The sequence below is a fragment of the Aptenodytes patagonicus genome, chromosome 3 (genome assembly GCF_965638725.1).
Source record: "Aptenodytes patagonicus chromosome 3, bAptPat1.pri.cur, whole genome shotgun sequence".
Lineage (NCBI taxonomy): Eukaryota > Metazoa > Chordata > Aves > Sphenisciformes > Spheniscidae > Aptenodytes > Aptenodytes patagonicus.
In genome coordinates, this window is record NC_134951.1 from 100350578 (window position 1) to 100422666 (window position 72089).

General features: G+C 41.6%; 1 protein-coding gene across 2 annotated transcripts; it reads right to left on the reverse strand.

The window, feature by feature from the left end:
* Positions 1-16844: 16844 nt before the first annotated feature.
* Positions 16845-54454, reverse strand: SOCS5 (suppressor of cytokine signaling 5). 2 transcript variants are annotated; one of them, XM_076334404.1, is made up of 3 exons: positions 54388-54454; positions 27475-27563; positions 16845-25019 (listed from the first exon to the last, which is right to left on the reverse strand). In XM_076334404.1, exon 3 carries the CDS (start codon positions 25005-25007, stop codon positions 23397-23399), a length of 1611 nt encoding a protein of 536 aa, XP_076190519.1. In that variant the 5' UTR covers positions 25008-25019; positions 27475-27563; positions 54388-54454; the 3' UTR covers positions 16845-23396. The 2 variants fall into 2 exon arrangements, with proteins under 2 accessions (XP_076190519.1, XP_076190520.1); XM_076334405.1 differs by lacking the exon at positions 54388-54454 and adding an exon at positions 53691-53709.
* Between the last annotated feature and the right edge of the window lie 17635 nt (positions 54455-72089).

The following is a 72089-nucleotide window of genomic DNA, read 5'->3' on the forward strand; positions in this document are numbered from 1 at the left end:
GTGCAGAAAATTTATTTTGCATTGACAAGCTATTTCACTGGCCAGGGTTTTGCATAAAAGGAATAATTCACATTGTTGCGGTGCTGCTATTTACAGAGCCCGGAGGACAGTGGCATCACTACAATATAAATATTAATATCCAAATTTATTTTGAAATACATGATTCTGTATGCAACATATACTACGTGCACATCTTGATAGAGGGAAAGAAGCATTGTTCTGCAGAGAGAAGGGGGGCTGGAGCTGCTGGGGATTGTTGTTCATTCACTGATTCATTACGCGGCCTTTGAAAAGGCACTTAGTCATTCTGCAGTTTAATGTTTCTCTCTGTAGAGTGGAGAACAAAGCCCCAACACAAACTGAACTCACTGTTATCAGTCAGAGTGGCAGAGGTCGCAGAGACGGCGCAGGGTCAAGGGGCTCCTCTGAGCAGTCCTTGTGTGCACGAAACCCAGAGGCAGGCTCAGGACGGCTGTGCTCTTCTGAAACAGCTTCTTTCCCCTACCAAAGCAGTGGCAGGGTCAGTTTGGGCTACCTAGCACAGCAGCTACCTTACTTCGGTTATGAGCAATAACTTGCCACGAGTAGACAGACTATTACACTGAAATCACGAGCCTTGGAGAAAACAGGCAGAAAACGACCCAGCAGGCAAAGCATAAGGTAAAGGAGGAAAAAAGGAGTATAGGCAAGGATGACTCTCGCACTGCGTTCGCTATGCAGTCAAGCCCACAAGCAGGTTGTGCACCTAAAGGTAGGAAATCACAAAGACCTGTTCCCTGGGGAAAGGTAAGCAACTTCTGAAATCGTCTTTAGAGGCTATTATTAGCCCCGCACTAACACTGAAGTACCCTGTGCCCAAAGCCACAGTGCACGAACACTGTATACATAAAAAGAGATATTCCAAGCTCTGCAGCCAGTAGAAGTGCTGGGCCCATGCTATGGTACCAGTACCCTTTGAGAAGACTGCTGAGTAGCGAGAGAAGTTATGGAAAGGACTTGCACAGCACAAGCTTGGAAAGGGCACGATAATCCAGCTTGGGGTGCTTGAGGTCAAGTAGGCACACCATTTTTTTAGGAGTGTAACAGGTTTTGTTTGTTCAGTCATTTATTTATTTTAAAATGAAATACCAAGAAATTTTAGAATTTAATATGAAATATCAAGAAATCTCTACTTTCTGTGACAAAGCCAATTTGGTAAAGGGTGCCAGAGCATTTCACAATCCATTTATGTACCAAAGCATTATATACACCCAGGAAGAAGAACAGGAGCTGTATGTCACTGTGCCTCGGGTCCTAAAAACAGAGGAAGGAGCCAGGGCAGAGAGGAGAGAAGAGGGAAGGAGCCTTGTCCTCATTCACATCACAGCCCTGTAAAGGCTTTAACCTGAAAGATACAACTACATGGTAAAACATCCATGAGGGACATTCTTGTTTGGCACAGAGGGGTTCTGCAGATGTACTTCCTGGGTGGGAAATGAGCACCAAGGTGGCAATACAGATGGCTTCGGGCCAAAGTCCAATACACACCTATAGATTCCACATATAGTTCCAGCCTTAAGCCCAGGAGTGATAAAGGTGGAGAGGAGGAGCCAGGATGGTTTAAAGGGCAGATTTGAGCAGTTCAAGGTAGCTGGAAGCAGCACTGACACTTGTGGGTTGCCATGTTCACTATTTAAGAAGACGGTAACAACTGCATGGCGCATTGGGTGCACAGGCACAGGGACGTTCCTCACTGGCTTCAAAGCTGACAGTTTCTTAAAAGGAACACTTGTTGGTTGGAGTTGGTTTTCCGACTGGCAGTGCCACCTCTTCTTCCTCCTTCCCCAGTGTCAACAACAGAAAATGGCACATTACTCAACTTTGCCAAATTTTAGCCCTGAAAATTTGATTCCAAGCAGTTCAGCATCTGCTTCAGCCAAAACAGTTTAGCCATTTCCAGGAATATTATTAAGGAAAAAATACATTGCTTGGCACGCGTTAAATAAATCCAGACAGCCTTTTATATGAGGATCTCTAGCTTCAGAAGAGGAATTTTGAAATTTGGCAGAGAGGCAGCCGTTGTGGTAGAAATGTGTCTATCCCTATTAAAATCTACCCAAGTTTGGCCAGATTACAGAACAAGGAAAAAAACTGCAGTTAAGGGCTCAGCAAAGGCTTTTGAGACTAGCAGTTACCTGCTATTTCTGCTGTGGGCAAGAAATCCCTTATCTCCTGCAGAGCTGCAGGAACACGGCTTGCTTTGAGCTGTAGAGGAGGAGGTCAGACACAGACCTATCGCAGCGAGAGGTGCAACTGAAAACCAAGGAGCTCAGGAGCAAAGAAGAGACAGGGCCTAGAGCCCTGGCAAGGGGAAGGACTGGCAGAGACCCAAAGAGAGAGAGAGTTGTTTCAAAATGGGCCTGCCTTTGGGAGCTAGCAGACAAAAGGGGAGGGAAGACGGAAAGGGATGGGGAATAGGACTGGTGAGGGATGGAGACCTGGACTTGCAGAGGTGGAAGAGGAGGTGAGGCAAGCGAGAAAGGGGTTTGCTTTCTGCCAGCCAGCGGCAGCTTGCGCTCACCCATAACCTCAGCCGGTTATGCCTGCACAGCCCCTCCATGGCTGGATGACGAAGGTATGGAGCCAAGGGTGGGCTGGAGAGACCAGCATTTCCATCTGACACCTCCGTATTTTTCCAAATTTGATTGAATTTCAGTGTGAAACAAGCCAAAACTTCTGTGACAATTTTTTAGCTGATAAGAGTTGAGGAAACACTGACTCTTGCTCCTCATGAAAAGATTGTGTTCGCCCACGCTCAGCCAACAAGAACAGCAGTTTCCACTGGTGACTGGAGGACACCCAGCGCCTCTGCCCCACCGGCCAGGCACTACCGCTCCTTGGCCGGCTGGTCCCTGTGACTGCCCGAGCGTGGGTCTGATACACCACAGCCCCGTCTGCCACATAGCCCAGGTTCAACCTCAGCGCCACGTGCGCTGAGGAGGCAAGGGGACGCTGCAGAAAACAAACTGTGACCAAATAAATCAGGGCAATTATAACAGATAGAGGCACAGCTGGAAGAATTAGTGTCGAACAGACAATCTCATTGCTGACATCTCCTAATAATGAAGGCTTGAGTGTGCCATCTCAGCAAAACTCTCTAAACAGGGTTTATGTGCAGTACAGTGAGACTTTCTAGAAAAAATACAAATATAGGCCCTCATTCTGCAAACAGTTTCATGCGCCCAAACCCGTGCATTCAGATGGCATCTCACTGACTTTGCTGCAAAATCAAGGCCATTTGCTTTAAGCGCACAGACAAGAACAACTGTCCAAACTGATGCAGTGGTAACTGTATTAGTTAATTACCCGGACAACTCTTCCTATATCATGGAAATACAGTTCGAGGACTGGCAGATAAATGCTTTTGCATTTAAAAGGGAGAAATTAGTATTTGCATTGTATCTGTGGCATGAATAGGACTGATGGTCTATGAGAAGGTGGGCTCCTAGTCATCTCTTACAAATAGGGGTTAAGAGGATTTACAGATTTACAATGAAAGCACTTACCTGCCTGATAAAGTTGCAGCATTTCAGTAATTCTTCAGTCTTGGCTCATGGAGAAAGAATAAAGCCAATCAACCTCCATCTGAATAAGTGTGTTAAGTAGAGTTTATCTAGACCATGCTGTTCCTTTATCTCTGCCCCCAGGGGTTTACAGCCCAGCACACCAAGGCAGTAGTTTCAAGGCAAGCAGAAAGATCTGCGGAGGAAACACACATGTGAAGCAGCCATCGGACAAAACCCCCCCACCTTTCACAGAAGGATATCTTGTCCGTGATCTTCAGCAGCCTATGCAGTCCTTTCCTGTGGGACCTCAGAAGTCATTTTCCATGTACAGAGAGCTGGCATGTCAACATCACCCTAGAGAACAGTTTCAGTTCATTAACTGCTGCTTCTAGGAAAAGGGTTATTATTCCTTTTACGAAAAAACTAATGAGTAGGCTATGAAGGACAAATCGAAGGAAAAGTTAACGTACCTCTTAACTCCTTTCCACAGGACACGTCCACTGTTCCCTTTCCTCACCCCCAAAGCAGGAGCAACACCAGAACTTCAATATATATATACACTTCAGTATATAAACGTACTGGAAGTGCAAGGTCTGGTTAAAGCATGGTGGCGAGCAGAGGGACTCGGCGGTGCTTTTGTTCCTGTGGGCAAGGGGAGCCATTCCTCCTGCAGAAGGCCAAGGCTCCATGCAAGTCTGCAAAAGGCATTTTTGCTTTGCCAGACTCAAGTGCTTGGTTAATGATTCACCCTAAACAACCAGGCAGGGAATTAAGGCAAGGAATAAGAGAGCTTGTTCTCCCTTCCACGTATTGGCTGCATTAAGGAGAAAGAGCTTGATGTGGAGCAAGTGCAAGAAAGAAACTTCACACCCTAAAGCGCTGCAGTGAACTCTTCCCAGGAGCATGAACCAGGTTTATGTATCACAACAGTAGGTATAGTCAGACCTAAGGAGTCAACCCAGCAACACGTGGACCTTACGTTATATTTTTCATTAGCAGAACCCAGATGCTTTACACAGTCATTGCCTCCTAAATGGTGAAACTGAGGCATAGAAAGCACATTTGGGTGACTTACTGATGGGCAACTGAAGAGCCGCAGGCACAGCTTGGGTCTCCCCCAGCCCCAGGCTTGGAGCATCTGCAAAATCCTCCTTTCCTCTTATGCCTCTGAAAACTGTCTGCATGGTTACGGCAACATGGCTAGCCATTTTACAGGGGGTTTCAAGAAAATGGCATGCTGCTTGTTTACATGTTTTTGCCCATGAGACTACTTCGATATGCCTTGTGAAACACATGCTTTCATAGAAATATGAGGAAGAAAACCACATAACCAAGAATTCAGTAAAACATCTTTCTGGTTGGAGCAGACAACTTTAGCAAACCTGTTTTAATGGGGAGAGGATTTGGTAGGTATTTTAAAATGTTGGCAGCAGTTTTTGCTAGACAGAATTTTACTATATCATTCATCGTATAGATTGCTAATCTGGAAAAAAAAAATCATTTGAGACCCAGTGAAGACCGCACTAACAGTACAGAAGTCCTATGATTTCCATGTGCAGTTTGGGAGACAGTGACATGAGGTCAGGCCAGTTCCAAGTGTAAGGTCTACTTAATTCTTCCAGGTCTCACACACCACGCCACTTGGCTGTTTGAGGACAACTTGAGGTATTATAATGCTTCCACAAAGGACTGCACAGAATGACCATGCTCTCCTTTCTTTTAAAAGCTGCATAAGCAGATAAGTGATTCCATGTTCAATAACTGAAATTAAAATTCCCTCAGCCCGTAGCCTCCTGCAAGAATGTGGCTATTCTGCTTGAGAAACCACATCCTGCTCTGCATCGTAGTCGGATGGCTCTCTGTCAAAAGACAGAGCCCAAGTTCAGCAACTTTCCAGGACTGCTGCTGATCTCTTGGAGTCCACAGCAAACACTTCTTTGGAGTCCCAACAACTGAGTCAGATCTGATGAGCTATAAAATTTCACATCACCCAGGGAAATGTATGGGACTGACTTTTTAACCAAAGCAGATGCAGGGGTGTACTTATGGGCCAAATATACTCAGTATCCCCTAGGAAAGAAAAAATAAGTATCTCCTTCCCACTCAGAGCTTCTGTCCAGATGGACAATGATTGTCCATGTTTTCCCAGGACTTCTGTATCCATGGTTGGAACCACCATGCAGTAAATCCACTCAGGCTTACCAGAAAACTGGGAATCCAAGGCACACGTGCACTATAGTGTATATACTCTGCCTCCACTAAGGATACTATAACACTTTTGGAAAGTCTTACCCCACATACTGTTCAGGACTGCATGGTGGATTCACATAAGTCTGATCCTGGGGGAAAATGGGTCCTACTAAGTAGGTACATTTCACACACTTACAGTCAAGGACCTCCCAAAGCATCAGATAACCCACATAGCACCTGGGCCACATTCCCAGCTCGGGCAAGGGAGATTTGACATTTCATGGATGAAGTCCTGTATTTGCAAATTCAGATAGATATTAGTACAGATAGTAGCACTACAGAGTCCATTTTCAGACCCAACTGCTTGAGATACCTTCAAACAGCTCTTTCCCCACCTCCTACATAGCTCAGCACATAAGAAAACTCAGACTGAAGTGCCTAACTTTTGCCTTCAGCCAGCTGGTTTGCACAGACCTAGTGCTTCGCGATCTCCCAAGGCACTAGCAGTCGGCCTCCAGCATTGCTGACACGGACAGGCAGGCAGGGTGGACAGTCATGTTGGCACTGCGGTGACTGATCCCCTGGGTCCCACCACACTTTGCTCAGAGGATATCTCATGGGTATTTTGACTTGAAGGTGACCTTCATCCCTCCTGATGAGGCCAGACACAGACTGGAGGGTCAGGCTCAGATCCTGAGCCTTTGAAACATCTGCCAGCCGTCAGGCAAATGGGATTTTGCTGTAGAAAAGAAGTCTGATTTTGAGGTCTGCCCTAGCTACCAGTAGGAGGCAGACCCTTCGATGCACAGGCTGGGGCATCACATCACAAGCAGTCTCAGCCAAACGTGCCTATTTATGGTGGCAAGTTAAAGGTGCTATGACTCAGGTGCCTGAACAGGGATCTCTAATAATACCTTCCAACATACATGTAATATGTAAATACACCGCGTGGGCAGGAAGTGTATGAAATAAGGCAGCATTTATTATAATTATTTTAAAGGAACTTAAAAAATATTTAAGTATTTAAACTTTATTTACAGCATGGCAACAGCTGCTGGGAAGAGAGCGGGAAGTGGATAACCTCCTTTTCCCCAGCTTTTTTACTGGCCGCTTGGCAACGTGAGGTGAACTCCACTTTTCTGCCTCAGTTTCTTTACTTTTACAGCCACACCAGGCAATACTTAGCTGTTTAACAAACTGACTTTTGAGTTCTGCTGATGGAAAGGAATTTATAAAGCCTGGTGAGATTTATAACAGTATAATACAAGGGTATTTAAACCATGGCTGCTTCTGACAAAGTGGACAAATTCCTGGATTTCTCGGTTGGTGTTTATAGCAAATTAGCCTTCTAGGAAAAATGCTGGAGCGACAGCAGCGAGGAGCAGAGCAAAGAGGCAGAAGCAGCTCGCAGCTCTGCACGAAGGGGGTGAGCAGCAGAGGTGGGAAGGCTCCCCAGGCCTCTGCCTGCCCTCAGGAGAGGGTCCAGGGTGACTCATATAATGGCCTCGCGTGTGACGTGCGTATTTGTCAGCTGTGCTGTGGGGCGAGATCACCACATGTGCCCATTGCTGGCCGAGACGCAGCTCCTCAGGGACAGCCCGCTCCTCTGACCCCGGCTCGGCAGCATGCAATATAGGATATGCCTATGCAAACTCCAGGAGATCCATCTGAAGTGGCCACAACATAGCTGCCTGACCAGAAGGGGACTTCCTGATAACAGAGCAGAGGATATTCAGGAGAATTTTCGAACTGTCTCTTTTAAGAGGGGTTTGAACCTAAGGGATGTTATTGGACAGTGACTCATGGTGCCCAGTACACAGCTGGAGCAGAACTGCACATACAATTACAGTTAAAGTCAGTCAGCTATAAACAACCACTGCTTCAAAGTGGGACCTGAGAAACCACAATTATTTCCCGTTCAAACTGTAGAAGAAAAATATGGTATTTTTTGGTACCAGCATGCAACAGTGTTTGCAACAGCTGTACATGTTCAACTGAAAGAGAAATTATGTTTTCTGACAAATTTAGTTTCTGATATTAAAAGTCTGGTTAGTACAAGAAGATCCATCAGCCATGAAACACATGCATTACAGATGCAATTTTCAGTCCCTCGCTGTCAGGGCAGGCTTTGGACCAGGGATGTAGTCATACCTATGGTAAAGTACCATTTAGCAAATCCCGGCATCATCTGTCCCCTCCTTTCTAATGTACAGAGAGAACAAAACTCACTGATAGAATTACAACTTTCTAAAGAACAAAATAAATCCATAAAGTTAGGGAGAGCAAAGTATTCGAGGAAAATAACTGTTGAAGAAAATTCTCAAATGAAGCAAAGAACCTTTGACAGCAACTGTGGCTTCAGACTCCCAAGACAGAGAGAAGCAAAGTGAAGCAAACAGTCTTGTACCCGACGTGTTTCCAGACGTGCATCTGGGGAACTCCTTGCATGGGGCTGGCATGAAATCTTCATGGCAGAATGACCACTCAGAGGCTTTCCAGCAAGCACACCGCAGAGAAGAAAGCTGTCCTGTACCTACCCCAGGGATTCGATGGAACCGTCAAGTCCAGAGGAGATGTCAAGGGAGAGGATTAAGAGCGAGGAGCAACCGCATCCAACGCCCTTGGGCCAGCTAAGCTGCAGTGCTCCTTGTGCAGTTGGTAACTGCCCCGACACTTTGGGTTTTAGCAGTTTTAAACAGTCAAACTGAGGTGGGGCAGGGAGGAGTAGGCTGAAATCACAGTTGCATGTGTACTATGCTCTCCAGCTTCTTCTGATAACAAAATGATCTCTTTTGGAGGGCTTACTAACTAGCTTAAAAACCTGGCTAGGTACAACAGCTACTGACCTGGGCCTTTTTCCTCCCATCAAATTTGTCCAGAATGTGATTTTGCCGTGCTGGAATCACACACCTGACAGGCAAAGAAAACTTGAAGCTCTGAGGCAGGCTGTTCCAAGGTGCCCACAGGGGGGTTTCCTCAGAGTTCCTAACGAACATCGTGGTAACAGACTGACTTTGCTGGAGCAATACGCTGTGAATTGCAATACTGCAATTCGGCAGTCCCCTGCTTCTGTTAAGGTTTCTTAAAGAAGCTGAGGCACGTGGGGATTTGAATTATCTCTGAATTTAGAAAAAAAGCTGTTGTCAGCATTCAGCTACCATAACAAGGACAACAGCATTCCATCTCCACATTATCGCCATCCATTATCTCCACACTTATACTTAGCAGAGTATTTTCTCCGTTATGTCAAATCATTCAGCACATCTCTAAGAATATCTTCTAGTTTAACCAGCCAGATTCTGCTCTTTAAGGTATCAAGCCTGGAGATGAATATAATTTTTATGTGATGAATTCAGTATTTTCAGGCCTCCCTGGCTTCAGGAGAGACTTAAAAAATCCACAAATAATGCAGACTGCTTTAATTTTTTTTTTTTAAACCCTCAAACCTGAAACACACACTATTGGGGCTTTGTGTACTTAGAAGTAATCAAGGTTATATCAGTCTGACTTCCTTCATGATCACAAACAAAATTCAGTGTAAAGATGACCCATATTGAGACTATTATCTCTAGCTCTGATAACAGAAAGATTGCTTGGTTAATTGATTTTTTCTTTACCTTTTACAATACAAGACACTACAGTACTCTCACTAGTTTTAATGTGTCTCTTTACAGATTAAATGTTTCAGGTGTTGCCATTAAGGGCCATTACTGTTTCACGTGATAAATAGGATTTACAAATAGGAGATTCCATCTGAAAATGAGTAGTCCCATTATGAATGGAAATGTGGGTTTGTCGCAGTTTGCAGTGCAAAGCTCTAATATCACAGCTACTAATCTATAATTTAAAAAAACCCACAATTTCTGAAGGTCTTCTATATACCCATTTGACATTTTTAGGTAAGTAAATTTTTCATAAATATTAACAAGATAGATGTTAAAAAAAAATCCCAGCAAGCATCATCACCAGAACAGCAGGTCTAGTCTGTTCAAATTTCAACAATCACTATATGAAAGAAAAGGCAGTGAATTACTTACACTGTCTCCATGCCAGCTTCAAAAAAAAAAAAAAACCAACCAAAACAAAACACAACAATCTGAGTTTATTTTTAAGTATGTCCACATTTTTAGTCATAATTATACACTCAAAGCACAGAGACACATAGGACCTCATTCAAGTGATAACACGTGTGGGTGAGTTACCATGCTTCATGTTTCCACGACCTGTTTTAATCATCTTCGGGAGGTTGAAGACCCTTTCTGTTGCATGAGTGATTGCTGGGATTGTGATCAAAACTCTTTGGGGTGTGTCCTGAGGGAGAAATTTATACAACTAACGATTACCTACCAATGTCTCCCAAAGCCCGTTTCATTTGTTGGAAGACAGCAGGCTGAACCTTCGGCCATCTCAACTCTGTAACAGTATGAGTTGAGTGAGAGACCTTTGCTGCGGCCACGTATGACTGCTTTTGACAAGCATGTTCCAGGATGAGCATGTGTGTCATCCCCAAAAAGTTTGACTGTAAATACCCACAGAAGACCTGGGGGCAACAGGGAACACTGGCGCGCAATCCTAGCTGATTTGCTGAGGACAAAGAGCGAGCTGAGTCAGCCCATAACGTGATAATATGACAGAGGATGAGTACGCAGGGAGTGTAACAGGCCACCAAATAGCACTGGGTCCCAAGCCACATGTGGTAAGCAAGGAATAATGGAGGCTCAGGCTTTCCTCCAGCAAACGCACAACAAGAAATCTCTTATTTGGACGAGTGACCTAATGCTAACAGGGAACAAAGCACAACTGTGTTCCTGAAGGACTGTGGCCTCACAGAGAGGGTCTGGGAGGGCACGTCCGCGCTGTGAGACATTTTGAGGAAAGAGGTGAGCATGCACCTTCCCCACATCACTGCTTCCGTGCAAACAACATACAAACATGCAGCTCAAAAGCTGCAGTAATTCAACAGGCCGGCTGACTGGGGAGCTAGGGTTGTGGGGTGCACCCCAGAAGGTAACCCATGAACACTTCACAGCCCCACACAGAGAGGCAGTGCTGCGTAACCCAGTCCACTGTTTCTGAGTCTAGTTACTCAAGTTCCCAAAATAAAACACCCCCTCAAATCTTTCCCTTAAGTCCCCATTGTAAACACATAGTAATTTCTCAACTCAAACAACAGCATTTAATCACTGTAGAATAAACCAATTAAGTGAAGACAATACACAGAAATAATTAAAACCTGCAGCTACAAATTCCATATTTCTAGATCTAAAAGCTACCCTACAGAAAATTGCAGGCAACATGCCGATCCAGGTCTGGTTGGCACTTCCAGAATCTCATACAACTCAGAAGGAATCCCAGTCCTGTCATTTTTCCCCCGAGTTCCAATACTTGTTGACCCATCACGCACACGCCGAGCACATCGTCTGACTCTCACCTAACGTGTACGCTGACCAACACAACTGCACTGTAAGTTGTGGGAGGGAGGAAGCTGGAGAGATATATATATGCACACGTACATTAGATTAAGTAAGCTGTAGAATGAAGATGCAGCTTTGGAAGGTCATTCTCTACAGGAAAACATTGTAAGAAAGTTTTAAACTCCTTTTGCACGTTTACTGATTAGTTCAAAAAGCTTTAAGCGAAGGCATTCGCTTAAAGTTTTCTAGCCTTTTCCTCATCCATGCAAAGAGATTGGTTTGGCACAGAAAAGCACCCTCTCAAGTATGACTTCAGTAAGCTTGTAATTTTTCAGAAAATTAATTAATAAGAAAGTATAAATCTATCTGTTAAGGCACATATTCGCTAGATCCCAGTTGAAAGGTATCGGAGTACTGCGACCATTTACACAACGCCCAGCGGCATGTGCTTTGCTTACCTTGTGCCTGGAGCAGCTGTAGTGTGTATATTTCCCCCCTCATTAAAGTCACTCTGATTAAATGTATTTTCAGAACAGGTCACAGAAGTGTCATTTTTCCACGAGCAACGTCCATTTCCACAGATTATTCACTTGGTAGACAACCCTGCTACCCCCTGAACCTGAGCAAACGACATGGTGAAGTATTTTGCAGTCCTTAGGAGAGCTGTGAGCAGGGTACTGTTCTGCTGAAATGACACCGTACCTGGAAACCCCCACATCAGCACGCTCCTCGGTAAAGATGCAACCACAGTTCCAGGTAGCTGCTTTCTTCACCCAGTCCATCCAGGTTGTCCAAGCTTTGGTGGGTGGTATTTTAACCACATTTAATATCTCCATCCTCTCACTTTCGTTATAGGTGGTGTCGCAACCAGCTCTCTGGTATCACAACCTTTAGATAAAATAGCTGAGCCCTGGACTTCTGTTGTGGAAGGTCCTCCCAACATGGTGTTTCATGGTGTTCAAATAGAAAACCAAAAGGTTCCTCAATATCCAAGATAAAATGGGACTGTTCAGATAGAAGTATCTGCAGTTTTGGAAAAAACAGGGTAATTAGCACAAATGAAACTCACCTCAGATAGAAAAGTAAAGCAAGTGCAAAAGGTAATTTTGTCAAGACAGAGACAGTACAGGGAGGGACAGCTGTAAGGGCATGTATTGCTCACCCTTTTCATTGATTTGACAGCCATCAGAATGGTTGCCATGGGCTCAGCGATCTGATCTTCGTAGATGTCTAAACCAGTTTAAATATCGCCTAAGGAAAGAGATTTTAAAATAACCTAGGGAGAGGAAAATTACAAGAGAATGAAAGGAAGTGTTTCTAAATCCTTAAGATTTCTAACAGTTGCAGGATGAAGGAGAAAAATAGTGTCTGAGCAGCAAAGATGGCTGTAGACAAACTTTTAACTAAGAAGCTCAGACACCAAACAGCATGCCAGAACGAAAAGGGAGGAGCACATCCCTGGGGAAAAGAGATGACTAAACTTCAAGCAGAGAATCTAATTACTTGGCTTTGGCATTCATTCTACTGTTAATTAGGGTATCTCCCAACAGAAAAGCAAAGCCATGATTTAACACCGAGGACCATATGACTCATGGACTGAGGGCAATGAATGGAGCTCTGAATGGGGATGGTGATTTAAAAATCTGTGAGCAGGTCTGAAACATAATGTTGATCAGTGCCTACTTGATCAACATTACTGATAACTAAATTGCTTAGCTATTTTTGACAAAACTTGCTGTAGCAAAACAAAGAAATTATAAGCTATTACTGACTCGAGTTACAATGGACATGACGAGACTAGGCATTGTCTTGAGAAAACTAAGAGGAGCCCTTTGAAATGACCTGAAGGGGACAATAACACTGCAGAAATTCTCCTTACACAAAACTGAAGGCAGCTCGCAGCTCAGAGTGCAAATTGCTCATGATATGGGTGCAGAGACATTATCTCTGTGCTCTAGAAGAGGCAGCCTGAGCAGAAAGAACCCTGTTCAATTACCCTTAATCAAGGCAGCTGGGCAGAATCTCTTACCTTGCACATGACAAGGGGGATGCCAGAACTGGCCCTGTCAGGACAGAGGGATTTGGTCCGCAGGCTCGCTCGGGCAGGAGCCAAGCCAGATTTTCTCCTGTGAACCTGAGACTTCTGGCTACAGGAGGGTAGTAAAAGCTCTCTAGCTACAGGAGATGGAAAGCAGGGTTGGCCACTAGAGCCATTCTCCAGTCTGAGATGGGGATCAACTCTTGTGCCTGGCCTTCTCTTTCCACCTACAATAGGTCTCCCCAAGAAGCAAAGGAAGGTTGAGCCACATTCAGAGCCTCAGACCATCTTAGGCTGTTTCATTAGGTGGCATTGGTCCCGAGAGGAGCACAAGGATTAGAAATGGCACCTTTGTTAAAAGGTCTGAACTGCCAGAAACCAGGACCTAGGGCAAGCTCTAGAGGGCACCAATGTCTATGAAGTACGTAGTGCAGTGAGCGATGACCTGCTGGAAAGTGACTTCCAAGGCATCTACCAAGAGCCACAGCCAAGTGGTGTTTCAGGGCACTACTCAACATTTCTGGGCAACTGTATCGCTGGAGCTGGTGCCAGTCTTGAATTCCTGTGAGAGATACCAGACACCTGAGAAATTCAGGAGCTCTTAAAGTGATACAGATACCAGTCTTGGAAATGGTTCTTTTGAAGTTTGTGCTGGAATTGTTTACAAGTACCTTTTCCCTTCTTTTCCTTTCCCCTCTAATGTTAAAAAAAATCTAGTTGAGGTGACCCGACATAAGGATTAAGACTCCTTGAAGTATGGAATCAAGTTGAAGCTAAAATCTTCCAGAAAAAAATAGCTGAAGCTGTTGATGCTTCTTGCAAACCCTTGGCTTAAAACCCCTGCTCACAGAATGCTTCCCACTTTTTCCTGAACAGCATAAACACTGGCAGTACTCATCTGATGGTCAGTGATGGCTCCGACACATCTGGAACAGCTTAAAGCCACAGCCTTTATGCAAAGCCATGCCCACAAAGACAAGAAAGCAAATTTTCAGTTAAAAAGAAAAGTTTGATAGCTCCAGCTCAACTGGATAGTTAGAAGAACAAGGGTGAAAGCGTCCTCCAGCCAAGAGTACACAACATGTGTGCCAGACTGGGGGGGGGAGGGAAGGAGAGTACCCTTACGAACATCACTAGGGCAGAAAAGTATTTGGCTTAAGTATCAGGCATACGCACGCCCATAGCATGAATGGTTATACAAGCAATCGCTTGAAGGAAAAGTCTGGCTTTTTTCTTCTTGGCACACAATGAAACTGAAGACAAACAGTGTATAAATAAAACAGGGTGCTTCTGTAGTACAGAATGATAACAATCTCAGCAATTCATCGGCCCATGCCAGGAAATTCTCCTTGCACACAGCTCGCAGGTTATCAGCTTTATCAGATTGGATACAAAAAATAAAATGACAGAAGCGAGGAGGCAAATACAATGTCTCCACAAAAGAGCTTGCAAGGAGAAAACACCACTTTACACAGGGAAGACCCAAACTGTGGCTTGACAAAGGGCTGGGTTAGGAAATACAGGGCGTATGGTACTCAGTGCCCTACATACCTGTGTATCATATGTATCGTGTCCACAGCAGTCAGTTACCACTTGAGCAAAACCACTGAATTACAACTACTGAGAGTGGACACATACATATCTCAGGTCTACTGCTCGGTGAAGGAAGGGTGTCAGACATTCCCAAATAACACAGGCTAGTTCTTCTATTATGCTGCTCATCACTAGAGCGCAAAGTATTTCACAAACGGATCAAGTATCATCATTATTCTCTCACTAAAGGGAAACCCGAGCTAGCGAGCAGCAACATGTCCAACTTACCCCACATCTAGCAAGTCCAATTCCAAGCAGCTCTTTGTGACCTTCTTACAAAGTCTGTGTCCTGCTCTTAAAACTGAGGAATTTACATATTCCTCCTAACATAACAGATGAGAGCTACAACTGGCACTATTCTGAAGATTAGAGACCCTATAAATAGCAAATTTTGTTCATTTTGGTAAGTTTTAAGAAGAGACTACGAAAGCCCTACTGAAGGTTTACAACCTTGACTTCCCAGATGCCACAGGATACCTGATGGGAGAGCAAAGTGAGAACAGTCTCACAAGCAGGTCATGCCAGTGCTATTTCACCCACACCTGAGCTACCCCATCGACTGTTGGGAAGCTCAGATGTGGAACCGTACTAATGCCCCTCACACCACCAGCTGCTTCAGAGGTGAAGCGACACCACAAACCCTTCTTACGGATTCATTTGTCCGGGTCCTCTGGGTTTGGCGGCAGTAACATTGCCGAGATTCCTGAGGAATCTCTACTGTGTGGAAAGCTCTTGTGTTGCTTCTCAGCATGTGATTTGGGTGACCAAATAAATGCTCGTGTGGACAATTAGAAGCTCAAGAAACACTGCTACAGGTACATATTCTCTTCTGCACAACTTGCACTAGTGCAGCCAGCCATGTTCATTCTAGAGCCTCTATATTTATTCTACATACCTATATATTCTGTTCTAGATACCTATGTACTTTTGACATCCTGCAAAGTCACAACATGAACAGCCTTCCAAGACAGACTCCTAAAATTCTCTCCTCTAGGCAAAGTGACACACAAGAGACTGAGTCCAGAAATCTTAGCTTCAGATCACCTGGTGTTTTGAAGCCCTTTTGAAATACTGTTGTGCCTGCGTCTTCCTTACCTAAACACTCAAAATACTTAATCATAAAACATTATGAATGAAGATCTCTGCCATAAGCTTAACAGAATTAGAGCTTCATATTTCAAACACACCACTATAATAAGTTAATTCCCATAGTTTTCATTTATTAATCAATTATGGATTTATTTTAGCCAAGTTTAAGACAATTAACCTTCTGCACTTTTCAATGATGCTAGAACTACGAAGGCAATCTCTATGTAAAACAGACAAAAGCCCACAATTTCGTTTTCAAGGGTTTGTTTTCTATTAGTTCATTAGTAATGAGAGATAAAGACTCCAAAGGAACCTAGACTAAATGTATTTTTTAGGAGCAATGCTCTAAAAAAATATATAATTAACAAATTAGGAAGCCTGAAATAGTTCGACAGAGAAACCCACAATACTTTTTCAGCACGTCACATGGCCGTTGCTGTGCCCAGCTATAACTCCTCACCAGCAGCATTTTGACCAGTTTTCATAGTCCGTAGACTTTGCACCAACTTGCTTTAGGAGTAGCTCCCAGAAGGCACAAAGGAGAAACTCTCTCAGTTTACAGGACGACGGCTACCTCCATTCCTCAGTTTGTGCTCATGGGGGCTGTGCTCTAGAATGTACACCTTTATGTCACAAAAACGTGTACGCAGCCTACAACTGGGGGGGGAAAAAACCCTTGAGAATTAAGTGAAAACTCGTTTAATTAAGAGCTTGCTGGAATTTCAGAGTGTGATAAGACTTCTAACGACGATAATTACCAGTCTCTGAATCTCTTCACTCAAGTACTTTAGATGCAACAGAAATGGACTGGAATAAATATGAGTTACTGATTATTTTGATCGAATGACTACTTATCCCTTTGACATGTACAATAACTAAATATTTGTAAAAATATGCATTTACAGTATAGACTTAAAATAAACTCATTAAAACCACAACTTTTTGCTCCCAAACAAATATAAAAAGAAAACAATATGGTAGTTTATACCCCATTTATTAAGACAGAGCCATCTATTACTTAATACACTGGTTGGGTAGCCATAAATCACATTAATTTCTTACTATATTAAGATGCAAGACAGTTTGGCAACCAGTTAACAGAGACAAATTAGGCAGGGTGGAGAAACATTTAAGCTGCAGCGGGTTAAAAACCACCTAAGCTAGGGAGACCTAAACCAGCAGAGTTTACAAGGTGCTGGCATCGGGCGACGCTCGGCACGGCACGCTCGCCAGCCAACTCCTCGAGTGCCCGGCGGGCCTGCCAGGGCCCCTTCAACTGGAATGTCGGGAAAAGGTCCAGGGACCGTCTGGGTGCCGCTTTTCTGGACACCTACCAAAGAACGCATCACCAAAGCTACAGTTTTTCTGTGCAGGGATCACATAGGTTTTTTTGCAAGAATGAAGGCTTCTGGTAAGAAAGTTTGTAGTGCAATATGAATTAATTTGTGCCCACAGTGTCATCATTCATTCTCCCAAAACAGTTTAAATATAATCGTGTAGGAATTTGCTATCTCCGTAAAGATATTACAAAGTAGCGCTTATACAGTTGGTGACTACATAGATTCAATTTTAATAAATATCTCTCTTCATGCTTTTGCAAAACTACAAGTATGAAAGCAAGAAGTGACAAAGCAGCCAAGTACTTTTGTATCTTCCAAAAGCTATTAAAATTCTCAGGGCTCTAAAAAGTTAATATACCTTATTGCCCAGGAAGCACACACCACGTTCAATTTAACAGCTGCTCAGAGAAGAACAAAACCTAGTTCTGCTTCCTCTTCGCCAACGTGCCACCAAGTTACAACTCCTGCTGAGAAAGCAGAGAGGTTGCTCTACTCCAGACGAGCAAGTTCAGATATGTTTCTGCTTGTCAGTGTAGCTGTGTGCTTAACAAGGAAATTCGCAACATTAGCTCTATCACACATACACAATTATGTATTTTTTTCTACTGAAGACAGAAAAAAAGGGTCAAGCACCAAGAGCTTCAGCTCATAAACACGTTGTGTTGGCCTTAGGAAACCTAGCTGGTAACAGCTGTAGTTTTAATGCAAATTTACAAAGTGAACATTTATTCAGCTTGAAAAGCATATACACAAGTTACCTTGATAACAATAGATTTAAAGATGGTATCAGGTTAACATCCTATTGATACACAATTTTTGTAGATGGAGTATTTTCTAAAAATAAGAAATGGCAATGCTTCATTGAAATAACAGATTTAAAATTTGCTTCTTGAAATGACTACTCTTAAATCAGTATGGCAACATGCAAGCAAATTAAAAGCACCAGATTTCAGTCTTTAAATGATTGTAAGGTTAAAGTCATCAAGAGGTGGGTTTTTTTTTCTTTTAAAGAGTCTTGATTTAAGACATAGTGAGAGGGGGAAAACTTCTTAAAAAGCATCTTCAAGAGATCCTTACCTCATTGCAAAACATTTACTTTATGTATCTAGCTGTGAAAACATCAAGCCTTTTTCTTTTCAAAGACCTCATCAGTAGCATTTTCAATTAAAAATGAAAAAAAAAAAGCTTAAAATTCAGACATTTTAAGTCAACTGCATTTGGTAGACACAACCCGTGGTCAAGCTAAATGATTCTTTGTACATCAATACTGCAAAGAGGGAGAGCAATTAGCAGTGTTATACCATGCTTTGTAAGAGTTAACCCTTAAAAGCCAACTGATTTGATTTCTGTCTATTGTAAGATTTTTTTAAAAAGCAATTATGAACAAAAAAAAAATCTCCTTCGGTCACAGTCAGGAGACAACTGTTTAGGCAAGTGTGGCAATAGCAGGAAAACACACACCGATCAACTGGCTATAATGTATAAATACAGCTGAAGATACAAATAAAATAGTCCTTTTATTTGCAATGCATGCCATGCACAGACAGAAAGTTAGAGAGAGAATTTTTAGAATTCCAGTATATTAATGCTTACCATATTGATGCACTTCAGGTAGCTTCAAAAAAAGACCATGAATGCACACATGCTTGGAGGCATCTTACTAACACACACACACACATATATATATGGGCTATGTAGATTGTTGCAGACTAAGGTTGTCACATACATGACCATTTCACAACAACACTTTAGGGAAATGAGACTCAAAAAGCGCTTTCATAATTTTAGATGCGAATGGTTTTAAAAGGAGACAAATATTGTTATTTTAGAAAGAATCACCAAAGATTCAATTCATGTTTTTCCATTAAATACTGTATTTCAAGGTACCTTGGGGGAAAACAAACAAACAAACAAACATGCTCCCTGCAGATTCATCTCTCTGGTACTCAGCAACTTCTGACTTGACAGTCTTACATGCAACTTTGCAACAGAGACAAGCTTTAAAGCATTCTGCAAATATTTTGGCTTGCATGTGGAGACTACAGCAAACTGGGTTTGTATCATAGAAATTCAGAATCTTTGCTTGCTTCTAAGTAGTGCAGAACCTTAAAGTTAAATACGGACTTAAGGATGTGAGTGACTGTCAGGATGACATCTAGCAAAGGCTTGAATTCATCTTATCAAACACCATGGATACACAGACAGGTCTTTCAAAGACTGTATGCTTCTGATTTAAAGACTATCGTTTTGTAAGCAACAAGGCTTCAAATACACACAATTTAAAGTACATAAATGCAAAACATGACTTTAACTTATTTTCTTAAGAGGAGTTTCATTCTGACAAGTAGATTATCTGGACAAGTGTCTACATGTCCTTAAGAGCATTTTCAGAAGAGTTATGCCTTTAAAACTGATAAAAAACCCCAACCGGTGGACCCTCATATATATTCGAAATATAGTATAGTTACTTTTCTCCAATTCCATGGGCACATAAAGATAGATTTCTAAAGAGATCTGGATTTAATGCCCTAATTTTTATAATTGTAATTCTGTTCTACAAACAATGATCCAGTTAGAGTAAAAAACCTCCATGCGCTGTACGTCAATGCATTAATGACATTTATTTACACAGTAATTTTCCAATGTTAGATAACATGTTATATGGAAATTACAATTATTTTAATTTCCTTATCTTGGTAAACTGGAGCTGTTGCTGACTTTCTAAAATATAATGATGTGTGTATTTACACGCAACAAAACCACTAAGTTGTGCTAAGTATTCAAAGATCTTAATTCCCACATAGCACCACCACCCTGTTTTTTTTCAAATATGGTCGAAGATCTTTGTAAGATTCTTTTGCAAAATAATGCTACCAAGTAAGCCCTTTCTATAGCCCTTCCTGCAGAAATGAGAATCACCTCGAAAGAACACTTTAGAGATTGAGGCTCTAATACTTATCTGTCATGTAACCAAATTAGATTGGAATCATGCTAGCATACCTTATTACATTGAATCCTATTCTTAAAAAAAAAAGTAAATCAGTGGTTTGTGCGTATCTTTTGAAGACGACATGTAATATTTTCTAAACAAAATCAGAAGGCTAAAGCATACTCCTCAAACAGAAATGAGGAATCAACTGCTTGCATTCTCAACATACTAATGTTTTAGTGCCTTTAGAACTGAAAATGTATTCGTTAAGAAATACGCTGCAACTTGAGTAGTCAACACTCAAGTCTACCATAATTTAAAAAGTGATCACTTTTAGCATAACCACACTAGCAAGTTATTCTGTATATTTCAGTGAAGCAAAGCATTAAAAAAGTTGTAGAGAAACAGATCATTCCTTCTTTGTGTGTTTTAAGGGAGCAAAAAAATCCTCCCCATAAAGACTATTTAAACAAATGCAAGAGCAAACTTTCTGAGATAAGGGTTTGGGGTTTATTTTTTTTTCTCCAAAGATTCCACCACATGATAAAAAAATTAAATGGATGTGTATTCCTGACCACATTGATAATGTCACAGCTAGAATCTCATCAGCTAGTTTATGACAAGCAACTGCAACGGGTGTAAACAAAAAACAGGTCCCTACATGGGGACAAAGCTTGGTTGCAGCTTGACTGTACAATACTAATATTGAAAGCAAGATTTAAAGTAAACTCATCTGGAATTCCGATCCAACTGAGGGAACAGTGAGAATGACACAGTGAAGGTACACTTGGGTGCAATTTCATGCTGGTGACTTTTTTTTTCCTCTTTTTATGCTTAGAGCAGATTTTAAACCAGGAGTTGCATATCCAATGACACACACACAATTCAAAACTTAAGTGACCATTAGCACACTTGTACACATACTTACATAAACTTAGTATTTACATATTCTAAACAAAGTTCCATTTTAACAGTTGAAGTCTTTTAAACACATGAAAGAAGGTAAGCTACTACAAAGAATGCATAACAGGATCACAAATTTTCCACAAGCATATAAACACATGTTTTAAAGTGCTTTCTGGGTGCTTCAGATTAACCCCTTGCAGTATGAGCTTCTGTGTAGTGCTGTTCCAGTCGTTACAAAATTGTTTAAGTCATTCCCCTTCAGGTGCATCGTAAGTTCAAGAAAAATGACGACACCATTGATGTAAAAGTTTTAAGCTCTACCAACATAAACGTATACATTACTTAAGTTCAGATGAAGTTGTCAAATACTTTGGTTTATCATAGCTTGGGATAAATATTTGATAGAACAGAAATTGCACCTCTCCACTCAAGTTTTTCACTAAAAAAATACCCCAACATAAATTGACAGTATTCTTTGGTAAAAACAGGACATTTGGCCAGTTTGCGTGTACATCTATTTATTAAAATAGTCTAAAAGTGAACAAATGCCACTGCTGTACTGTCAATTTACAGGAATAACCATTCCTTACTCAGTGGGGAGTATCAAAACATTAAGCTTAGCAGTTAGCTATGTAACAAGCTGAAACACCTTCAGCAACCATTACAGGGAATCAATAATGTTTTTCAATACTTTTTGCTTAACGTTTATCCTTTACGTTACAAAAACTGTAAAATGCTCTATACCTGCAGACAAGTCCATTACTTTGCAGTGACTACAGAAACATTATTCGGTGGTGTACACTGTTAGGTTTCTGATAAGCATGTAACAAAACCCAGGAATATGGTGTGCTGACCAACCAATATTCAACCGCACAGTATTTGTGCATTACCTATACTAAGTACTAAGAAAAGCCTATTAAAAATTCAGTTAACTGCTACAAGTTACGTGAATATATAAAAACAGAGCAGATATACAAGTATAACACTGAACATACTGTACTTTATTAGCACAAAAAGCCAGAACAAGGCACAGCAAGCAGAAAAATACATCAATAGAAGGGTTAGTGTAGCATACAAGAATAACGTTTATTGTACTTGCAGCCAAAATGTTCCCTACCTCGCACAGGTCACTGCCATAGAGAAGTAAGTAATAACATACTGTAGCAGCTGGTAAAGAAACTAGGGAGCACTCATAATTGGTACAAAACATTAAACAGGGGTCAGGGCATTCCAACAAAATTTTAGTGCAAAAGTGTCTAAGACAGAACTGTTTTAAGTTCTGTCTCAAATTAAATAAGCAAACAGAACTTAGAATCTTGTTTCCAAGTAATCTGTTGAAACTATAATCAGTGCATATCACTTTAAAACATTTTTAAAAGCGCAAATGGAAAGATATTTACAAATAAAGTGTAACAGTACCTTTGAAACCTGACATTTATTTCAGATATGCCAGATTTTGTATTCTGATTATAATAATTCAACCACCTGTAATTTTCTCCATAAAAATATCAGACGACTTTAAATAATTAAACATTTTTTTCTCTTCGCTATTACCTTCCATTGTAAGTTACTAGCAGTCAGGCCACCAAATTCTGTTTTAGAAAAAATGCAACCTTTTGTTTCATGGCAATAATCTAATCCTGTGTCCTGCCACTGAATCAGTAATTCACACTGGAAGGTATTTAACTGTCCAGGACAGTATTACTTTTGCTAACAATGCCACTTAAATCTCCAAGTGTTTAAAATAGAATTACAGTACTGAGCAGGCATATTCAAGTCTTAATGATTAGGAAACCTTATACACTGAGAAAAGCACGATTCATCTGTTAGCATCAAAACACCATTAACTCTTAATGGACTGCTTCTAAATGAACTGCGTTAAAAGAAAATACTCTTATTCACTAGTGTTTGGAAACTTGTTTGTGAGATAAACTAGTACTTTGAGTAGTGGAAAGTTTAAGAAGATAATTTTAAAAAAATACTTCAAATATTAGCAAAAATGCTCCTCTAATAAAGCCTTTCTTTATTAGCATTACATGAATGCCCCATGGAAAATGCCTCATAGTTTCTTCATCCAATTACTACAGCTATAAAAGGGAAACAAAATATTTAGAAATTAGCAAAAATATTTTCATTAGGCCTTAATGAAAAACGTGCAGAATTGTGTCTGCTTATTGTTTCCAAGAGGCATCACAATTTAGTTTGATTAACAGCAGGCAGCATCTGACAGGATACTAACACTCAGCTTAAATAGGATATTGCAGAAAAGCTAGACGTTGTTGGTGCACTCGCCGCAGTTAAACTGTAACACACACAAAAAAGCATATTCTAGAAGCTTATTCTGATTTCCATTTACTTTGTTTTTATAGGTTCCCGCTCCAGCCATCGCACCCTGACTTTTTGTTTATAGTGATACTCCTTTAGAAAGTCTTGCAACATTGAGGGTAGAGGAAGGTCATCAATTCCATCATACGTAGTGCACCTGCAGATTACTGCCCGGCAGATATACTGCAGACTAAAGGGGAAAGTCCTGTTCAGAGATACAGTAAGCAACGGTTCAAAGAACATGCAAGAGCTAGGGTCTTTGTAGTGTTCCAGAAGCCCTGTAACAGTGGAGGAGTGAAACACACAGGGATCGTGGGCATCAAAACTAAAGTTGTGATTCCACTGCTCAATGCGTGCATGTAGCGATCGGTTATAACGACGGAAGCTCACAGAGAAGAGGTAGTCCTCTTGCGCAGAATCCCTGAGCAAAAAAGTGCCTTCGGGTTTACCCTCCAGAAGTGCTTCTGCTTCATAGCGGTCCATCACACCCCAGTAACACGGGTTACCTGTGATCTGAAGTAAGTCTGGCACAAGGCAATGGATGTAATCAATTTGAGTATGCACTTTCCAAGCCCCCTGCCTGCTGATATGGCCGTGGCTCTCTCCAGACATCTGACGCTGCTTCTGCCTGCGTGACTGCAGACAAAGCGTTGTCGTGTCCTCTTCAGAGTCACAGTTCCCTGGAGGTGTTATGTTTTTGTCCCCGGTCAGCTCAGTCATACCAGGGGCTAACTTTGGTCCCAGTTTATACAATGGATTAACCTGTGCTGTAGCTTCAAAAGTATGTATTTGGGCATTGGGAGGGGGATCAACCCCTTCTTCAATACTAAGTCTACGCCTCTCTCTGAGCCTGTCTTCTTCATCTTCTGTGGAAACCAAGGAAGGATCAAATGTGTCAAAAAAAGTTGAATGAGGACTCACAGGCGCTGTGTGTTGTTTAATCAGATGCCACTTCTGAGCCAGATCTGAGCCTGCAGGAAAAGGGCATTTCTCAAGCATTAGTTCAGAGAGATGGATCTTTCTTTTGTTAGAAAACAGAGGTTTGGACTGTTTGCTGTAAGTTCTCATGGGAAAACACAGCCCAACAGTATCTTGTAGACGCTGTCGCAAAGAACGGCTACCAACTGTCCTGTTTGATACTGCATCCATGTCATGGACAGAGCTCACCCCATACCTTCTCTCCCTCCTCTGCAAACCACTTCGTGTTCTACCAAATCTTTTTTCAGTATCCAAGGAGCTCTGGGTTTTGGTAGAGCAGGAATGCTTCTTCTTCCCACCCCAAGGAGCATGCCGAGAATAAGAGTCCCTTCGAGCAAGCCTAGCTCCCGTGGTGACACACAAGTCATTCTCTTTCTCAATGCTTATTTCAACAATCTGAGGAATTTCTGTGACACAGTTTTGGTTCCGCCTTGCTGAATTCTTTGAAGGACTTAAACCTAATTGCAAAGCAATGTTTTCTCTCAAAGGACTGCTGGGTTGTTGTTGAGCCAAATCAGTTATCTGGATAGCTTTCTCTTTAGCAGATGAGCAACTATTGGAGTTCACAACTACACTTTCATTTTGGCTTCCACCCTCATGACTGAAGAGATTCTGGCACCTGTATTTGAAATTGTTCCACATCTTTCCCACTTTATCCATGGATTACGTTATCTAAATTCAAGAGGAGAAGAAATATTAAAATAAAAATAGTTAAAAAAATGAGGATACATCTTCAGTTATCAATTAAGTTACAGACACAAGACGACTGTTAATTGAACATACTACATTTGAAAAAGTGCCCTAGCACTTGTATGGTTATGTGGAAGTGACATGCATCACAGCATTCTGATATTTAGAAAAATCACCATGAAGAAAATGTTTGGGAAATTACAAACATTTTATTTACAAGCAGCCCTCCCAGTTTTCTGTAGGCACGTAGGTAGATCTGTATAGTTGTATTTGATGGACAGGAAATATGCAGTCTAAAATTCTTCATTTTAGGAAGAATTTGTAAGTCATATGTAAGGTATGACTCCCTGATAAGCTTGCAATAAGCAGCAGTAAACCAAATCCTGAAAAAGAACCATTGAAGTCACTCCCAACTATGACAGCAGTTAGTGAAATCCAACAAGTGGACTGCAAACGTCCAGATACACCATCTAAAAGCAAAAGCTCCAGCCACAGGTCAGATAAATTCCAAGCTATAACTGATTAAAAAAATTAGCACAAAAATAGAAATCTAGGGGAACAAAACATTCAACATTCTTAGATGAGGCAATTACCAAAAGACAAGGAAAGGCAGTAAGGTATCAGCAGAATTTTAGAATTATGAAGTCTCTGATATATTAATAAAAGCTATACATATGAAACATCTAAAAAACCACAAAACAACTGTCCGGCTTTATTACTTAAGATACAAAAGAATGAAAGAGCCCAAGGAGCTTTTCTATCTTTAGTAAGAGCACTTAAAAAGAAAGCAGCTCCGCAGCAGAAACACGATGACAGTGAATCATGAAGATACAGTAAAAAAAGATAAAACCATTAGCAGTGTGTATTCTGCAACTACTTCTTTAGAAACCGAGTTTGATAATTGGAACAAGACTGGCAAAAACACAGGACTGCCCTAGGACAGAGAAAAACAGGCTAATTCTGTACTAAAAAAAGTCAGGCAATGCCAAGCTAAATTAGATCTAATTAAGTTCTGAGAGAAGTGCTAAACTTAAAGGACTAAAACATGTCATCTTATCTAATTTAACTCTTAAGGGAAACTGCTCTGTTCTTTGGAAACATATTATTTTGAAGCAACATTCCTCTGTTGCTGCAGTTCTCTGTTCACAGCTAGAAAAGAATCTGAAGCAGTGGTTGAATGCACTGGGTCTCATGAAATAATGTGGATGATAAACAAGTAAGCAATACTCTAGCGATCCAGTCTAGAAGTCCCCCAAGATCGAAGCACAGCTGTAAGTCCATGACTTTATAGCAGAATCCACTGAGACTGGGGAAGAGTCAGAGGTATAGCTTACACGAGAATCATGAAAGGATAATGAACGTGAAACACCTAACTGTTATGGGTACAGAAAGCAAAAGAAGCAAAAGCTTTCTTCCCCACCCCCTCCTCAGATACTTCAGCAAACCCAGCAAGCTAGGTATCTACATCCAGTTGCATAAAATAAAACCTTAAGAGTTTAGTGTGGATGCAGGGAGGTAAGGGGGAGGCGGGGAAATCAGGCCTTAACAGTCTCTGGAGATTACTGGTACAAGTTACCTAGACACAGTGCTAATGACAATCTGAACAACATCCAAGTAATTATTAAGGAGGGAGACACTTGCAGAGAAATGTTATACATAGAAGATGCTCTAGACTTCTGTATGTAAGTAAAAGTCAAAGCGTGTAAGCAAATAAGCAAGGAATGTCTTCCTGATTAAAAAAAAAATATTCCTAAATTTGTTTTTTCTGGACTTGCCTCGACCAAGCTGGGGGACTAGGGGAGTTCTAAGAGCAGCAGAACTAACAAAGTCAGATCACGTACAGATTTGTAGGAACCATACAACCATGTATCATGCCATCGCAATAATCATAGTTGTTTGCGGTGTCTCAGAATATCCACACTGACCAGGAGGCAGCATATGTTTGCTGGCTGCCAGCCTGTCAACACAGTATATATAAGGTTGACTTCTATCCACTTTTCTCTCAAGTTGTACATTTCTTTCTCCTCCTAGTCACAGAGATGTTCAAAATTTTTGGGAAGGGAAAAGGAAGAGAGAGTATATAACCTCCATTCCCTCGGGAAATCAGGCTAGAAATAGTACACATCTTTGCAACAATGAACTGGAATTACTTTTCTAACCAGTCATACACTATTCAGTGGTGTCTTTTATTCTACAATTGCTCATTATTGCTCTTCCTTTGCACTATTAGTCTAGAATGTCTTTAGTCTGTTAGATAGGTGGAAAGTTCTCTACACTTGCCCAGAAAGCTTCAAGAACAAAGAACAAATGGACAACAAAACCCCCTACCCAGAAAACCCCCACCATACTGGCTTGACAGACTGTACTTTTCAAAAGTTAAATTTAAAAGGTTAAGTACTTTTTGTCATACTCAAGAGAATATAGATACCCTTCTTACCCAGAAAAGCAGAGTCACTGTATCTTGTCTTGAGAAAGTACCTCAACATGAACTTGCTAGATTCCTCCTCTGAGTTGTAGACATGATTACTACAAAGAGAAAAACGGTATTTTTGTTAGTTGTTAGAATATCTTTTAATTCAGATATTTACAGTTAGTCACTGGTATCAAACAGATATTTTACTAATTATATCTTAAATGTGTGCATGGAACTGCCTGCTCATTATATATTTTTAACACATATTAACATAAAAAGCTTCACATAACTTTCTTTTTCATCCATTAACAACATTCATCAAATAGAGTCCAGGGGAAGACCCTCAAATTAAGCTTTGAGAACGAAGAGCGAAGCCACAGCATCTGGATCATTGAAGTGCCAGGCACAACAGGCATACTCAGGCCTGTAAAAATGGTTTCCCCACGTTTTGGTCTCCAGTCCAAAGCAGTGGTTCCCAAGTTGTGGTTGGCAGTACTGTCAGATCACCTCATACTGCCTCTCCTCCCTGTTTCCAGCTGCTACATCACATCAAAAGGCAGCTAAAAATACACACTTTTCTAATATTACTCTTCCAGGTAAGCAACTGCTGTACTTGCCACAAGGATGTTATATGATTGTGAAGCAGGAGGAATACGAAACATGATTCTAAAAATGGGAAAGTAAGTGGAATACAAGACAGGTTCTTTATTAAAAGAGTAGGTCAGCACTTCCCTAAAATAATCATCATTGTTTTTCAGAAATCCAAGAGGAGCTGAGGGATTTAGTATGCTCGCACCACTGTCAGAAATCTAACAGTAACAGGACAGAGGAGAATAATTTGCTTCTCCACACTAGAGCCAAGTCCAGGACAGCAGTAAGAGTTAACAGAAAACATTGGGAACTTGCAGAACAGGAAGAAAAATATTCAAATATGATGCACATTTACTGGAATAAAAACCTATGGGGTTGAGCAATCACTAGGTGAATATTAAAAGTTAATATTCCTAGGCAGAAACTCCAGAGTAATGTCAGAATAAGTACTAAACATTAATAGTTTCCATTCACCTCTGGAAGCACTAAAATCACTGAAACACTTTTAAAGTTAGGCTGTACTACTACTATTGAAAGGTTCCATAAAAGTAAGCTTTCCAGAGAGCAACAGAGTTACAAGTACAAAACCTTAATACAAAATAAAGATTAAAGCAGAAGTAAAGTTCTTTTGCGACTTTAACGTTTACACCCATTTCGTTTTTCCCCATTATGTTCCTAGCAAGTCTACAAACATGAGACAGTAAAACCTACTATAACTGGTTCAGAGCAAGGCCTTAACAGAGCAAACGAAAGGTAAAGTTGCTAGAATAAGGGCTATACAATTTTCAATAAAGCCTTACTTAAAACATTAGGTCATTCAGGCCTCTGAAGACATACCTGCATTCCAAATAGAACCAGTAATGCTGTTTTACTGGGCACAGGTGGCAAAGGGGCTGCATGCTAACCATTATATCTCATTAAAAATACAAAAAGGACACAGAAGCTTATCTTGAAATTTCATGCATAACAGTACTTAACTTTATACATCACTATTATTCCTCAGTTCTGCTCAGAAACATGAATAGTCAGTGTACCACCTATCACATCACCACTGCTAGCCAGCTGACACAGCCTGCTGGACAAGCTGCCCGGTGGCTCCAGCAGGGAGCAGTTGCTTTGGGAACCATCCTTCACTCATGGAAAACAGTTTCTTGAATTTGGGTGACTGTCTCAGTTAAACGTCTCAACCTTCTGTTAGAATAAAACTTGAGTCATTGGTAAAATATTTAATATTCAATCTAGTAATTTTAAATTAGTTTAAATCAATGTGCAATAGATGTGTGGTTTCACAGATTTCTTGTGGCGGCACTAAGGTTGACAAAATACAAATTACTTCTGAACTGGCCCTAAAGCCATCCCGGTTTTACAAAGGAGACTGCCAGTGGTTATTTTAGCCTAAACAGAAAATAAATTTAATTCCAACAAAATCCACAAAGTGAATTAATCAATTTGTAGATTTTTTTCTAAGAAAAAGAAAAGTTATACTAATGTTCCTAAAACAATCTCTTTTCAACTAAAAATTATTTTTATCTACTTTAAACTGGCATAAGTTATCTTAAAAAAATAACTGGTAGTAAGTAAGCACTCTACAGGGATTACAGAAGCAATGAGCAGTAGTATCTTAACACTATATTTCCATTTACAGTAAGTTTAGAGACATTCAAAGCCATGAAGTTTGCATGAGTGTAGTCTTCACGTATTCTGAGTGTACAAATGATGAAACTACAAAGAGAGCTAGGAAAGCCATTTGTGTAATATGATATTTAAACAAAGACAACAGTTACAACCTGTTTGTAATCCTGAAATACCACGTATTAATAGATTACTGTGAAAACTCAGACCACTCTTTCCAGAAGTGTCATAAGATCTAGCCAGAGCTTTCTGCCTGTCACTTCCTAGGAGGAACATTCAAAGCCAAAGTTGTGCTCTGTCCTAAAGATTGCCCACTTGTTTCACTCTCAGTGTTATCCAATTTAAAAATTAGTTGATATGGTAAATTACATTCAAAATATTAACTCCTAAAAATGTACCATCTTCACATTATGCAGTGTATCAGCTTTTGTATGACACCTTACAAAACAGGTATAGTATGCTTATTTCAAAAACAAGAATCTACAAGATTCTTTGTTTTGGTATTTTCATATGATGATAGCTTCAAAACATGGAAAGATAACAAGGACAAAACATTGAAGGAAAACAAAACCAGACAATTCTTACAAGTCAAAAAAACCAATAACCTGAAAGGGGAGGGAAAAGATGGGAGGGAGAGAAATCACAGTCTCTCTGCTCCTTGCACACTGTTTAGTTCAATGCTAGCATGAGCCTATGGAGGCAAGCAGGCTAACACATTCAGTGACACTGGTGGACATCACCTTGGACCATGGAGGTAGAAGTAAAAGGAATGGAGGGAGACTACACTTCTATTTGGATTGTTCCTTACTTTAAAATGATTCACTTAGCAGTGACGAGAGGCTCCATTATTAAAGGCATTTGCTTCCATTAAGGTATGCTTGCTGAAGAGGTTAATGTTCTATTTGCACATTGCCAAATGCCTGCTATAGGCTACTGCTCCTAGGGATGCACTAACAAGGCTGCTCACATAAGCACTCCTCAACCTTATTCAGTCAAAATGAATAAGGCTGGCAAACACCTACTGTTTAAAGTAACCCACTTGAGGAAGGAAGAAAGGGCAATCCTAAGGATTACAAAGCAATTTCCTCCCTTCCAATACACATTCCAGAAATAATTAATTACTACTGTAATACTAGAGACAACATTTCTTAAAAAACAAGGAATATGCTGGCTTAAGTGGAATCATGCATTTTTCTACACACACACAAAAACATGCTCGCTGCAGGCAGCTTGAAGAACTGATTTGGAGGGCTGGAAGGAAGAGATGGCTGTTGGTTTTTTAACTAGACAAGGTAAAGGGGCCAAGTGTCTCAAGTGTTCATGAAAGCCTTATTAGGGCAAAGTGCTACTGTTTTTTTCCTAGCAGGCTCTGATAATTTGGAAGTGCAGTTGCGTAGGGAGAAGAATCTGAAGGTCTGAACCCCCAAATCAAAACTCAGATTTGCCAAGAAGAGGTAAAGAATACCAAGCTGTAATTCCAACAACACACAAAATTGGCTAAGTCAGCATTGCAACCAAAAGAAATGGCATCAGTCTCTTCCTGGCCACCTGTGCTGGTGAAGAAGTGGTCTGTACACCATACGGCTGCTCAGTCAACCAGCTCAAGGAACTGATCCAGATTAAAATTAATTCTCAGAAAAAGTCTCAATCATTTACTCCATCTGGTTTATGACTTCTGTATAAACATTCATGTTAACACAAGGGAGGAGCGGAAGAGGAGGGAGGAAGCAGCAGCCAGGGCAAGACTGCTTCCTTCCACAGCAGCACTGATTTGTTCTCCTCACGATATTAAGACCTTAGACAGCTACTTTGAAGAGAAATCTCAATTTGAAGCCTATATATTAATCAACTGGGGGGGGGGGGGGGGGGGGCGGCGGCGGCTCTGGCTGCAAAGTGAGAAATTAGGATTCTATTTAAGCTGCTGCTTTGAACATTTATGTTGAAAGTTCAGCCACTGAAAACGTTTACTTCAAAAATAAAATGCTGAGTTGGCTTGACGCGTCCTGCTAAAACACAGGGAAAGCTACAAGTTTCAAGGACTTAAGCTGGCAGACTGTCAAGTCAAAGAAAAATAATGATATTTTGCCATTGTTCCAACCTGAAAGTAAGACGTAATCTCCCCCCCTCCTTGTGCAGATTCACAATGAGCAAAAAGCAGTCTTAGCTTGGATAGCTGATGTTCTGCCAGTTTCTTTCCAAGCAGCTACAGATTGGTAACTTCAGTTCAAAAATATTGCTACAAGATATTTTGAACAGTGGGATACATCCTTGTAACCCCTTACTAGGCTTTGGGGTTTAAAAAGGACAATGTCAGGACTACATGTGTTCACATGTTAGATTAGAAAACACTGTACAGTTGCCATCCATTTCTTTTCTGTTCAGAAAATCTAAAATCCCTGAAACAGAAAAAACATCAATGGAAGAACAGAATGTGAACAACACTGAACCAAAAATAGAGACAGTTGTTTCTGAAGTACTCTTTTCCCTGTACTTACACAAGTCTAGTAGATAATAATACAACTGTCATGAACAAAGCTAGTATTTCTAATTATAATTAAATGGAAGCACTTTCCTTTAAATTACCTCAACAAACCCTAAGTAGGCAACTCAGAACTTCACCTTATCATTTGAAAAAGTAAAGGAAAAAGTAAAAGAAAAAGCATTAAATTAGCAAAGTAAGGTACCCACTACGGAAGAGAACTCTAGGTGACTCGCTGAAACAATGTTTTCTGTACTGCTACATTTAACTCTCCTCAAACAGAAGCTGCCAATATACTTTTTTTAAATTCATGTGGGCAGAATAAATGGTTCCAGTCCGTGTTCAAGTTAAGTACAGCAGCCCTCTTGATGACCTCTGCAAAAGCTGTAAGTACTCAGAAAAAGTTATGGAGTTATTCTAGCAGGGCAGAATTTGTTTCTGCTTTTAAGAACACTAATGAACCATATCCTTGTCTATCAAGTTCTAAAATATAAATAGGTCTCAAATCGATATAAAGAGTGATCTAATGGTTATTCATATGTATTTCTTGGGAGTTCTGAGTTAAGGAAACGCATACCTTAATAGCTATGCCTCACTAAAAGCAAAAGAAATTGGAAGCAAAGCTGAAAAGATGGGTCAATCATATCCCACATCCTTGACTAGCTCAGTAGAAACATCCAATTTAAGATATTTTGTAAACAGAGCATTTCATTCAATTGCAAATTGGCTATTTTGCAAACAGATTGTTCCTCTGTTCTGGGATTAATTTAAGCTGTTTTAACAGTCTTATTTCTTCTCACTACATTTTTCAAAACCTCAACACCCCACCTAATGCCTCTCCCTCACCATAGTACCCTTGCCCCCCACCAGCTTACAAGCATCTTCTTTACACACAGAGCACTTCTCATGCACCCAGCTACTTCTCATGTTTCCTTTCTATCTGACCAAGTAAAAGATCATATTCTCCAATACAAAGTAGCTAGCCACCATGTCTTAAAAATTGATAAAAACAAAGTTCTACTTGTCTTTCTCTAGTGATGTATCTACAATGGTGACTATATAGGAAAAAGCAGTACTGCTATTCATGCAATTTGCAAGACATATTAAAAAAAGCTGCCTTTCTTTCAAATTCAAGTGAAATGGACCCAAAAATTCAAAAGTTTCTAGAACCACAACAACTGAGGAGAGCGACAGCCTAAGCTGTGATTTCTTACAAACCGCAATTAAAGAAGCTCATGTTAACCTGAAGACTAAATATGGCTACATGCACTTAAAAAAAAAATCTCTTGCACTGAGTTGCTCAGTTCATAAATTTGCCATTTCTGATGAAAATTAAAAAAACCCAGATTTTATGGATAGCATCTGCATTTTTTGTCCACTGCTAACATTACTGGAGCAAAGCACTTGATAGTAGCAAGGTCATATGCACATGTAAGAGACAAGACGACTCAGGAAAATTCCACAACTAAAAATGAGCTTCTCTTTGCAGCAACATAAATTACTTGAAATGTTTAAAAATATGAAACATTAAATTATAATTTATAGTACAACTATATCAATGGATGACCTGTAAATTGGTCAAACTCCCTTGTGCCACTGCAATACTGAAGAGGGATTAAACTTCAAGCTACTGGGGAGAAAATGGCTGGACCAGCCTGGTGTCTTACCCAGCAGCTACAGCTATGCTCTACATGAAGTAGAAGGTGGCCTGGGATGGACAGTTCTGATAGCATCCACAAATTTACAAAGTGACCTTCATAATAACTTAACTCCCAACTTACATTCTTTCATGCCAGAAGTTTGACAAGTAAACTCTATCACTATAGCACCACTGGCAATCTTAGATCAGCTTCTGTAAAAAACATGTTTTCATAAAATAGAAGCATGTTGAATAACTGCAGAATGAGACCAGGGGACTTAACCTGCAAAGTATTTGGCCAGCAAGGAGTTAAAATCCTGCCTAAGACTACCCCACAGCTGCTGTCAGCAGTCAGGCTTGTCAAGAGAAGCTCTAGGCTGTCTTGACAAGACTAATTGGCAGCAAGCACCTGGTTCCCTAGGCTGGGCCAGGGTAGGTAAAAGAATATAAACCCTGCAAAGAAGGAGGAGAAACAGCTGGAAGGCTGCCAGTAGGTCTAGCCTGTTTCATGTTTTCACTTTGATCCACAGGCAACTTCATCCTAGACTATATCCAGTTAGAGCTATCAGAAACATTTTTCTGCAACTTTCCAGCTGAAAGGAACCCATGCTTTATGGTTCTGTACCTGCGAGCCCTGCCACTGAGCGCCCACCAAGCCTTGCTGTGCAGGGTCACGCTGCAGCACAGCCAACTGCAACATCAACACTTATTAAATTGCAGCAGAATTGAAATTTCGGGTTTCAAATGCCACCAAAAATTAACTAAAGGCATTATTGAACTTTAAAATTACAGACTAATATGCCAGAAAATCAAAACTAAGACTGTCCTGGATATTCTGTATATTGGACATATAAAGCATATGCAGTGACAGTTTATGATACATAGCAAATTACATTGCATCTTTAAGGAAAGTAAAAAAGTAAAAAAAAAAAAAAAAACAAAACAAAAAACCCCCACAGCATTCTGGAAACTAGCTAAAAGTAGACTGAACAAACTACTTCAAGTGGGACTTCCAAAAGTGTGAAAAGACACTTAGAACATATTTTGACCTCTACTAGGAATCACGAATTTGAAGCTTTCTGAAATTCTGCCCTTTGGTTTTTTTGCAATATTAAAATTCAAGTAAAAGAATTTAAAGCATTAGCCTTGCAGGTTCACCCCCGGAGGTAGGGAGATTTTTCTTAGGAGTAAGGGAAAAAATATATCAGTTTGTTATCTTAGCAGAGTTTTATATTATTGAACCAACAAGTGTCTAATTATATATAGAGACACATACAAGCTATAAATATTAATATATAAAATATATATATGAATATATTTCAGATTTTATTTTTTGTGCAAGACAGTTTAAGTATAAATATTGAAAAGTCAGAACTAAATTTCTTTAAAGTAAAGTGCTCAGCAGAGACTATATGTATGCCTCTGCCAAGTTTCACGTTTTAGGCATTTTACTTTTAGCTTGCTAGTCAAGAATTCCAACAACATACAGTAGCACGAATATTTCCATAACTTAAATAACTGGAGATTTAGAAGTGTTAAAAGAAAAAGTCAGTACTTGTACCTAGTCTTGGTATGAAAGATGTTTCAGTCAATAAGTGTTAATGCAGAATTATGGAGATTGTGAAATCAAGAGGCTGTAATGGAACCACTTGGTAGCCACACCACTGGTATCACTAGAACAAACCAGCCCTAACAGCCACGGAGCACTGCTCTGTTTTTAATTGAACATCTTATATAAACAATTGCACAATTCCTTTAATTGATAGTGATGTTAAACAGTACTAATATAAAGATCCATTAGCAATCTTTAAACGAAAAAGCTCAGTGTAATGAGATTATAAATTACTAAGTTTAGAGTTACTGCTCTAACAACAACAAAAAAGTTTGAGAGTGACAGCACAGCAAAGAAGCCAACTCTTTGCAAAACCTGCTCTCCTTTTGTATTCTGCACCTTTACACAAAGACGACTAATGAGTACATTTAGAGGCTCTCTTGGTCTCTACTCATGAGCAAGGAGACTTCCATGTTTTTAAATGGAATGTCCATGATTCAAAACATAGTATTGGGATGTACCATAAAAACTTCAAGCAAAAAAAAAAATCTAACTCTTTACGTTGCCAAAAATGTAAGACTATCACTATATGCACAGGATAAGCATCAGAGAAACTAAACAAGCATTGATAAAAAGTCAGGTCTGTCTTTCCTCTTAAGAGCATCTATTGCCTCAATCCATTACAACTGCAGTGTTAACTACATTATTATGTTACTATCTTATCTTTAGAGAGCTGGATCCTATTGCATAGTGTGATGCAAAGGAGGTGATGCTATTTGTCAAGATGTGGCTACATCTTTCTTCTTGCCCTTACATAATGCAATCAGTTACATCAAAACTATTTGAATGAAATGCTTATTCTAGCAAAGAAGCACCTGTGTATGTTAAGTAAGTGAGCCCCCACAGGATGAGAATTTTCTAAGAAAAATGTACATGTTTGTTAGCTCTTAAATTCTTCTGAAAATAAAATATATAAATGCTTTGCCTTTTGATGTCGTCTATCTAATCCTAAAGCTAACTCCAGTTTTCACTAAGGATTGTTGCACCAAGACCTAGTCATAGACCAATAACCCACTGGTTAGCTAATGTGCATTCCTATTAATCAATAGGAAAATGGTTTATCTGAAAGAGGCAACTCACTAACCTGTGATACCACTCTAATACCCAACACACACAACAACTCATTCAGTATTGGAAAGTCACTAAGTATCTATGGGCTCCTGTCTGATATGGGTAAGTATAAGCTATAGGCTGCAGGAACTCCAAGAAGATGCAGCAAAGGAACAGACTAGAAAAACAAATCTCTACAACAGCACTACCAGCTGCACGAGACTAATAAAACTAATAATCCTCTTTTGCCCTTAATCAAATCTATGAAAGCAGAGATTCAGATGTATGAATGGTGTAAGAGACTGCATTTCATGCAGAAAAGTTTGTAGCACCGCGTAAAACTGAACAAATCTAAATCAGACAATGATTACTGGATGATGAACTTGTCAGAGAGCAGGTATTTAAAAAAAACAAAACACCACACACAAAAACAAACAACCCCCAAAACACAAGGGAGACAAAGTGAGTGATTGATGCTATTTTACCATATCAGCTTGAGATGATAATTTACCCTCCCCTGCATGAAAGGAACAGAAGAGTACAGGTCTTTCCAGGTTGTTTTTCATTAACAGAATTTAGCCATAGCCAGGGCACCCTAAGGGTGATAGTCCATGATAACTAACCTACCATTGCTTTGCTGCTATTAAATGGGATATTCCTGCTTCTCCCTCCCAACCCATTGCACCAGTTCCAACATTCATCTGACCTCTATTTTCACTATAAGCTAATTAATGGAAGCACCAGACAGACAAACAGCACTTCAGCTAGAAAAAAGAAGCCAGAAGAGACAAGTGACAGCGTGAGGGTAGGAGAAGCTCCGGGGTCTTATGCAAGGAGAGAAAGGGAGAAGAACCATCTCTACCAGCAGCAGAGAGCTGTTAACACTGGTTTAGCTATTTCTGTGAAACCCCACTCCTTAATGTCAAAACAGATTCTCCTTATAGCTGGAAACATGTTTTATTAAATGAAAGATTAAATGGAAGTCATAATTGTGCAGCAAAAAGATAAAATGAAGCCTTGAGACTAAGACTCATCTAGAAAAATACTGTACATTTCGGAAGATCCAGGAGCCATAACACTGTTAACAGGAAAAACAATTAACATAAAAATGCAAGAACTTTTCCTCTTCATTTTCTTCAAAGACGGTTCAACTGTTACTTAAAATACCAGACAATCTACATAAGCATTTTCAAGAAGACAGAGACAACCTGTTCAATAAATGATTTCAGGAAGCTATGATCCATGATGAAAAAGAATTTGATTCTTGATGTAGAGTTTCCTCAATTTATCATTAGGAGACACGTGGCAGTTTCCACATCTAGCTACTGTCACACAGTGGCCGGGAGTTCCTGATGGAAAACATGCACGGTGGTCACAAGAATGAGAATTCCAAATTCTCATTCGTAGATGAAAACTAAGAAATTTTCTTGAGATACCCATGATTAGCCACAGCTTGAGCACCCCCCAAACCATTAGATAAAGCTAAAGGGTCTGAATAACTAAAACCAGTTGTGCAACTTCACACAGATCTCAAACTGTTCTGCTATAGATTGGCAGGAGTCTGTCAGTCAGGTGGGGGGAAGGAGGGAAAAACCAGAGAACACTGTCTAGTGTTTGAGTGTACATAAGACTGCAAATTTCTGATAGCACTGGCATCAGTGGCACATAGGCATACAGGACTAACCTGTAGGTAACTTAAAACCTGTCATGATTTGAAGAAAAATGAAGATTTACCTTCATAAGAGCTCTGATAAGCAGCCAGACTGGAACATCTTTCAGCAAAATCTGTCTGTCCTCTCCTATACTGAATGAACATGGAAAAGAAACTCCTGCTCAACCGTGTACTACCTGTGAAGTTCACAGTGCCACAGTAGGCTCTGCTGCTAGTTCAGAGGAAGGACAACAGTAAAACTCAGCAAAGGTTATATCACACAACTTCAATGTTCACATAATTGACATGGATTTTGCTACAGGGGAAATGCATTAAAAAAGGGTACTTTAAGCTGTACAGTGTCAACAGGCAAGGCCATCTTTCTCAAAGCTTGAACTGGCCATCTCAAAAGCAGCAGAGAAATTCAGCTTACTTGGTGGGCTTAAAGTCTTCTTCCCAACAAGAGGGACATGCCTTTGAAAACATTTTTTTTCCTTCCCCCCCCCCCCTCTTTTTTTTATAATTTATTTATTACCATCACCTAATGCTTCCCATCCAGGGAAGCACTGACCACATTCAGTGGCTTTCTGTAGCCTTCTAATTCAGTCTGAACTTTATAGGCCGGGTAGCTACCTAAAATAGTTCTTCAAAGTTGAAGTTGTTGTAGGAAAAATGTCTAAAAAAAGTTACATTTTGGCTGTCTTAAAAAAACCCACCTCCTCATCTTATAAATTCAGGAAGCGGACTTTGTGTGGAACATCTTCTGCTATCCTTACAGAAGTACAGCCAAACTTGGCCCAGTTTGGAACTCCTGAAGAAAAAAAACCTTTAGGTTCATTGTCTCAGTAGTCTTTCCAGATTTTATCTGTTAAGGTCTCTAAAGAATCAGATTGAGATTTTTTGGATGACTGTCACAGCAATCAGTACTGACGAAATGCATATACCCTACTCGTACAAAGCGATTGAGTACGGTCCCTACAACCCACAGTTACACATTAGTATGACGAGTGGCATTCTTGTTATGCTCAAAAGTAACATATCTATTCGCATACAGGAGAAGCCAAGCTTTAGCCCAGTATGGATACCTCGCCTTCTCTAAAAAAAGTCTTAACACAAAGTCACAGTCAAGAGTACAGGTAGGAATCTGGAGGTATTGGTGAGCTGATGGGACAGGAGAGGAGGAGGAATGAGTGCATGATTCTGGAGCTGACGTGTGCCAAGGCTGTCTCACGGAGATTTCCCACCTGGCATTGTGCCATAAGGCCCCTCTCAACCCCCCAATTAACTTAGGACAATTCTGGTTCCCAGGCTCTGCACAGCTTACTGCAGTCCAGAGATGTACTTGAAAGAAAAATCCTGCTGAGCACACAGAGTGCAGACAGTCTCCAGGGAATTCCACAAGGAAATGTTGCCATGTCCAGATCACAAATTTTCAAAGAGAGAATTGGCTCAATTTTGGCAATTTTCGTATAAAATTAAAACATTACATCTCAGCCAGAGGTCACCCACTAACAAATTTCAAGTACATGTTCCAGTTCAGAGGTGCACTACAATATTTCAAAGAAGAGACTGCCATAAAAAAATGGCACAGACAATTGTTCTAGTTGTTTCTGAAAACAGATGAAGAATTTTGGCTGAAAGCTTTAAACAAAATTAAACTCAAGGCAAAGAAAAGACAAAGTATTTCAGTCCAAAAGATTAGAGTTCAGCAAAGTTATAAACAACTGAATACAGCATCTCTTAAAAATTTTCTAATACTTCCCATTATCTATGGAAGTAAAGAGATGAAGGAAGAACACCAGTGGGAACAATGACTCATGTGTGAACTCCCATTCTTACTTATGCAGCAATGTACTTCACTGAGCAACAAAATAGGACACTTTGTCAATGATATAGAATCACAACTCTTCAAAGTGTCCATTAAGAGTTTGCAAAATGATGGGTGAACAACTAGATGCTCTCAGAGTTATTTGTGTAATGGACGATGTCAGATTCAGTGAAATGACAAAGCAGGATGATCCAGCAAACACAAAACAAAACTATCTTCCTCTCCAAAAATTCCAACTATTTGTTTACTCATTGAAATCAGGCAACATTAACACTCTATGCCACCTTGTTTCCTCCAGAAAACACTGTATAAAGGCAAATCAGAGTGACCTTTGCAAGCCTCAGAGATATTACACTAAATTCCCCAGGGCTCAGTTTTGGGGCCGGTCTTGTTCAATATCTTTATCAATGATCTGGATGAGGGGATTGAGTGCTCCCTCAGTAAGTTTGCAGACGACACCAAGTTGGGCGGGAGTGTTGATCTGCTCGAGGGTAGGAAGGCTCTGCAGAGGGACCTGGACAGGCTGGATCGATGGGCCCAGGCCAACTGTATGAGATTCAACAAGGCCAAGTGCCGGGTCCTGCACTTCAGCCACAACAACCCCATGCAGCGCTACAGGCTTGGGGAAGAGTGGCTGGAAAGCTGCCCAGCAGAGAAGGACCTGGGGGTGCTGGTTGACAGCCGGCTGAACATGGGCCGGCAGTGTGCCCAGGTGGCCAAGAAGGCCAATGGCATCCTGGCCTGTATCAGAAATAGCGGGGCCAGCAGGAGTAGGGAAGTGATCGTGCCCCTGTCCTTGGCACTGGTGAGGCCGCACCTCGAATACTGTGTTCAGTTTTGGGCCCCTCACTACAAGAGGTGCTGGAGCGTGTCCAGAGAAGGGCAATGAAGCTGATGAAGGGTCTGGAGAACAAGTCTTATGAAGAGTGGCTGAGGGAACTGGGACTGTTTAGTCTGGAGAAGCAGCAGCTCAGGGGAGACCTCATCGCTCTCTACAACTACCTGAAAGGAGGTTGTAGCCAGGTGGGTGTCGGTCTCTTCTCCCAAGTAACTAGTGATAGGACGAGAGGAAATGGCCTCAAGTTGCGCCAGGGGAGGTTTAGATTGGACATGAGGAAAAATTTCTTTACTGAAAGAGTGGTTAAACGTTGGAAGAGGCTGCCCAGGGAAGTGGTGGAATCACCATCCCTGGAAGTATTTAAAAGACGTGTAGATGAGGCGCTTAGGGACATGGTTTAGTGGGCATGGTGGTGTTGGGTTGACGGTTGGACTCAATGATCTTAGAGGTCTTTTCCAACCTTAATGATTCTATGATTCTATAAATTGGAAGACTTAACAGCCTTGATCTTGTACAATGGTATACTCCAACCTAAGAGCACTGAGTGGAGTCAGCAAACAAGTAAAGGAAAGCAACATGGACATATACAAAGACAGTATTCTCTTAAGTTATTACAGAAAATGAAGGACTTTTAGACCCACAGTAAGCAGGAGCTAAAGTCCACAAGGACCAGATAAGACCCCTCAAAGAGTCTGAGGGAGGCAAAAACCCCAGCTCAACAGTAAGAACACACAATGACCAGGAGAGGTTTTTCTTCACTCTTCTGACTCTCCTCCAAGCAGTCCTGGACATCCTATTTAACCTCAAATTATATATAAATAAAACCAAAAACAGCCATGGCCACTAACTCTTTACTTCCAGTTACCATTGCTCAACTTCTGCTATGGGCAATTTAAAGCTATTTGAAGTATCACGAGAAGAGCACTACACGCAGCCAACCTAAAATTGGAATACCTTTGAATATAGCTACACCTGGTCCAAAGTTATACCTTTGTCTAAATACTGGTTGTTTGTCATTGGGGGGTTTTTTAGTTTGTTTGTTTTATAGAATAGAATAGACTATTTCAGTTGGAAGGGACCTACAGTGATCATCTAGTCCAACTGCCTGACCAATTCAGGGCTGACCAAAAGTTAAAGCATGTTATTAAGGGCATTGTCCAAATGCCCCTTAAACACTGGCAGGCTTGGGGCATCAACCACCTCTCTACGAAGCCTGTTCCAGTGTTTGACCACCCTCTCGGTAAAGAAATGCTTCCTAATGTCCAGTCTAAACCTCCCCTGGTGCAGCTTTGAACCATTCTCACTCATCCTATCACTGGATACCAGGGAGAAGAGCTCAGCACCTCCCTCTCCAATTGCTTCCTCAGGAAGCTGTAGAGAGCAATGAGGTCGCCCCTCAGCCTCCTTTTCTCCAAACTAGACAAGGCCAAAGTCCCTAGCTGCTCCTCACAGAACATTCCTTCCAGCCCTTTCACCAGCTTTGTTGCCCTCCTCTGGACACATTCAAGGACTTCAACGTGTTCCCCCAACAGATATCCCCCACAACAGATTTCCATGGTCATGTGTCCTTTCTACCTGATGAGAGGGGAGAAAGATGCAAAAGCAGCAGTAATTCTGTTAACAGCACCACCTCACTACATTACAGCCCAGGGATCGCACACGAGTTTGGTATCACCACCACCAGCGGTTGTGCTACTACTGAAGCTTGCAGTGTGTCAGCTCTGCAGACTCCACACACACAGAACTTGATTTCACCTCCTTCTCCTCCCTCACTTTATGATACACTCCTTTGCTGCTGCTCCACACCAAGGAGGCTCAAGTCCATCTTCTTTCTGTGCACTCCCATATGATAACCAAAGTACATGAATACACAGTTTACTCTTATCTACTTAATTCCTGCACGTATAGGATAGGTACGCTTGCAAAGCCTTTTGAGTAGCAATTTTCTACACACATTTATTTGAGCCCCAGGCTTAGCTCCTGCATAGAGGCATTTAGCTACCCATGCTGCCTTGAATGTTGTACGATCACTTCCCATTAGAGCTGAATACATGGTTCAACTCCAAAATTAGTAAAAAGATTATAAAATACACATGCAAAGCTAAATGAGTAAGAAACAAGGATCAGAAGCACTGCTATGCTTAAGGGATTTGCAAATGGTGCTGTATCGGTAGGCCTATCAAGTAAGATTTTGTAACAGAGGTAGCTTTGTACATTGACATTCTTTTCCTGATTTGGTTTCCATCACTGTCCCAAATCAAAGACTGGAATTTTTGCCAATGTAGCTCTATCTGTAACACCACCATAACTCCTGCTATATGCAAACCATGAGGGTTTCTGACAGCACAGTAATAACAGCTAAGATCAAGACTACTTTTCCATGCTAATAACAAACTCAGATGCTTGCAAAGTGTTTCCCTCTAGATCATTCCTTATACCAGTACTGTGGTGTTTTTATAAAAGAAAAGTGCATACTGAGCATTAGGAAAACTTACAGTGATTAATGAAACCACAGAACTAAAATATCTTTCAGAAGAGAGGCATCAGCTGAATACTATCACACACTATTCAACAACTAACGTACATCATCCTGCTGCCGCAGAGCACCACAGTTGCCTCCTCAGCCCCTTCGGGACACTAAAGGAATACACATAAACTAGCAAGGCAGAAGAGAAGAAATTCTGTTAGGTATGTCATCCATGATGTCAGCATATTCTTAAATCAACAACCGTTAACTTACTGTCCTCTCTGAATTCAGAATAACTTGAAAAAAGACAGGGTACCATGCTTTAGAGATGACAATGTCACTGTTGGCAGGAAGCTTGGAGACAGTAGGCTTTAAAAATGCCTCTACATCAACTTGTTTCTAAGAGTGAAAATTAAAAAACTTCCACAAAATTGCTGTCTATTTTACAAGTAAGCTGTACCCCAATAACTTTCTCACTAAATTAAATCAGTTTTATACTTCCTTGAGCAACAGCTTACAGTAGATCTACAAATTACCTAGGTGTAACAGTTTTGAAAACCTTACTAGCACCTACTCCTGTGTTTGCCTTTGGCAGAAAAAAGTTTTTGACTCATTTTTACGTTCAATTAATCCACAGTCACATTCTTCATAAAAAGAATGCTGGAAAAACTCAACTTGCTGGAAACAGTAACTATAATTACTGACCCTCTTCAAGTCAGCCAAAATTAAATTGCAAAGTAGGTTTTTTGGCATTAGAGCTATAACTTAATGGTACAAAGAAAAGCAAGTCTGTGAGTAACAGAAGACACCAAGCCCAACATTTGTGAGAACTCAGAAAATGAGATACAAGCGGTGAACTTACAGGAAAAAATTGAGAACGGACCCTGAACAAGAGTAGCCTCTTTCTAGATTTGTACTGCATGACAAAGGGCAAAACTATTTCTTTGCACATCTTTGCTCTATCAAACTTTTGTCAAAGCAAGCATTAATATTAAAAAAAGAGGAATATAATTTTATCAAATCTCATAGTAATGAACAAATTGTAAGCCACAGCTGTATGGCATTTTATCTCCTTACATAACAATATTCTCTTTTCTCCAATTTTCAGGTTTGCTTTACTCACTGCTCTCTGGGATTATAAGGAAAGAAAAAACCAAAAAAATCTTAGTGCCTCTATATTTCTCAGGAAAACAGAAAATGCCATTGCAGGTGTCCCATTAAGAAACTTATGTGAAATCATACATGCCTCTGTCGATGAAACTGGCAAATCAAGGTTCTTTTCACTTATTATAGGCTTTAAAGCAAGTACAGGGATGACATACTCCTCAACCATGCGTAGATATACTATTAGTATGCCATGTTAACTTTACTAGCATTCAGGTGATTGGCTTATCATGGTACAAAATTGATTCATCTCTCATATTTGACTAAAGTTTAAAAAAATCACAGAATTCATGGGCTATGTAGATCTTTTGCAGTCTTTGTTTCTACTGCTACACAGTCAAAATAAGGGAATTATTTGCATAACTGAAACAAAAAGTGATTTCATAACATGATAATGTTTGAGCCTATAGGCAAGAACTTACAGGACTAAGACGAAAGTAATTTATATCTTAAGAACCATTTAAAAAATAGGTATAACTGCAAATCTTCGGCTTATCTATTGTCATCTATGAGGCTCAGGGGAATATTTTCTACCCAAATAAACCAACTGTATTGCTGAAAACAGGGCTGTAAAGTTCCTCTGGAGCTCACTACCAACAAGGATTTCCAAATATCAGTTAAATATAGATAGCCTCAAAAAGACAACTGATGATACATTACTATGCTAGTTTTTTCCATTCTTAAAATTCTGATCAAAACTAGTTGCAAAAAAAGCCAAACAGCACTCACTAAAAAAAAATACAACAGTGATCAACAGATGTGGGGAAGGGACGAACCAAATAACGCACAAAAGCAGGGAGATTTCTAACTTTCAGACCTCTTAAGAGTTAGCCCCTAGAAGCTGGCTTCCAGACCTAGTCCTAGAAACGAGTGTAAGTTTAATCAACAAAAAGTCAGTTTTGCCTGAATTATATACATTTCTATGGTCTACAGTAGAACAAAATGGTTTTCCAAAACCACATGCCATATTGAACCTAAGTCCAAACCTTAATCTAAAATACAAGATGACTACTACTTTATCAGACACAAATTACTCTACTGGTCTGGACCTTAAGGCCCCTAACCTCATTTATTCTGTTCACAACTGTTAGACAAATATCAAAATAGAAAACTTGTTCAATGCAGTGGTCATCAGTCAGCCACCTAAGCAACCCTGAGCTATAGATGAGTGTAATTACTTGATAGTTTTGAATTTTAGTCACATTCCTTCTGACAAAAACACTGAAAACCCTTTAACAGATGCTTCGCTCCCAAAGAAGTTTGACAGAACAAAACCATGTCATATGCATATAAGGACTAACAGTTCTACCGATGAAAATGCTAAATCCTCTAACAGATGCTTCAGACCCCAAGGAATTTGAGAGAACAAAACCGTATCATCTGCACACGAGAATTGACACTGGTCAACACAGACTCTTGAGGCAAAGCAGTTTTCTCACTTCTTATAGCACAACTGTTTCAGCATTATAAAAATTAAAACTTCTGACAGATTCCCAGATTCTCTCTTTTTAATTCCAGTAAAGGGAAACAGTAGATCAGCAGGTCAATCTGAAAGAGTTCTTCTATTCATTCAAATAAATTTTGCTAGAATACAATTCAATTGGCAATAAAGATACCTCTATAATATAGATTACTGTGTGGATTTACTGAACTTGCAAATATTTTAATTGAGACATGAAAGCACCATAGAAGACCATAAAAAAAGTTATTTTGGAATTGTCATACTGGAGGACTAATTCCTAAATTAACTTTATAATAAATAACAAAAAAGAATTTTCATCCTCAAAGTGAGTAGGAATTAGAAAACCAGTATTTCTACAATTTTACCAGTGCACAATACATTAAGCTTACAGAATAAATGTAGATTTTCTCCAGAAGTCCATTCAAACATTCTCTTCTAAAGATAACTAAAAGTCATCAAAAGAAACCAACAATCACAATGTCATAATCCAAGATAGGACAGAATCTTGTTAATTGCCAAACCAGACTATAAACTAATAATGTCACCAAATACTAACAGGCAAATGATGCACTCCTGAAATACAGTAATGGGATGTAACATAAGAATAGCCCAGACCATCAAAAGGTACACCTAGTAAGAAACCTGTCTGGCCAATACATGCTGCTCAGCAAGGAATACAAGAACAGGTGAACTATTTATTAACACATCCCTGATATCCTCTCCCAGAGTCTGTACTTTGCAGTTCAGGGCCTTAAACCCAGAGGTAGTACCTTTGCATTCTCCAAGATTATATTAACAAATTTTAATCTCATAATCTTAATCTAAATTATTACATATAATTTGTCTTACATCTGTGAGGTCCTGTTGTCAAATTTCTTGCTTCCATAAATAAGGTGTCCAGATCTTAAGGACAATAATTATAAGGAACTTCTTCAACAGATAAACCACATACATTTTTTAAGATAAAGCTGGTCTGATACCAAAACTTTAAATCCAATTTATAGCCAAATCTACCCAACATTATGAAAATCTGCATTAAGGCCTTGACTTACTATTAGTAAACAAACAAATAAGTAAAAACAAAGCAAAATCAAAGCAGATCATGTTTGTTGCCTAAGTTCTAAAGAACATCAAATGTCCAAATGAGTTAAGCCACTGGCAAGAACTTGCAGAAATACTCAGTGAGATCTTGGCAGCAGAAACTTTGCTCACTGGATTCAAGAGACTTTTCTTACATTAAAGGCATAGCTAGATGAGACAGACTTAAGAGAGAATAAGTCAGTGCAGTCTGAAAGGACAGCACAACACCTTCACCCCTCTGCACCCCCTCACCCCATCACACACCCCAGCCCGCTCTCTCAGGCCAACGCCAGCACCCAGAGCTGGTCTCCCTGGCAAGCTGGTCTCCCTCAACAAGCCATCACCAACTAACCCAGAAGAGAAAAGAAAGGAAAACATCATGGATTAAACGAACTGGTTGAATAAAAATTGAGAAACTGTGTCAGAGAATCGGGGGACTCCAGGTGCGTAACAACACAGGCACAATTTAGGACAGGTCAAACGGAAGCTTTATTAACTACGATCACAGTGAGAGAACATTGACAGCATCTCTCCTGGTTCTCTGACAAGTGATCGCAGAGACCCAACCTAAATACTATTTCAGAAAAAGGAAAAAGGCAAGGAAAAACAATCGTTTCAATGTTAACAAAGCCAGGTACCCATCCCTGGGAGGGATGGACTCCTTAAGTCCCTTGCTAACAGCCACAATTTTAAGGAGGACTCAAGCAGTAAATAATGTGACAATATGGAGAGAGAGGTCTTGGTGGAGCCTACAGGAGTGGCATACCCGGTATTATCCTAGCTCAGAAGTGGGGAGTTGGAAACAATCACAGACTGCCAGCTTTTAGCTGAAAGGAATGTTCTTTTAGTAAAGATAACCTCTTAGCCAGATCTCTCAACCTTAAGTATTAATAGTTTTACCACCACAACTGTTTGGCAGCTTAAAAATACATAGTTATTTTCCTCTTCCAAGCCATGAGTAAGACTAATGAATGAGAAATGAGATCTACCACGTCTAAAATACTGCAAGACACAAGTGAATAGAAATTTTAACTTACTGAACAAATTTTAAATAAAAAAAGTGTTTTGATAAAATTGCTGGTTTAACTACTCATCCAGTACATCTGAAGTAATAAACTACAAACCAATTTTAAAATGCTATTTGTATATTTGAATTCCACTTTCTATTCAAGTGAGGTTTAACATAGATTTAAAAAAAAAAAGTATGTAATTCACCATTCCAACAGAAATGTGAAAATTAAAGATCTAAGCAAACAAAGCATCAACTAAGCAGTATAAGCGTTTAACCAAATCTATCACACAAAGATTCCAGTCAACTGAAGATTAAAGATAATTTGCAGTCTAAAATTAATTCACTTTATCCATACGCTACTTCAAAAGAGCAAGAGACCTCTTATTGCACTAGTGAAATGATTAAAATACTTCCTTCTTCATAGAGGCCAAATGTAAAAGCTCTCCAAAAACAAAATTCAGTACTGGGTACTTTTTCCATAAGTGAGTCAGTCAGTAAATCAGACTCTGCTGCACAGGCCTTACTGCAAAACCAAAAACCTAAGGTACAGAGGCAGAGTATATAGTCAAATATAAAAGAAGATGTACCTAAGCAGACAGAATTCAAGGTATCAGAAGTTAGAGACATCTTGGAGATGGAAGTCTGGTGTTCAAGTTCTGCAAGTATCCTGTTTCTTGAAGAGGTCTGCCCTATTAAACATGTTCATCCTTAGCTAGCCAAGTTCCATGAAGAAAATTAAGTCAAACTGGCATAAGCAATCACTACAACCTAAGTTTTTGCTATTAAAGGCCAAACATTCTAAGAGATTATCTTGATCGGTTTTATCAGAGTCTTGATCAAGCCTAATTAATTCAACTGCAGTCCTTGTGTCTCTACTAGCCTAATGGAAATAAGTAAAAGGTGCTAACTGCCGGATCTTTTCATCCCAGAATTACAATTCTTAATCCTATGACTGACATTTGGGTCTTGAGCAATGAGGCCCAAATGATTTCATCTGGGTGCCAGGCTGACTTTTGAATTACTATTAGAATTCATTCTGCTGAGGAGGAGCAAAAATGTTATCAGATTTAGTATTGCAGGAAGACTATTTTCGACTGCTTCTACTGTACTAAAATTTTTAAACAATCTTTCAAATTCCACCTCTGTAAATATACTCCAATGAGAAATCACTGAAGCACTTCCAAACACTGTAAAAGCTTCTGCCTATAAGAAACTGGTGGTTGTAAGAATTACAATATGTATTGCAATACAACAATATTCTAAGAATGCTTCATGCATCTTCAACGATGAGGAATATTTACTATAAAACCCTTGATTTTACAAAGAGGCCTTATGCACAGCACTGAGTTTTTTCTTATTCTGCTGCACCAAGAAGAAAAGCAAATTCCTGACCCCTTTGATTCTTCAACTACTGTAGAGACCCAAACTTTCACAAGAATGGACTACTGGTTTAAATACTTCAGCAGACAACAAAATACATAATCAAGTAGTATCCAGCTAGCCAGGAACACACCATATATGGCTGCATAAAGAAAATTCTTCAGAGTCCTCAAGAAGTATTACTTATCTGGGCAGCCTCCATCTCCCCCTCCTTCTTATCCCAATCTTTCAAAGATAGGCTTTAAATGTTTTGCAGCTGTCCAACATTAAGACTGAAGAATTCAACGACCATGGCTGTGTAAAAACACAGGGTGAAAAGCAACTACCACGTTATCCAGGAATTCAAGACCAATTACAGATCCAGAAGAGGTTCCTGACTGCCAACTTCTTTAACAAAATCTGGATGAGGTCCCAAGAGCAGATAAACCTGTAAAATTACTCTTTCTTCCTTCCAGATAATTCTTCAAATGAGTTTCTACCATATAAACTAGTGCAGACTATGCATAACTGCATTGAGTTTTAGCCAACCTCTCTCGCAGCCAAAAATATCAACCACCACCACTGCACACATTTTCTTACTGAGATTTTCAGGGTCTGCATAATCTTATAACCATGAAGTTAGTAAGCCATTTCATATTTCCTGAAACTAAACTGCACATTAGATGATTCACCAATTAGTGTATTCATGAAGCTTTAAAAAGCAATCAAAATTTCATTTTTGTTGAAAAATTTAACAGAGATGTCCAGCTGTATGCATGGAGAGAGCATGTGGGCTTTTCTCCTTTATTTAACTTAACTAACAGCTACGTTAGCTGGTGAAAAATATTCAGTGTGTCAGAGTTAATTTATAGAGCTGACAAAGTATAAGGGCTCCAGAAGGTATAGCATACATTTACTAAACTTTAAATACAATATTTTAACTAGATATAGCTCAAAGATTAAAATAAGCTGTCCAACAACCAAACCACACAAATACGTATCATTTCAGAGCATTTCTTATTTAATGGAGCAATTGCATGTTTGTTTCAAACTAATGCATAGGTTAACAGTATCAGAAAAGTTGATAATCCTTCTGACCCCAAATCCCATAAATCCAAATGCATTTTTTTTTTAAACTAGGGAGACATCTTTAGAAGACAGCAGGCATCTCAATACAGTCCAGGCCATGATCAGATGGAGGGGAGGCACTGCGTATTGCTCAACACAACCAAGCCTTGTGGCCTTAATGAAGCCTCTAGGCATAAATACCACAACATAAATACTAAGTGCTAACTTCCCCGTAAGGTTGAAGAAACTACCAAGCATAAGCATAGCTCTTGGGGAAACAAGAAGCAGGGAAAAGAGCCTAAAACAGAGAGCTACTCAAGAATTATTTAACTAGCCAGCTTATTCCAGTATTTTGGAATAGAAATCAGTATTTTAGGAGTTTATGGTGAAGCCTTTACATCAAAAGTTCTTTCTTTCATTCTACAAAGTCAGGAATGTACATTTTAGTGAAGAAAAAGGTATCCTGGTTAGATTTTACATTTGTTTTCACTATTTGTAGCAGTCAATGAAACATCACCACTTTAACTAAATCTTAAGAATAGATAAACCTAATGTATGAAAGTTACATGGAGTCATCTGAATCCCATGAAGTATCCACCAAAAATTGAGCTATTTAGCAACGGGCTATCACAGGACAAGGTAATTTACAACTATTAACAGCAATCATCACTATCACTTGATTAGACTAAAATACATCTCTCACTTAAATTTAAACATAATGAATGAGACCAGAAAAATCCATGTTATACCATCTTGGGTTATTAGTCCATCAGGAGAACATGTGAATTGCCACATCAAATTTGATGAACAGTCATCTCTCTAGAACCTTGCAGCAGAGTGACAAGTTTCACCTGTTTCAAAAGAAGATTAAAAAAAAAAACCTTTCTAATAGAACACAGTTGATTTCTAATCCCTTCCATCTGCTCTCTCTTTCCTAGATGTACCTGCCACCATTAAAAGACCTAGAAGAGAAATTCTAGATATTCCTCCAAGGACTAACCCAGCCATTTTTCCAATGCCCTCATACATATGAAGTCATGTCAAGCTACTGCATGCTACCCAGCTGTCTGAATTCACTAGCCGGTTGTATTGCTAATGCAATTCTGAAACCAGAGTAGATGCAAGACATTTAGACCAACTGGAAAATCAGAACAGATTTCAGCAGCTCAGTCCATCAGGTCTCAGAATTATTTTGTTTTCTCTTTTTTGTAGTTTGCTTTGGACTGACAAAGAATGCACCCTGAAAGTATAGCTAATTCACTCTGCCACAGTTATTAATGTACAAAACCCACAAAAAGACAGAATTAAATCTGTTCCGACAGAGACGCTATTGCTAAGGCTATTACTTTGATACCAGGTCCACTTGAGTATCTTGGTTTACAGATTGACAACAGAATGAATCAGGAGGTTGTTAACTTGCCTCCTTTCAATATCTCACTGTAGCAACCCCATCAACTGGGGATATTCAAGGTAGCAGGGGTTATGTTCAGGCTGAGGGCTGCATGACATCTTCAGCAGGAAGCCTTTAATGGCACAAACCTGCATGACACGAGATCTTGACATGTGTGAACCACACCAAGATTTCTATGGATGTAACACAATTTAACTACAGAATTACCCTGATGTCATCTGTGTGCACAGTGGCCCATGAGAGATTTGAACTCAGAAGAAAAGTTATGAGATCTAAGTGAGTAAGGCAATCGGCATTTGCGGGCTATCATGTACTCCATGGTCATTTCCTAGTGACACAACCCCATTTGTGGGGGGTTCCATTCCTGAAATGGACTTATGAAAGGACATTCCATCCTCCTCAATAATTCGTTGGACTCAAAACTTCTGGCGCCCATAAATCACAATCTCCGTGTTGCACAAATACACTTTGTGGGGTGGAATGGGACTAAAAAGTCTCTTTTGCAAGAGTACTGTATCTTGGAGTAACATCCCTAAACTGAAGTTAACTAGGTTTACATGGAAGGAAGTTAGGAATTACACCCTCATTGTATAATCCTGTAATAAAAATAAAAGCACTTCTAGAAAGGCACATTAAGACACTGATTCTGTAAAGAAGTTCACACTACAGGGTCCGGCAACTAAACTATCTCCTTCCAGTATTGGGTCCTAACTCATATGATGTTAACAAAATTATTAAAGTGAAACTACTCTAAAGCTACATTTTAAATAGTAACACACTTAAAACCTAGTAAAATATTTACTGTGGTACTTGCAACCACAGAAGGGTCTTTTTTGCCATTCACCCAGAAGGAAAAAAAAGTGCCCTGTGAAATGCAATTGCTCATCTCTAAGGGAATTTTAAGTTTAAAAAATAATTACACAGAAGATGTTAAGATAAAGTAAACACTCAAGAAAACAGAACACTCCAATGTATTTGAAGCATGTGAAGTATTTAGATAGCCATGAAAATGCGGTTTAGTCTTCTGCACAATGTTTTAAAGCCAGGAAAAAACCTCTCCAGATTTTCACTTTCATCTTGATATCCAATGCCCATACTTAGTTCACCTGTCTTCTGAAGGAGGCAGAACAATTTAAAATGAGATCCAGTCAACTTCTGTGCAAATTTATGGAACACAATTATTTTTAAGTAAGGTTATATAAATGCAAGCTTTAGTAGTACTATCCATTCATGTCATCTCCCTGCAAATAGTTCACTTGGGCCACATCTATTCCCAAAATGTTTTCCTGTTATAGGAGTGTACTGCACCAACAAAAGCACTCCTCAGACAAATTGCAACAACTTCAGAAAAGCTGTACCTTTACCAAACTAGGCAGTATCACAAACCATAATGGAATTAACTTCAGTAGAAAAGCACAGTATTTTTCATAATAGGGTTTGCATGGCATGGTCAGGGTTCACACCTCACATGATGGGATATGGTGCCCCATATGATGATTAGCATAAAATCTGCAGTTTACAATCATAGAAACATTGTAGAAAACTTTGACAAGCTTTAGAGGAGACAGGAAAAAAAAAAAAGAGATAAGCATTCTGTAAGTATTCAGGGAATGGAAGCATAACTATTGTACATCCTGTGTTCATAAGAATACATGCTCAGACGATTCACAAACCTGATGAAACAAACATATCAGAGACAGAACTGTATTCCACGGGATTAAGCTATTGTGATTCAGTGCAAGTATTGAATTACAAAGTTAACAACAGCAGAAATAACACGATTTACTGCTTCTACAATTCCAAGAAACCATTCATAAGTTTGCGTTAGATGCATATAAAGACGACTTCCAAACTTTTGTGAGTGCTCATGAGGGAAGCAGCCTGATGTTTAACGTACCAGCCCTCCACAGAAGGGGTTAACAGTAGGTTGTTTGCCCTGAAGACTCTTTAATAGCAATTTTGCAAGGGTGATTTCCATATGGACAAACATGCGTGCAAACTCAACTACAGGAGACCGCCAACCAAACCCCCCTGCTCCTGCACCAGCTTCAAAATTAACCTGGAAGCCCAGGAGGAGCAGCAGCCCGGCGCTGCCTTCCCGCCAGCTGCCCAACGCAGGGCACCCCCGACCGACTGCCTCGGGGTGCCGGCACCGGATTCGGGCTGGGGCGGGTTTAACCCCCAGCCCCCGGGCTTCGCTGCAAACGCCAGCCCCGGCTTCCCCCGCTTCTCTCAGGAGGGTGGCCGGGACCGAGCGGAGCTGCCCCCCCTGCTGTCCCTCCCCCCGCCCCGGGGCGGCCTTCTCCCCCGCGGGCACCCCGTCGCGCCCCGGCCCGGCCGAGCCCCGCGGCGGCGGTCCGCAGCCCAGCCCTCCCCCTCCTCCCGCTCGCCTGGCCCCGTCCCTTCCCCCGGCTCCCTCGGGCGCTGGCTGCCCGCGGCCGGGAGACGGCGACAGCTCCCCGCCTCCCTCACGGAGCCGCGGCCTCGACGGGCGGCGGCGGGGCCGCGGCGGGGAGCGGCCGCCTCTCGCTGCCGGGGGGCGAGCGGCGCAGGTCCCGTCCGCTGAGTCCGAGCCCCGACCGAGAAGCACCTACCGCTGCGCCGCGGCGGGGACAGCGACGCCTCAGCGCCGTCCCGGCGGCCCCAACGGCCGCAGCATCCTCCTCCTCCGCCGCCCCGCCCGGGCCCGCCGCCTGCCGCTCGGCGCGGACGGAGCGATCCGCCAGAGCCCCCTCCCCGGCCCCCCTCCGCCGAATGGAAAATAGTTCCCCGGGCCCTGGAGCGGAGAGAGCGGGAGCGACACCTCGCTAGCCAATGAGAGCGGGACTGGCCCTCCACAGCGCCAATGGGAGCGGCAGGCTGGCTGAGGCGGGGCTTCGCCCAGCCTACCGGGCCGCAGCGTTCGGAGTGACCCGCTAGGATGTCTCCGGCTAGCCTCCGTTGACGACCATCTTGGAGTCGGGCACGATGCCCCGTCTGGGAAGGGGCTCGCCGGCGGCCATTTTGGGTTCGGGCGAGGGGCGCAGGGAGGGGCTGGGTCACGTGGCGGGGGCCGACGGGAGGAAGCGGCGGGGGAGGGGGTAGCGTCGGCGGCCACCGGCGGGGCGGGCCGGGGCGGGGGGCGGTGGCTCAGCTCGGCCCGGCCCGGCCTGGCCTCGCCCCGCCCCGCCGCGCCGGGCCGAAACTCACCCATGACACTCGGCGTCAGAGTAGGAACCGCGGTGGCCGCCAGGGGCGGGCCGGCGGTGAGCCGTCCGCGGCGCTTCTCCCCGGAGCGGAGGCCGAGAGGCTCCGGTTAAGACGTGCCCGGCCGCCCTGGCCTTGCGGGACAGCCCCTGGGAGACAGTGCCTCGCCCGGCCTCCAAAATCCCGCCGAGCGCGGGCCCGGGACGGGGCTCGGCCGGCCCCCCGCGGGCGGGCTGGGGGAAGCCCGGCTGCCCGGGCCCGGCGGTGGTGCAGGCCCCGGCTCTGCTCCCCACCGCTCGCCCTTAAAAGCTTTCAAGAAGTGTTCAGAGCAGCTCCCCAGCGTGGTCTGAGTGCACATTTTTTCTTTTTCGAAGAGGCGGCCACCTGGCTGACGTGCCTGCTGTGGCAGCTGCTCATTCAGGTAACGCCTCCGGCTGCCCTGGCGTTCTGTTTGGAGAAGCCAAACGGTTCCTTGTAAGCAGGAGGGACTCCTAAATGCTTATAAATTGAGACTCTTGAAGACACGTGGGTATTGTTGGAAGGGATTAATACCCTGTTCAAAACAGTTTCCCTCCCTTGTAAGAGGGAGCAAATTCACTGCTTGGCTAAAGTGCGGATGAGGTACATTTGATCACATCAGACAGAGGAATCGCTCATTGCTGCACCCGTACAAAAAGACAACTTGGTGTTCCAAAGTAACGGAGCGCATCTCATCTTTCTGCATCTAGTAAACTGGGACACTGCACTATGGGGGGTGGACAGTTAGACGGGGAAAAAAATGGTTAGATCATCGGGCTCAGAGGGTAGGGGTCGATGGGTTGTACCCTACTGGAAGCCAGTAGTAAGCTGTTGTGGTTTAACCTCAGTGGGCAACTGAGCACCACGCAGCTGCTCGCTCGCTCTTCCCTCACCCCCCCGGTGGGATGGGGGAGAGAATCGGAAGAGTAAAAGTGAGAAAACTCGTGGGTTGAGATAAGAACAGTTTAATAATTGAAATAAAATACTACTAATAATAACAATGATAATAATAAAAGAATATACAAAGCAAGTGATGCACAGTGCAATTGCTCACCACCCGCTGACCGATGCCCAGCCAGTCCCTGAGCAGCGGCCCCCCTGGCCAGCTTTCCCCCAGTTTATGTACTGAGCATGACGTCACATGGTATGGAATGTCCCTTTGGCCAGTTTGGGTCAGCTGTCCTGGCTGTGCCCCCTCCCAGCTTCTTGTGCACCTCCAGCCTTCTCAGTCGGTAGGGCACGGGAAGCTGAGAAGTCCTTGACTAGTGTAAGCACTGCTTAGCAACAACTAAAACATCCGTGTGTTATCAACATTATTCTCATCCTAAATCCAACACACAGCACTGTAACAGCTACTAGGAAGGAAATTAACTCTATCCCAGCTGAAACCAGGACACAAGCAGGGTACCACAGGGGCCAGTTCTGTTTGACATCTTTCTCAGTGTCTTTTGAGGAGCAGATGGAGTGCATGTTCATCAAGTTTGCAGGTGATGCCAAAGTGGGACAGTGGAAATGCTGGAGGACAGAGCTGCCATTCAAAGGGACCTAGACTGGTTGGAGGAATGGCTTGACAGGAAGTCTATGAAATTCAGCAAGGACAAATGCAAGGAAATTCAACAAGTCCAGCACCTGGGAAGGAAGAGCCCTCTGCAACAATACAGGCTGGGGACTGGTGGGCTGGGGAGCACCTTTGCAGGAAAGGACGTGGGGTCATGGTGGACAGCAAGTTGGCCATGAGCCAGCAGCGTGTCCTGGCAGCAAAGGAGGCCAAGAGCGTCCCGGGTTGTACCACCAGAAGCATAGCCAGTAGGCCAGGGGGGGTGATTATTGGTTTCTACTCAGCCACATGTAGAATAGTCTGTCCAGTTTTGGGTCCCCAAACACAAGGAAAACCTCAACGAACTGTAGCAAGTTCAGTGGAGGCCACCAAGCTGTCCAGGGGAAGCTGCAGCACTTGCCCTGTGAGGAGAGGCTGAAGTAACAATCCTCATTCAGCTTGGAGAAGAGGCAGCTTCAGAGTACTTCTGCATACAGCACGCAGCCTAGCATATACATTACCAGCAAAAACCCCAAAGATGAAATAATACACTGTATAAGCAATTCTGCACCTTGGAAGAGGATGAAAAATATAATGAAACATACATAATTGATGTTAGTTGCATTCAAAATGATACTGATGAGGCCAATGTGTGAATTTACATTTCTAGAACAGGGTAGCATTCATGAAGGATTCATGTGCACCCAGCACAGATGCAGCTAAATTGCCACTTGGCAGTCCTACATAGACAGTGCAAGAAAGAATGAGCTAACAAGTAGTAACAACAGGCAAAATAAATATAGAGGCAGCATAGCCAGGATCTAGTTAGTCTAACAGCTCAGCAAGGGGAAATGCGAAGTCCTGCACCTGGAGAGCAACAGCCCCAGGCACCTGTACATGCTGGCTGCTGGCTGGCTAGAAAGCAGCTTTGCAGAGAAGGACCTGAGGGTCCTGATGGACACTAAGTTGAACATGAGCCAGCAATGTGCCCTGGCCGCAGAGAAAGATAACGGTAACCTTGGCTGCATTAGGAGGAATGTTGTCAGCAGGACGAGGGAGCTGATCCTTCCCCTCTACTCTGCGCTGGTGAGGCCACACCTACAGTACTGTGTCCAGTTCTGGGCTCCCCAGTACAAGAGAGATACGGAGCTACTGGAGAGAGTCCAACAGAGGGCCACAAAGACAATTAGGGGATTGGAGCATCTCTCCTATGAGGAGAGGCTGGAAGAGCTGGGACTGTTTAGTCTAGAGAAGAGAAGGCTCAGGGCATCTCATCAATGTATATAAATATCTGAAGGGAGGATGTAAAGAGGACGGAGCCAGGCTCTTTACAGTGGTGCACAGTGACAGGACCAGAGGCAATGGGCACAAACTGAAACACAGGATGTTCTGCCTGAACATCAGGAAACACTTTTCCACGGTGAGGGTGACCAAGCAGTGGAACAGGTTGCCCAGGGAGATTGTGGAGTCTCCATCTTTGAAGATATTCAAAAGCCATCTGGACATGGTCCTGGGCAGCCAGCTCTAGCTGATCCTGCATGACCAGGGGAGATTGGACAAGATGACCTCCAGAGGTCCCTTCCAACCTCCACCGTTCTGTGATTCTGTAACATTTAATATCACCACATCACCTGAGAGATTTTGCTTCAAAAGCGTCACTTATCTTTGTGCTGGAATAGAGTTAATTTTCTTCACAGTAGCTAGTATGGGGCTATATTTTGGATTTGTGCTGGAAACAGTGTTGATAACACGGGGATGTTTTCGTTACTGCTGAGCAGTGCTGACACAGAGTCAAGGCCTTGTCTGCTTCTCGCACCGCCCCACCAGCGAGCAGGCTGGGGGGGCACAAGAAGTTGGGAGGGGACACAGCCGGGACAGCTGACCCCAACTGACCAGAGGGATATTCCATACCATATGATGTCATGCTCAGCATATAAAGCTGGGGGAAGAAGAAGGAAGGGGGGGACGTTTGGAGTGATGGTGTTTGTCTTCCTGAGTAAAGCATGACGGAGCCCTGCTTTCCTGGGGATGCCTGGACACCTGCCTGCCGATGGGAAGTGGTGAATGAATTCCTTGTTTTGCTTTGCTTGTGTGCATGGCTTTTGCTTTCCCTATTAAACTGTCTTTATCTCAACCCACAAATTTTCTCACTTTTACTCTTCTGATTCTCTCCCTCACCCCAGCGGGGGAGAGGGGGAGAGTGAGCAAGCGGCTGTGTGGTGCTTAGTTGCCAGCTGGGGTTAAACCATGACAATCTTTTCTGCAGTTACCCAGTGCTGACTCCACTTGTAGAAAAGTTCCATAAGTCAGTTTTAACTTCAACTTGTAGGCTGTTTCCCTTTTTAATTATTTCTGTAGCAAATGAGCATTCATTTTCATTTCTAGTTTGTAGTAAATATTTTTATGCTAGATACTTATTTCCATCAGAAATATAAAGTTTTAGTAACATAAACCCCCAGATTTGCTATATGTCTTCTTATTCATAGAGCAAAGCCTCTTGGTGTTACCATTTTTGTCAGGATTAAGGTTCAGCAACAGTTGTCTTCACCTAATGAAAACACCTGCCATTCTGGTCTGCTACTCCGGCAAAGAACTAGTAACTGAATAGAGGGAAATAATCAACTGCTTTGTTCTTACTACCATATGCTTCATTTTGGGGATCTGATGATAGGATGGAGGAAGTGAAAGAAAATAGGCTGCTACTTGCTATAAACAAGAAGAAAATTTCCTAATACCAGAGGAGCTAGGCTGTAGCCAGAGCCCAGCAGGATGGAGACCATGTGGCTGGTGGTTATCATCCCCAGGCTTCACCAGCCTGACCTGCACAGCTGTGGGTTCTACTTAGATTTTGGGAGGAAGCATTGGTGCAAGGGATCAACACTGAGACCTCAAAGCATGATGCTACTTGCTGTGGTATTTCTGTACTAATGTGTTGGTATGGACATCTTAAAGAGCTGTATCAGTAAGACTCAGAAGGATATGAGAAAGCCATGGGCAATTGTGGATGCTCCAGACTATGAGGCTGCAATGAGTCTATTAAAAAAAATCAGATCACCTGCTTTCTCAGGATGTGCACACACCCTTGAATGCAAAGCAGTTCTCTGGGGAAGCATCTAGGCAATCCCTTTTTTCATAAGGCAATTCATTTTCCCGTTGGAGGGCAATGATCCATTCACTGTGGGAGGACAAGGGGACACTGTGAAGAAACAGGGCTTGGAAGAAGGTGATCAGAGGCTGGAAACGGAGCAGTCTGCTACCTCCCACATTGGCCTGCTTTCATCTTTCAATGTTTATTTCCCAGGCGTGCTGCCAGCTCCTGTGTGTGCTGCCAACAATGCAGCGCAGCACTGCTGGGCATGCCATGCACAGTGCCCTCAGCCTGCCGCTCCTGGGTGACACTGCCCACTTTCTGTGCTATCAGCCGCCATGGTTGTTTCACCAGTCCTGAGCTACCACACTAACTGCGTTTCCCTAGCCCAGCTCTGCTGGATCGTTGCTTCTTAGTGTGTCCCTGACTGATCCTGGTTCTGCGTGAAAAATTGCCTGATGCTGGCAAGCTCTGCAGCTCTGGCTCCAAGCACCTTCTCCCACTCTCTTCTCCAGGGTTTATCCTCTCTGCAGCCTAGAGCAATTCTGAGAAAGCAAGTGCCAGCATAGACCTTAAATAAAATTTTTTAACTCCAAACAGAACTTCATAAAGTTTGATGAAGTTAGTCAAGGCACATGTTCTCCCCTCACTCTGAGCAGCAGCATCAGTCACATACCAAACCTCAGTTAGTGTGTCAGGAGTTGTAAAATCAAATTGTAGTTCAGCAAAGCAAAATAGCGCCCTTTCAATTCTGACTGGCATAGCAAGCAGCCTTCTCTGCAGACCCAGCATCCCTGCCCTGTGCCCAGAAGTCTGTGTGTCTGTGAGAACTGTGGTGCAGCTATAGTGGTAGGACATCCCCGTGCTAGGGTGCCTCTTCTAGGCCATAGTGACACACAGCCAGAGGATTGCCCATGAAAGTCTGAGCAGTTGTCAGAAGTGTGATTGTTTGATGATGCCTCCTTAGTTCAGGCTTTTTCCCTTCAGTCTGGCACTAGATGAACACTCTTCTCTCCTTCAGCCAGGCAGAGGAGAAGAATTAGTGATGGAAAATCTAAGAAAATAGCAAGGAAACAGAGCTGGAGTAAAACAATAACTCCTTTCATTATCCTGCTGAGGAATTCTTGGTGTGCATGGATAAATCCTGTCAGCAAAGGACACCTTGAAGCACAAGGATGATAAGCATGTACTAGATAAACCACAGGATTTGGAAAGAGGGACTTGCAGTAGGGACAATCCTGGGGAAGAGACCTCTGCAAAGCAAAAGTGGACAATCCTGGGGAAGGTAGAGCAAGATCACACAAGTGCGGAGCCTTGCCTGGTGTCTAATCCAACAAAAATAATCCCAGCATGGGACAGATTTAGGATTAAGAACTGAGGAACCCCCATCAGCAGGCCAGCCAGCTCCATGCAGCTGGGCACCGTGAGCTACCAAGTGCTACCCTGCTTTGCCTTCACTGACCTCTGACAGTTTTGCTTGCACGTAAAATCAGCCGCAGCATGGTGATCTGCTTGTTTGCAAGCATACTCATTGTTAATTTTACAGGCCCAAAAGTTGCATCTTGCCCAAATGAATAGAAGGCAAATTTGCACTTAAAAATATGAGAACCTCAAGTATCAGAAGAGAAATATATTTTTGAAATGTTGACCTGAACATCCAGCACACCTGCCCTGGCCAGGGATTGCACTTCGAAGAAAAGGAAAGGCTGCTTAAATGACTGGAACCAAGCTGGAGAGACATAGGTCCAAAGGCTTTAATCTCGACTAACTGAACGTGACTAGAAGTAGAGGGGCGTGAAATAAGGATACCCTGGTGTAATCACTGTGGCAGAGGAAGAGCTCAGAAGCAGTTACTTGCTTTCTCCTTCAGTCCCTTGCTTTCTTCTGCCTGCTCCAGTGCAGCTGAGCTGGGGGAAAGACCTAGAAGCCTTTTTGGATTTTTCTGAAGCTGAGTCATTTGGGTGGATGAAATAAGAACATCTATGACACTCCTTTTTCCATCGTTGCGTACCTTGAATGAGCATTGACACCAAGGCTGAAACATCAGCTTTCTGATGCAGTTGTGGGTTCCCCACTTTGCACAGGTGTTAATAGTGATTCCTCCTGCCGGGCAAAGGACAGCCAGGCTCCAGGACAGCTTCAGGCAGGCGCAACACATACAGTGACATTCAGAAGTACTTGGCATGTCCAAGCACCACCCAAGACTGTAGGATGTGGTCTTGATCTTTCTTTTACTGAGTAATACAAAACAACTGCTAGAACCGGTCCCTAGCCTACCCTCTTTTGCTTACATGCTTGTTCATTAAGTAGCTTCCAATCATCCCAGGAGTCTAGAAGTCTGTTCTTGCAGGTGCAAGGAAGGTATCATTTTGAAATATTTTCCTTTGAAATGGATTTATTTGTGATCTACTCTGGTGCTCTATTACTAATTTGTGAATTGACATACTTTTGTTACCAGTAAACAGCATCTACTATGGCCTTAAAATGACAGGGTATGAAGGTTTTAAGAGGAAGGTAGATGATTTGCAGAAAGTCAGTGCTTAGCATTTTTTGAAAACCAGGTCCCTCTCTAAGGTATTTCAAACTGAACACATAAAAGCAAAGAAACCCCAAATTGTTAGTTACTTTTGAAAATTTTAGCCAGGGAACACTTTTTTAGTGCTGGTTGTGGAGTCATTAATTATCATTGCATAGAATGTAATAGCAAACCAGATCTCCCCAATGGGCAAAAGCAAACCACTTCTCTTCTAGCTTTTCTTCTTTTTTTTTACAGCAATAATAAAACATATTATTACACACTTCCAACCATGAATGTTCTCCAAAGCAACTTGATATTAAAACCCAAATCATCTGACTGGATGAGGTTTTACAGATTGTTACAGCAGGGCAAGCCAGGAATGTTAGGAGAGTGGCCTGAGGCACGGTGCTATTCCATGGAAACTGAAAAACAATTAAAAATTTAAAGTGTTCCAAAATTCATTTTCTCAAAGGGGATTTGTGGCACTGCTGAGATTAGAGCCATTCCTATTCAAGCAGCTATATTCCCGATGAGACCTTCACTTGTGCCTATTTTGTCTGAACAACCTGGTTTATTTCACCGTGGCAGAATACTAATGTGAGCTGGCAGTTCTGTTGTCTGGACTTGTTTTGGTTTCCTTCCTTTCTTCAGCAGCAATACATTTGCATAGTTTTTCAGGCTACAGCAACAGTAGGAAAAGATTGGGTGAAACTTAGTTAATGCCACCCAAATACATTCCAGGTTTGTATTTTCAGTGCTCGGTCCCTGTGACTGTGCACTGTGCTGCAAGATTGGCAGACCGTGCCTTCCACGATTCAACATGGAAGACCAGTTTTCAGCACTGATATAGCACTTTTCATCTGCAGAAGTCACGGTTAGTTAGAAAGAGGCTAAGCAAAATGATGTGTAACTCAGGTGCCCAACACCAGCATGAACAGGGTTGCGTTATTTCATCTTTGAGTTTTAGAATGAAATTTAGGTGCAAACAGGTAAGGAATCAATGCGAGAGACGTGGGCCAAGGTTTTTGAATATAGGTATGAGTGACCTACAAAGTTGCTTTTAAACATCGCTTTGTTCCCCGGATCACTTGACTGTCAGCATAATTTGAGTATAAATTGAAGCAGCCGAACAGTCCCCAAGAACATCTGTGCAGGCTGTATTCTTCTGTGGCAGTGCCTACCAGGAGGTGGTTTGGGAGACGTTCTGTTTGGTGGCTTCACTCCACTTGGAGGTTTCCACACTTCCAGCAAAGATGTGTTGAACTTGCTCTGTGTTTTAAGAGCACTGAAGATCAGTGATGTAGGACTGAGGATTTAGATCTCTTACTCTCATAAAAATCTGATTATAATCACTAATGTTTGGTGTTAGTGGCTACTAATGTGATTTTTGAAAGCTGACAGCTAAACTTAAAGAATGGGAGAAAGTGTTGAAGGAGTCCATACAATGTCAAAACACCTGAATTATTTAACTTAAATGATCTTGTGTCTGAGCATGTGCATGTGTGTATGCATAAATAGAAATACAGATTAGTAATTAATAGCAAGGTAGTAAAAAACACATCTCAAATTTTCTTAATTCTCCATCGAGAAACATAGAAAATACACAGTGTGTTTCTTTCTTTGGGTTTGGGCTGGGGTTTTTTTGTTGAGGGGAGAATACAAACTGGGAAATACAACTAAAGCCATAATTGAAGAGAGCTGCACAAATGAAAATTATAGGCAAATGAGAGTGAAAGGGATAGAATGCTAATAAACATACAATTCATGTGAATCCAGTGTCATTTACATAAGGGTAAACCAGGTTTATGTTAAAATCAGCGCCTATTTCCTGTATCGGGGCTGTCTGGATTTACTACAGATTGGACATTAAAAGATGTTGTCCTTATAGTACCAACTCAATAAAGACTTGAAGCTTTCTTTTCTTGAAGCAAATTCACAGAATCACAAAGTCACAGAATGGTAGAGGTTGGAAGGGACCTCTGGAGGTCATCATGTCCTAGCCCCTGCTCAAGCAGGGTCAGCTAGTGCAGGCTGCCCAGGACGGTGTCCAGTTGAGTTTTGAATGTCTCCAAGGATGGAGACTCCACAACCTCTCTGGCCAACCTGTGCCAGTGTTCGATCACCCTCACAGTAAGTGTTTTCTTGTGTTCACATGGAATTTCGTGTGTTTCAATTTGTGCCCATTGCCTCTTGTCCTGTCTCTGGGCACTACTGAGAAGAGTCAGCCTCCCTTTTCTTCGTTCCCTCCCATCAGGTATTTGTACACATGGATAAGATCCCCCTGCACCTCCTTTTCTCTAGGCTGAACAGTCCCACCTCTCCCAGCCTCTTCTCCTATGAAAGAGGCTCCAGTCCCTTAATGACCTTTGTGGCCTTGTGCTGGCTGGACTCTTCTCCAGTAAGTCTACATCTCTCTTGTACTGGGAAGCCCAGAACTGGACACGGTACTGCAGGTGTGGCCTCACCAGTGCTGAGTAGAGGGGAAGGATTGCCTCCCTTGACCCATGTTCCTCCTAATGCAGCCCAGGATGCTTTTGGCATGCTGTTTTCTGGGCACAGTGGTGCATGCCTGCAGTCCCAGCTACCTGGGAGGCTGAGTCCGCCAGATCGCTTGAGCCCGGGAGTCGCGGGCTGCAGTGCGCTGTGCCGAGCAAGTGTCCGCACTAAGGCCAGCATCAGTATGGTGATCCCCAGGAAGCTCAAGGTCACCAGGCTGTCTAAGGAGGAGTGAACCAGGCTAGGTTGGAAATGGAGAGGGTCAAAATTCATTGCAATAGACATTAAAGAAGTTGAGAAAGTTTTAGATGTGAATTTTAAACGTAGAAGGGAATTAAATTGTCTTAAATGTGCTATATTTTGAAAATATTTCATGATAGTTTGACTTATTTTTTAAACAAGGGGAGACTTTTATCACATGTTCAGCTAACAAAACAGTAGCTATTCATTTTCTACATTAGTTTTCTAAGCTTTATCTCCTAGGTTAGAACAGGATGTATTACCCTACCTACCTTGCCATTGACACAAAGGGAGCATAGGTGACTAGTTTAGGCAAAATACCTGGTGCTCAAGTAATAGAGCTAGGTAAGACAACTCCCTGATCTCCTACCTCACACACCCACATACAGATACACACATACACAGTGGTTTGGCAATGTAATTAGCACTGAACCACATTTGTCAAGCACATACCAAGCCTGCACAGCTGGGCAGCGATACACCACCGCTGTGGCTGAACTTGCTCAAGGTAAGGCTAGGCACTGCTTCATCCGCTTCTGCGTCACCCTGTCCTGCTGGAGTGACAGTGAAAACAGTGAGCTTTGGTGCACTGTTGTTGTTTCCCACAGGCATACCACACTGTTCGGGAAACTTTTCCAGTTGCTCTTCTGGACTTCAAATGGGTTGTTGAGATCGACTTTGGTTAAGTCACTCAGGTTGCAAAATGGGCTGAACAACAAACGGCATGCCTCATCAGACCTTCACTTCACTAGCAAGTATTTCCATGAGTGCCATGCTTCATTGCCAGCTACACAGACCACTTTTGCATCTAGGATGGAGTCTGCTTTTAGGACATGTCTATCAGGACCAACATCGACTCCAGGAATGTAGACATAGACATGTCTGAGAAAGCAAGCAGCAAGTTATGGTTGTTTTCAAGCCTCTTCTGAGGCAAGAGGAGGCCTCAGGGGTACATCTCAAAGTGTAAAACAGTGACCAGATTAAAGGAGATTTAAAGCACAGATTAAAGGAGCCCTTATTAGAGTACACATTAGAAGAAGTAGGACAACTAGAACATTTTCTCAAGATGTGCCCAGAACCACACAGAAATTGTTTCAAAGATCAGTGGCTTATGACTAAAAGAGACAGTGTAAAGTGTTTTTGGACATCATATGTCTCTCATCTTTACCACAGGTTTAGCCTTGCATGGACAAACAGTCCAATTCCAGCACAAGGGGCATTTAATTTCTTATTAAACGATGCTATTTAAATGTTGACAGTTTGAAGCAATAGTGCAATGCCAGATTTTTATGCTCTGACTCTTATCACCCCTCTTCTCCAGCCTTCTTGTGTTGAAAGCCCATTTGGGTTAACCTCTACATATTGGCTGGGTGGGAGCACAACCTATGGTCAAATAATACTACTGGTTCCAGTGCTTATTTTTCTAAGCAATCCTATTGTCTCCAGTCGGGCTATTTCCATTGATAAAGACCGTTCTTGTAGTAAAGGAATGTACTATTAGATTTTTTTATTTGTAACTGACAAGTAGATGGCCTTTTAGGTGGGAATATCCCTAAAATGTATGTAGCTATGTAACTAGAATAAGATTTACCTGAAGAAACTTAAACATTCATGCCGATCTCTCCTTAAAACTTAAATGTCAGAGTTTCCTATCTCTGACATAACGAACTCCGGTTAGTTATTACCAACTGATTCCAGTGAAATAGATACTACTTACCCTTTGAGGATTTGAACCTGGAACATAACAGAAGGCAAAATGTAACTCACAGAAATGCATAATAGAAAAATAATTATATTATAAAAATAACTTGTAGTGCTGTTGTAGTGAATATTCTGCACTTAGATGTTTCCTTTAAAAGGATTTACAAGATTTACAAATCTGGTTCTGCAACGTTTTAGAATTCAAATCTGAGAGAGACCACGTCATTTAAATAGCAACAGCCACCTGAATTTAGTTTAAATCGGTCCAACTTACAAGAATTAGTATGATTTTTTCAACAGCCTCTATTTTCTCCTATAAGTATTTGATAATATGTCGTGGTTTAACCTCAGCCAGCAACTGAGCACCACACAGCCGCTCGCTCTTTTCGTGGGTACAAACGCTGCTCCAGTCCTCCAGCTCCACTGGGACTCCAGCCATTCCCTCCTAGTTCACCAGCGGCAGCCTGGCCAGTCGTGGATGGAGGTGGGATTGGGACACCAGGGGCCAGGGTACCACATAATATAAGCTACAGAATCACTCAGTTGTTCCTATAAAAGACTACGCCTCTGCAAAGTTCTAAAAGCAGGCTCTCAAACCAGCTTATTGCAGTACCTGTTAGAGAAAACAAGCTTTCTCGTCTGTCATTAGGAAGAAGATATGTATCAAGCTTTGACGTTAGCTACCACCTGTGGGAAACATTAAAAGAAATTGGCAATAGTCAGCATTTAACTCTGTATGACAGGAAATGCAAGCTATGAGGCTAGTCCCAAAATCTAGCTGATTTTGGCCCACTAAGTCATATTTTCATTTTTAGGCACAAAACACTGTAGTTATAAACAGCCAATTTATGTCTGCAGACAGACATTGAACTATCCAGTTGCCTAGATGGCACATAACATTTTTGGTGTGCTGTTGAATGAGATAGTTTTAGAGGTACTGAATCTGGACATCCTTACCTTGGGTTCAACAGAACATGATAGGTTTTCAGGTGCCTTGTGGTCTCACTTTGTGAAATGAAAGCATTCAGGTAGTTTTCCACACTCCTCTTCATCATATATATGATATCACTTATCATCCTACTCAAGGCTATATATTATAATCCTTGTAAAGACTGCTATGTCTTACATTCCTCAGAATCTCCCAGGCCACCCAGGTAAAATTTAGATGGTAAATCTGAGCTGCCCATTCACAGCTGGACCCGAGTCCATCTTTCCCTGGGCTTGGCCTATGCTTTTTGAGTGAAAATTACTGTAGTGCCATCTAGTGCTACCCTGCTGATCCTTGCATTCGCTGTATAGCATTTCCAAGGACATTGCTCTGGATTCATGACTTCTAGCTCTAAACACTCTGAAATCTTGAAAATGCAATTAATTTCCTCGGGAGCATTCCCCATCCCACCCCCCATTTTTTCTCAGGCAAGTCATAATATAGATTATATACACTTCTATAACAGACCTTCCAGCAATGCTATGCATTAAAATTGGCTCTGAGCAGCGTGACTGTGTGGAATGGGGAAGGAACTGGAGATTGTCTTGCAAAGAGCATGTGTTCCCCTATCTTCAAAATGTGCAACTTTTAAAAATAGGAATGCAGAAGTTGCTCAGGAAAGCACGCCTAGAGAAGGGGCCTGACGCCTTCCAGCATGGCCAGTCTGGGTGCGGGGCTGGAGAGCACCAGCGAGGAGAGGGGAGGTACCCTTGCTTGCAAAGATGATTTTGAAGCACGAAGCCCAGCCCAAACGGCGAAGAAACTATTCTTTCCCCTGTATATGTGGGGTGCTATCTCTCTTGAAAAATCCACAGGGACACCCCAGGAGATGAAAAAGAACTCCAAGACTTTCTATGCAATTCTGTTAACTAAAATGTACCTCGTTCATGTAGCAATTGTCCCTGTTAACTCACCCAGGTCTCCTGCGTTCCCAGACTAGGAGCCCTAGAGTATTTTGGTACAGACATGGAACAGCTGCCCTAAAAGTAACTGTAGTTGAAACCCAGTTACCCAACTGGCAGCTTCTGGCTTTCTGCAGCCTGAAGCAAGGCAGTGTGCCTTGAGACACCTAATGCCATATTTTTCAATTATTTTTAAAGTATTACTACAAAGAGGGTCCTAGTGAGAAACCAATGGGAAATAAGCACCTAGGGGCTTGTGAAAATCCTGCTGGGTTCCTGTCTACGTCTGCAGAAGCTTTTAAATCTGACCTCAAGACACCTTGTGGTCAAGTAAATGTGCTTTGCTAAATGTGACGCTGATTTTGTGTGCTGTGGTACAATGTGACCTGTGGCCTGTGCGATTAAAAGTAGCTGCTGTCGCCAGATGTTCCACGTCTCCCTAGGCCGCTTATTTAAAGTGCTGGCAGCATCTACCACCAAGCAGTCCAGGACCCAGTGGGTCAAACAACTATTTCTGTTTTCTTGAAGAGCTATGATGTCGAAGCATTTATCTGAAGTAGTTTGAGGCTATGCCCATGATAACAACTGGGGGGTGAATAATTTCAGGTATATAACAGGTTCCACTTAGACCAGTAAGGTCTATTCGATGATTTCTTTCATCTCACAATCATTTTAGTTCAAGAACTATACTGGGCTTGCTCTTGAAAAGTCCTACTGACGCTCCCAGCATTCGCATTTTTATCGCACCTCCAATACTGATCTAAAATTAGATTCTGTTCCTGAAATGAATATATTGCTCTTCAATATGCAAGCTGCAAATTGAACAATAAATTCTTGTCTTATATACTTAGTGTTGCATTAGCTTGAGGTAAGATAGGCAGATTTACTTCTTGCCACATCTAAGGTCATTAAGTAAATAATAGAAACTGTTTTCCATGCAGTCTGCTTGAAAGTTACAGCAATTTATTAGCTAACAAAGAAAATTTTGCCTGGTAGCAGAACTATAGGTAAGATAGTAAAATAGGTGAGAGAGGTAATATTATAAAACTCTAAATAAATATGTATCAAGAATTTAACCCAGTGTACAAATCTAGCATTACATAATGCTAGATAGCATTTAATAATACAAATTATAATAATACAAATAGCATTATTGCTATTTTTTTTAAACTTAGGAATAGGCATAAACTTCCACATACTTGATATAAATGTCTAGACCTTATCTTAGTTGAATGAATTCATGACAGTTTAACAAGCAGAATGGTGCCAACAATTTTATAGAAAGCCCCACATGTTTTTTTCCTCTGGAATGTCTCCAAGCAAGTCACACTCTTAAAAAAAAATTTTTGGCCCTCATCCTGCAAAGGTTTGTGTACATGTCAAGTTTTACATGCTGTGAAGAGCCCCATTGATTTAAATGGAGCTACTTACAAAGTAAAATGTTAAGCATCTGCACAAATTTCACCAGGTTTAGGACTTTTGTTTGAAATACATTTATGTGTTCTTAACCTTCATTTTGAAAGGGCCCCTACTGCCCACTGTTCAGTTTTTGTGTATCCAACACTTTCTGTAGCTGTTCTAGTATTACTCCAGCCTGAATTTGCTGGAACATTTCACAGGATCCTGTAAACTGTGCAAATGGAAACTGCAAGTAGGAGACCTACTTAGTCTATACTTTTTGCAGATCAAGAGTGCAATACATGATCCTTTGAAAAATATTAATAGATCTCTGTGAGTTAGTGACAGATTGAAGAATTTGATCCAATAAAAAGTGTCTAAAATCCACTCAGCAGGAGTAAGGATGTCCCCCCATGAATGCCAATAACTTTCATTTTTTAAAAAAGTTACTAATGCTGCTCCTGAAAAAAAATTCAAATGTGACTTGAGAACTACACAGTATAGTACCATCTTCCTGAGTCTGCAGGAGATAATCCCAGAGTCTCCATTGCTGCCCAACGCCTTCTTAAATTGCAAAGGAGTGAAAAAACACTTTTCAGATTTTTCCATGTAAGTCCTACAGAATGGCAGCAAACCTAATGTCTTCCTGAAGTCTTTGAGGTGACTGTATAAGCTATTTCAGAGGTGTTCACTGTCTATCTTGGATAGTGCTCAAGTTAGAGAACTGAAAGCAATGATTTATAATTACCATCTGACTGCCACCCGTTTAGAACATATCACAGGAACTGTGGGAAAGACTGATACAGTTTAATTTAGGGACATTCTTACTGAATTTTACTTTCCACTCTACATTAGCTCTGATAAGAGTCTCAATTTGAGGGCTGTGCTAAATATGTCTTAGCAGTAAAATATACCAAATGTGCAAGTGAACTATCTAAATTTTACTCTTTTTTAAAGGTCAGGATTACATTCCCACTGTATCTAGAAAACATTTCACATATTTTGTGAGCACAACATATTAAACATAAAAATGAGCTGCTAAAAGACAGTTAAAGACAGTACACAACTGTCTCATTCTTTTAAATGTCAAATAGATGTTCTGCTCTGGTATACTTCAAATCGGTTAAGAGATTTACATATAACAGGTGTAGATCAATTTTTCACTGTCAAGCAATAAATATAACTTAAGAAACAATATAGAAAGAGAAGGCTTTAAATATAAATATTTCCTTCTCCCAGGAGTTGTACAGAGGATGTCAACACATGTGACTTCTGAAGGTTCAGTGGCATCTGGCTTCACATTTTTACCACATGTGATGTGATATTTGGCATATAAAGTTCTCCTCTGTGATACTGTTCCTCCTGCTAAACCTTTGACCTAGCCTGATTTCTGTCAGAAGGACTTTGGTCTCATCTGCTTTCTTTTGCGTGGTTTGTTGTTGGGGTTTTTTTTTTCTCTTTTCTGCTTTTACCCTCGGAACAGAACCGGTCTAATCTGTCCCTTCCTTCCCGGATGATCCTGAGCATGGTATCAAGGAACAGGATAGGGAACCAACCACTGCTCCGATGCGAGTCCTTTCCAACAAGCAGGTACCTGTGTGAATAAATCATCTCTCTCCACTCAACCTGATGAATGAAGTTAACTAACCATTGACTTCTGTGTTAAGCATGTCTTTTTATATGTAAGAGTCACATAATGGATGTGTGCGCATGTGCATGAAGTCAGAGGTCAAAACATACTGTTACAGAAGGTATCGGTGTTGGATGTTAGAGCGGGATGCAGGGAGGCACTGAGGTTTAAGGCGGTGAAGAAAGGAAGGAGCAACTGTGTAGGAACGTGGCAAGTGAGGCTGGAGAGAGGAGGGTGAGAGTGAAAACCAGGATGGGCAGCTAGAGTGAAGAGTGGGTGAATAAACTAAAGGAGATGCAGCAAACAACAGCGATGGGCCAGACAGATGGAGGCTGGTGCAGAAATAGCAGACGCCCAGATTTTGGAGTTCAAGGCATGGTTGTGTCCAGGAGGACGAGGCCCTTCCCAGCTGCTGCTGTACATCTCTTTAGACGATGGGAGAAAGGAAGGTGTTTGAAGGCTGTGGCTGTTACTCCCCGATCTCAGCCTTAAATGGCTGCTTTGAGGAGGAATAACATTGTAAATTGTTGAGGGAGAGAGAAAGGAAGAACAAGGGAGAGGGAAACAGTCGAGCTTCAGTGTGACTTTTGATTT

Coding starts and splice junctions, on each gene's coding strand:
- SOCS5 (XM_076334404.1), bottom strand. CDS start 25,007: ATGGATAAAGTGGGAAAGATGTGGAACAATTTCAAATACAGGTGCCAG.